Genomic DNA, 51693 nt, shown 5'->3' with positions numbered 1-51693 from the left:
GACTACATCAAATCACCAGAAAGAATAAAGTCCTCCAGCATCAACCGACCGGTTTGGAGACATAATATTTTCATCGCCATCACTGCTGGGGCATATTTTAGACTATATTTGGTGTGGGGAAAATAAACTTTAATTTCACTTCAAACATTTTTCATTTTATACTTTTATTCCACGTTTAACTAGAGGCTTTTTTTTTTTTTTTTAATGTCATCTGACAGCTCAGGTTCTTACTTTTGACTATTAAAGCTTACAAAGAAGATGCATTTCTGCCCAATTCTGCAGTTATAATTAGCTTATAAAACAATAAATGCAGTTTAAATATTTAGGCATTGTAATTTGACATAGCTAGCTATATTTTGCAGTTTATTTTCTTTTAAAAATGACTAATTCCGTTTTTTTTTTCTTTTAGAGACAGAGGCTGAGCTATCCTGAGACTTAAATTATCAAATTAGCCACGGAAGATATGTTAGAACAACTTTTCACAGCTCAAATTTTCAGGATGAGTTAGAAAATGCTGACCATGGCTTATTCTGACAATTTAATATGAGAGAAGTTTCTTTCAGGACTTTCTGAACTATTTGATTAGGTTTAACAAAACTCCCAGTTTCTCTGTATACTTTCTTCAGGTCCTGACCTGCTTGTCTAAACCAGTGACCTATGAAGGAAGAAATCAGAAGCTATTCCTTCAAGCCAAGTTTGGTGTTTCTAGTGCCAAATTTGTCGCTACAAAACAAACTTTAATCTTTATACTGAGGAGTAAAATGAGGAAACCTCCGCAGAAGAGAGCTTCCTCCAGGATGGACAGAGATTTAATACTACTGAAAGAGTTTAACAGTTAATGCCAATAAGAGCTTATCCCTTAAACCCATTCTACAGCAAACTAGACAAATACAGTGAGGGTGATAAGTCTATGTTTTCAGGCATGGACTTAGTAGATTTTTGGTGCTTGTTTAAGTCCGTCTAAAAAGTCTGAAAACTGTGTGCTGCACTGCAGAAGGTTTTACTTTTGCAGTGATTTAAATGCCTGCATCTAAGTCATTTTGATGTCACGGGTACATTCCTAGACCAAAAATTGACTGTAAAGAAACAGCTCACATTTTTAGCAATATTCAGGGATGAACACCTGGGCTGTTCCCCCCATGTTGTGTGCTTGAGGGTGCGTAGATGAGTAACCACGGTTCCCTTCATCTGCTTCCCATTCAAACACAATCAACTGCTCAGGCTTCCAAAATATGTGAAAATGTTTGTGCTCCTCTCTTCCCTGTTTTTTTTTCTCCTCCTTTCACTGTTCTTGGCTGTCAGGCTATATTAGTGTCCGATAGAAATAAGTCATTTAGAAGAGGCTCTGTCGGCCAGCCCCTCAGCCCCACTAAAAGCTGCAGGATTAGGTCCCGGAGGCCTTTGTCTCCACAGCCCACAGGATTAGGGGAGATTTACTGCGAGGAGAGAAAAAAAGTAGTTATTTCATGGCACTTTCATGATGAAACCTGGCCAAAGCTGTGTTGGCTGGGGGGATTAGAGGCACACAAAGAGTGTGCTTGTGTGTGACCCTCCCCATCCCAGAGCCGCCATCACTGACTCACTCACCCCCCACCCTCCACCCACTTTGGTTCACTTCCCCTTCTGCAGGCCAGCAGGGCTCGTCCGGGTTCACCACCTACCCATCAAGACGACCAGGGCACTTTATTTAGCTTCTTCAAACTCTCAGCAACTAAGTGACCTTTAACCAATGCTAACACCATATTTCATCAGGCTATGTGTCATGAATTCCAAGTAAGGGAAGGTAGGTGCAGTTGGTCTAATCACCAGGATAAAGGTATTTTTGCCTTAAAGACTGGAGTGCAGAGGTAAATGAGAAGTTAGTGGATTTCAGTCCCTCCTATAGTGTTTAAAACCGCTTAAGAGGAGTTATCCTGCTCTTAGAGGATCCACTTACACATGCATGGATTACAGCGAATTGAAGACAAAAGGCCGAGTCACAGCACTGACAGCAGTCTCACCGCTGAGCAGGTGTTACGCAGGTTTAATAACTGTTGTCACATAGCAGAGGGAATTACAGGGACCCTACAGCTCTGCTCAGACTAAGAAAATGACAGTGTGAATAGTTACAGGAGAAGAGCTCAGTTTGGACCCTGCTCGATGTCAGAGAGCATGGAGTTAGTTATAGCTGTTTCATATTTCGCACGCTGCTGCAAGCACACAGCAGGCTGCATGTATTAGTCAGGGATAAGTCAAGACAGACAAAGCTAATAAGTCAGCTTTTAATACGAGGTGGTAAGCCATAAGTAACGGCTTTAGTAATGGTTATGTTTGCTTTGTAGATCATTAACGGGAGCAACTTTTAGGGTGTGGAGTTTTTACCGTAACTTATTAAAACAACAACTACTTCCTAAATCTGTGAACCAGTATTTTTTATTTCAAAACCTGTCTCCTCCTTCAGCGGGAGTCTAGTCTCACTAGTTGTGATGTCCAAAATTCTGCTTGTTTTTAACTCATATCTCTAAGCTGAGTTTGAGGCAAACTAAAGGCCTTCTTCTGCCAAACTCTGAATGCAGATCAGTTTATACGGTGACCCCAAAACTTTTCTGGAGAAGGACTTTGTAAAGCTTTGTAAAGCTGTGTCCATTACTAATTATAAAGCTGCTCATAGTAGTTGTGATAACAGAACTAATATCATGAGAACATTTTGCAGAAAAAGGGGGTAAAAAGCAAAACAAACAAAATAGGAGGAAATGAACTTGGCTTCTGAATCATTTTAGGTCGACACTCGGCTCCACAGCTGTTTCTTTTTATTTGTTTTGTTTTGATGGAAACTGGGAAGCAGCTGAGGCGAGGCAGGTCAGGGAGGCAGCATCTTTCTTCTTCTTCTCTTCCATTTTTTTTCACTAAGAAGTTATTGTTAATGCCTCCTGTTTAACAGATGTTTTATATAGTCACCCCGTCTTTCTTTAATTACTTATCAATAGTGGAAATTTGTACTGACAAGAGCCTGTCAGGACAGGACCTTTGTAGTTGTCAGTTATCTCAAAGGAAGGCCCCCTCGGACACCGAATGGATCGATTGGCACGCAAAACACAATTGGGAGGCCTTTGAGGGGGTGTGAGAGTCCGGGAGCATGTGTGCAGAAGAAGGGAGAGCGGGCAGAGGATCTAAAGACTTCTGCACAACACTCGGGGGAATCGATAGGGCCCACTGGCCTTTGACCTGAGGGGAGAGTGGGAGAGCGGCAGCAGTGGGTCAGTCGGTCCTCTTAAGTCCCTGTGAGTGCTAGGATCATGCTGAGGCCTGACACTGACTATGATACACTCGGGGCTTAGAGTGACATTGACCTGGCTGCAAACACACCAACTGCACACACACACACACGCACACCTAAAATATACACAGAAAGATGGCTGCGGGTTGGAAACTGCAGTGAGAAGATTGGTTATGACAGCTAGAAACAAACTTTAACACAAACTGAGAAATCGATGAGTCTGATTTTATTGATCTTAAATAAAGAGATCTGAATAACTTCTCCTTTACACAACTTAAAGTCTTATTCGCTTCCAATTATCTTTCAATGATCTCCTGTGCAGCCCCTGGGAGCAGAGTAATAAGCAGCCACACCAGCTGATCAATAAGAGGGGCTGAGTAAAGATTAGTCCCCTAATTGGAGCTACAGATTAAAGACAGACAGGGAGGGACAGGCAGCTGTGTGTGTCCCCAGGGGTCAAGGGCACCTGCAGCATGCTACACATGGGGACCAGGGGTAAAGTCAAACCAACAGAGGGAAAACTGGGCATTTTTTTTAAGCCCAGTGCCAATAAACTCTGTGTAAACAACGGGTTTGGTCCACTTTTAAAGAAGTTTGAGATGTGTACTAACCAATGAGAAATGAAGATTACACAGGCAATCAAGTGAGGAGATGCTGCTGAACTTTCACTGGGATGAAAAACTGATGGCGGAATGGGGAGAGCACCATGCTTCTCAATGTCATATAGGCTCTCCATTTGGGCACATATTTTGCACCATAAAATGTCTCTTTTTGCTCCTTTTTTCAGATTTTTATTTTCCAGAGTGTCAATCCTCTTAATTTAATAGTCCTTCTTTTTCTGTGTTGCCAATATATTTTGGATCTTTCTCATGAATTTGACCTTTCTAAAGTCTTTTGAAGCGACCTCAGTAACTTCAAGTTGTGGTTCTAACCAAACAAGATATCTGAGTACATCACTTTTTGTAAAGTGACATTATTTACAGCCTTAAAGTCTAAAAGCAATTATTTGGCCCAAGGGTCCGTGAGAGAAGCTGTATCCAGCTCAGTTAACAACTTATCGATTACAACTGTTTTAAGTCCATCCACGATTCAGGCAGTAAAGTGCTCCTTTGCTCTGGCTCTCACAGAGATAATGCAGCCCTCCATCTCTCAGCATGTGGTCACTTTTGGAGTCCTGGCCTGCAGCTCCCCCCCCTCGCAAACCCCTACCAGTCAAAGGTGATCACAGGGGACAGAGAAAGAGAGGCACTAATCGAATTTGATAATGAAGACGACCCCTCTAAGCTGCTTTGCTCCACATGTTCGAAATCTCTGGAACACTCAATAAACACTAGGAAGCCCCCCTCCCTGTCACTGGAACATTGTGTAGGTATTGATCCCCACTAACTGGGTCTTTTAATACCTGGGGTCTGTGGCTCGGCCTGGGGAAATGCATACTGACATGTGACGGGAGGAGCTTAATAGGCAAACACACCGAAGAAAGGATGGGCCTCTTAGTTTAGCATTTCTCTCCTATCTTTTTTTTTTTCCACAAATTACACATCTGCTGGAGAAAGGAGAACTTAAACCCTGCTGCACCTGCTGTTTAAAGGGACATATAGACTGCAAGAGGCCCAGTCCTGTCCCGAGAGAAAGCTGTCACACTGTCAAAAACTATTTGTGCAGCAGTGGTGGAAGAAGTCTTCAGATCTGAACAACAGCATAAACCCCACCACAAGGTAAAGTCCTGAAAAGAGAGCCCAGCTTCAGCAAGAAGCACCAAAATGCACTTAAAGTTTGAGTATTTGCTACGTGCACAAACAGCACCTGTGAACCTTAGGATGTATCCAAAGGGGAAGGAGCATTTTACTCTTGCCACTTGAGCTCATTTTAACAAGTGCACTTAAAACTCATGCAGGAATTTCACAGAAACAACAAACACTTTCCTCTTTTAAATATTTTCTTTTTAGTTCTTTTCAGCCACTCAAGAGCTCATGAACATGATTTTTTTATCTGACTGTTCAAATGTCGAGTTCAGTTTGTTAAATCAAGCTTTGTAGATCGCTCAAGAAAACATGAATATCATATGTTAAAGTCTCCCTTCATGGAAAAAAATAGAGAATTGTAATTGTTGACTTTTTGAGCATTGCTGTACTGAAAGGTGTGTGTTCAGTATTTGACACCTAAAAGACTGTTCACATGTTGGTGTGCGTGCACCTGTAGGTACAACTGGATATTTAAACCCATGGAACACTAAAGCCTCAGGACAGACTTTCAGTGACGTACGAACCGTCTCATATACAGTGGTTGCACCATGGCCATTTTAAAAAGTACTTATTCATATGGTATGGGTTTTTAAATGTAGATGCCATTTTAATCTTCTCTAAACAGGTTTACGAAGTTTTTTAAAGCAAAAATAATGCCAAGCACTCATTGTTATTCAGAGCACTTTTAATTCTTGAAGGGGGTCTACTAAGTAAAAGCTTTAAATAAAAAATGGGAATCATGGGTATCATACACTCAATTTAACAGTCATAATTTCATGTCTTATCCTCATGTGACTCGCAGAACTGACTCCTAAAACTGAGAAAATGGAAATGGAAAGAAAATGTGTCCTGTTTCATTTATTAAACTTGTTCTGCAAGCTTAGAGCAGTTTTACATTTTTATGGCAATCTAAGTTTAATAAGGTTCTCCCACACTAACACTGGGCCCAGCCTCCATTTGCCCCTGAAACACTTGAGTTGTGGGTCTCACAGATTTCACGCAAAGTTGGAAACATGCCGACATGACTGCATCATATCATTTCTGCACAGATGTCAGCTGCACATTCTTTCCGCCAATGTCCAGTTCTACCACATTCCTGAGGTGGTATCGGTTCCCAACTAGGAACATCACCGAATTCATTGCCATAAACTTTTACCTGGCGACATGGTGCGTTATGATGCCGGGAGCTGCCGTTAGAAGGTGATAAAAAGGTCAGCGGCAAACTCAGATACTCATTCAAACAATAATTGGCTACCACGAATGGACCCAAAAGACAGGAAAGGAAGCATCGATTGATGACAGCACGAATAATGAGGTGTACAGGTGTTCCTAATAAAGTGGACACTGAGTGTATGGAACCAAAAATCAGATAAATGTAGTGGAGTTTAAGAAGTGCAATACTTCCTTGTGGAAAGCAGAGCAACAAAAATACTTGCACATATACTTAGTGTTAAAATGAGAAAACACAACAACATGTAGTTTTAACTAACACATTTTAATAGAAAAAGATGAACCCAAAAAAATGAATACAAAAGGAAAACTGCTTATTTACAGCACTGGTAGTTTTTCAGTCATTTCCAACATAAACAGCACAGGTTAGCTGATGCTCACTAAATGGTAACTTGTTTGCTGTTAATAACCAAGACTTAGTTTAATGACACTAAACCTAATTTAGTAATTTTGTGGAAGAATTACATGTCATACCTGCTGTCACAACTATTCCCGTGGTTTCATGCAGTGCCCATGACACAGAGACAACGGTGGATATAGTGAGTATTTTGTCTGAACTTTAAAATACAGATATAATCCTTCAACTATACCAAACCAAACAGGCAGACTTCACATGTTTTTGTTTTCCAATATGATCAAGTATTTCTCAGATTTGAGAGCCAACCAACAAAAATAACTCTGTTAGAAATGCCTTATAAACACATCGTCAGTGACAAGAAACCTGGTGCAACATGAATAAGTGCATTTACATCGCAACGTTCGAAGGACTAAAGAGATCAAAGCACCTAAATGTAACTAAAAATAAGTAACACATCATTCATTACAACACACATGAGGTACTCAGACTTGGGCCCTAAACAACAAGAGCATTTCTATAGTGCAATTTAGGCTGAAGATACAGCCTGGCATGAATATCGTTAATTTCCTAATGTTCAGTGGACAATGACCCAACTTTTCAACTAGTTCTCCTGTAGAGTAGTTTTATTTATGAATAGGTTTGAGGCCTTAAACAGAAATACATGTTAACTTACATTTTATAGAACTGAAATAAAAATTAGCAAATGAAAACATTGTTAATTGAGGCTCCTATTGCTTTGAGGGGGCTGACAGCTCTCATCTCAAATACAGTAGACAGCATCAACACCGAGCTTCTCTCAGGCTTTTACTGATTAAAATGGTCTGTCCACCTGCAACCGGCACGAAAGCAGGAAATCATACTCAAGAACACAGAGCAGAGAGGTCAGAGGTCATCTTTTGACCTTTGCATCCTCCTTGATCTTCCAAATCATCAGCTCCATGCAGGCAGTTGCATCTTCGCTCGAATCGTGGCCTTCCACTGAAAACATACAAATGATTGATTTTTGTTACCTCAACATTGCAAAATAAAAGCTCAAAAGTTCAAGCTTATAGTTAGGGCTGGATCAGGTGACCACAAACCATCCTGCAATAGGCCAAGGCTGCTGAGAGGGGGAGAAGTGTTTCTTCTTCACTCACCTCTTCACTCTGCACTTAATGATTACGTAGTTATTATGAATCACTGGCTCTCTTTCACAGTTTGTCTTTTGTCCCGCCCGGTCAAGGCAGATGACTCCCCCTCCCTGAGCCTGGTTTCAGTTTTTCCTTCCCTCCGTCGCCAAATGCTTGTTCGTAGGTGGTCATTTAATTGTTGGGGTTTTCGCTGTAATTACTGTATGGTCTTTACCTTACAATTTAAAGCACCTTGAGGCGACTGTTGTGATTTGGCGCTATATTAATAAAATGAATTGAAGTGAAAAGACCCTAAAGAAGTAACACACTTCCCACCACTGAGGATAGCAGAGATGAAGAGTGGGCCACAGAGATTTGAGATCACATTTGGATCATTGCTTCTCAAGGTATGTAATACAACTTTAATAAGTGGAACTCCCCCTTTATGCAGGTCTTTAAACTCAAACAACCCACAATGTGATTGACTTAAAGGCAGGATGAAAATCTGGATTTATCATGAAAAGCAGCAAAAAGACTTAAGCGCTTAAAATGAAGGCAACTGGACTTCTTTTTGGTTTGTGAAGACATTTCATGTTTTATCCAAGAGGCTTTTTCAGTTCTAAAAGTTGACAAACCCAGGAGAGCATGCAAACCTTGGAGGACCACCTCCAAGAGCACAACCCCCACCTGACTAGGGGTTAAAGACCTGTGAGGCTCTATCCGTTTTTAGAACTGAAGAAGCCTCTTTGATGAGAGGTCTCACGAACCAAAAAGAAGTCCAAGTTCCCTTCATTTCAAGCAACCTGAACCTGCATAGACAAACGCAGGAAAGACAGTTTCTAAAGGGGAAAAAAAGCATGTTAAGGAACCTATTATTTTCCTGGAGCCGTTTCATTCATAGAGCTTCATATTCCAGGTCTAAAGCAGTGATGTCTCCCTAAAGCTGCGAGGTGTTTCAGTAAACTGTACTGAAAAGCCTTTAAACACTCAGGCTTCTGCAGCGACATCTGCTGGTGACACGGCCAAAGTGCAGCCACGTAAAGACCCATTTGTTAGACAGTGCTTCATCCTCTTCACCAGCAGAATTAAAACTTGTGTGAGATGAGCTTTATCTGGAGGCCCCACCTGAAGACACTAATGAATTTAAATTTATAGCTGTTCAGTTTCATTTTATTGGACCCTCCAGGTTCACTACATTCCTTAGCGACTCCTGTTACAACTTGTTATAACTTTTCTAACTATAATTTCACCCAAAGGACCAACTGAAACACCAGCCATCTGAAGAAAAGACATTTTTTATATTCTCACCAAAAAGACAAATATTTACTCCTTTAGTCTTGAAAAATGGTGTGTGTGTGTGTAAGACACACACACACACACACACACACACACAATGACTGCAATTTTGAATGGGATGGACAGCAGTGCAGTGGTTAGCACAAAAAGAGGTTCTAGGGTGGAAACAACGGACTCGCGTGTTCTCCCGGTTTCCTCCCACAGTCCAGAAACACGCTTGTTAGGGAAACTGGTGAGGCTAAATTACACATGAATCAATGACATCGTTCTCACCGTTGTCCTGGATGATGCGTTTGAGGTGATCGGCCATCAGGCTCTTCAAGGCACGCTTGTAGGGCAAACCAAGGCGGTGAGGAAACACAATGGCCGTGTCTACAACTGAACTGTGGATGAGCTGGAATCAAGACAGAAAAGCACACATCAAAGCTTTTTTTTTTTTTAAATTAAAAAAAAAAAAAAGCTTATTAAATTGCAGTGGCCATTTGGTAAACTTGTGGTTCCCAAACATTTGAGGTAATTTAATACATTTTAAGCACAGGAAAGACATCCCTTTAAAAAAGAAAATAAAACTGGTTTAGATATTTTCCAAACATGAAGAAGTAACTCACTTTCAGAGCGAGGAGGTCGCTCTCCAGACTGTGTCCTATGAGGATGGATTCAGCACTGAACATAGAGAGCAGCACAGCCTGAACATCTCTCAGGGTGATGGTGGCGCTCTCCAAATCCTCCGCCGTTACACCTGAAAACCTGTAAGACACAAACAAGATAAAAAATAAATGTGATTGTTTCAAACACGTTGACAGCACATCTAAAATAAGTTGAAATTTGTTTTCATTACTAGTTTAGTTCAACAGCAAAAACAGACTCTTATATTGTCAGGTTACTGGGACAAACAGAGGATTCACCGTGTGTTGTAGTCAACCACTTTGCTTTCAGGTTTCACAAACGTGTCGTAGATAACTTTCATCTCAGAGTCGATGACCGTCACCCTGGTCAGTTCCAGACCCTGCTTTGTGTAACACTGTTTCCAGTCATGAGGGGAAAAATAACGAATAAATGACAAGAAACAAAGTGAAAATTATGAACATGTGCTGGGTCTTGTTTCTCCAGAAGAGAAGCTCAATAAATTACTCAATAAATCAGCTATAGTAATCAAAACACACAAAGATGATGAGATTTTTAGTGTTTTTGTTTGTTTTGTTTTTTAAATAAAGGTCCAATGGACTCACCATCTCACAGTCCAGGGCAAACACCCCTCCGTTTCCATCTGGAGGCCGAGGTTTGCTGAAGGTTGACACGTAGCCATCTACTGATTCTTTTCGCCCGTCCTGGACGTGTTGCTGTGGGGATATGAAATGGTTTAGGTCTGAGTATGGTCAGGAAAAGAAAAACAATGATAATACTTGCTTTATGTGGACAAATATTTTACATTTTCAACTGGAAGGCACAACTATAAAGGAAGCTGACCGACCTTTGATTCCTAATGGCAACCTCTCCTCCCAATTTATATGCAATTAATCATTAACATACTGTAGGTAAAAATATAAGGTGTATAATATAAACACCTTAATGAATTAATGCCATTAAATAGGAATATGTGTAATATAAAGTATTAAACAGGGAAAGTCAAACAGCACCTACATTCAAATGAGACCCTAAAGCATAAAAATATATAAAACATCTGCAACAGAGCAGATCAATCTTTAAGTCTACCTCTGCTGGCTTTTTATTAAGCAATGCTCCATGGCTGAACCTTCTTGCTCACACCTGTCATAAAACCACTCCAGTTTAAAAAGAAAAAAAAAGTTTAAGATACAGAAAAACGAGTGATAGTAGTTATTAATCTCTTGCTAGATAAGAACAGGATGAGTATGATGCAAAAGTTCCTAACTGAGTAAAATGACCTGGAAGTAGCCGCATGGCAGTCATAATAAGAGCTGCACGAATTATTTGAATATGAAGCAAAGGGGCCTCAGTGTTCCCTTCCCACAGCTCAAAGCGATGCATTACCCTACTGTGATTAAAAACGGACAATCAACAGAAATAATGAGTGACTTGTATCATGTAAATGGTAATGGTGGGCTTTTTTTCCATTTCATGCCATAACCTGCTGATAAGTTTCAAACCGATGTTTAACCCACAGCTGAACATTAAGCTGCTTTAATAAAAGCAGCTTCTTATGAAGTTGTTGCCTTGGGTGAAGTAGGCAGGTTCATATATTTAAAAAAAAAAAAAGCTCCATAAATCAAGATTATGAGCTATATTAAAATGACCAAAGGGAGTTTAAGGCTCACTGTAATTTAGTTTGTATGATTTATGTCATCAGTTAAAAAGTTAGAAGTATCAGAGAAAAGCCTTAATAAAGGCAGGAGACACACTGAATCGTCTCTACAGCAGGAAGGGAAAATATGAGCGAACGGGACGAGAGACTACTCTCACTGTGAACAGCACTGCTTTTCACTCTACAGGCTATAAATTCTTTTTTTAATACTCCAACTCTGGTAATGAAGTTTTTCCACCTGTGGCTCACTTTGATTGCTTAATTCCAGTACTGGAGAGTGAAGTACCTATGGTGCACTTTTTGTAGTCCATTTCCAGGAGGTTGTAGTTTTACCACACTGGACTCACGTCAACAACATCTGCAGTTACATGACAAAGCAGTCTTGTGTAAGTGGACTTCCTGAGCACCACGGCTCTCTTTTCCTAACTCACCAAGACATCTCCTTCCCATCTTTCCTCGGCCTTATGACATTTTCCATTTAGGTCAAGGAAAAGTCATTAAGACATGTAATGCAGGGAATTCTTCAGACTATTCGGCAACAAACCAGTTCTTATCATGGCTGCCACTTAGCTACTTCCTGGTCATTTCTCTTAGAAACCTTCAAAAAGAAAAAAAAAACAAAGAAACTGTTTGTCTGCAAATTTGTGCTTTTGTTTTGTTACCTGTGCTTTAGGGTTTTCAAACCCTTTTTAATTGTCATTTTTGTAAAGTTTCAGACTCATCCTAAAATAGATTAAATTATTTTTTTTATCATCAATCTAAACGTGATACTCAATAATGACAAAGCAAAGCAGGTTACTGAAGAGTTTTGTTCATCATCCATTCTCTTCCACTTATCCTATTCAGGGTTGCAGGGGGACTGGAGCCTATCCCAGCTGTCATAGGCAGGGTACACCCCGTACAGGTCGCCAGCCTGTCGCAGGGCCAACACAGAGAGACAGAAAACCATTCACACCTATGGGCAATTTAGAGTGACCAATTAACCTAACCCCAGTAAGTGCATGTCTTTGTGCTGTGAGAGGAAACCAGAGTACCCGGAGGAAACCCACGCAGACACGGGGAGAACATGCAAACTCCACACATAGAGAGAGAGGCCTGGGCCAAGGTGGAATCAAACCCAGGCCTAGATGTCATTCTAGCTGTGAGGCAGCAGTGCTAACCGCCATGCCACCGTGCTGCCCAGTTTTGTTGATTTATTTATTTAATTCAAACATACTATCAATGTTAGTGTTTAGATTCTGGGAAGCACCACTGAGTTCTGGTGCATCCTGTTTCTCTCCATGCTTCTTCAGATGCTTCTACAAATTAACTGCACTCAGACCACCTGTCTCCATTTGAATTTATTGGCCTATAATAAAGATACACAACTGTCCGAAGTTCTCACAGTTGCTGATGTATGTCAGAGTGGAAACCATGAAGTCAATATAATCTGTAGACCTGCAGGACAGGACTGCATCAAGCTACAGATGTGGGGAAGGATTTAAAAAAAAAAAAAAATCTGCAGCATTAAAAAGTCTCCAAAGAGAATGGTGGGAAACATGAACAGTCTCCCTACTGGCCGCCAAACCAAACTGACTAATCTGGGATGAAAGGAGTTGGTTAGTCAGCTAATCGTGAATCAAACGGTCACAATGAATCCAGAGCTCCTTTATGGAAAAGAAAGAACCTTACAGTAGGAAAAACAACAGAGTCACGTGCCACAAATCAGGTTTTAAGTGGCTAGAGAGAAAATGTTTCTCACACTGAAGACACAGAATCACCCACTGTGAGTGGGGCTAGAAGGCAGCCCGATGAAAATTGGGTCATAAGAAGAAAAATCCTTTGGTCTGATGAAACAAAGGGTGAACTATTTTAGAGTTCCCAAGGGCATGTGTTGATGAAGCAAGGCACTTAGCATCAATTCGTGAATACAGCTGCTACAGTTAAAAATGGCTGTAGCAGCATTGTGCAATGGGAATGGTTTTTCTGCAAAAGGGACTGGAATATGAGTCAGAATAGATGCAAAGATGGATGCGGAAAGCTTCAGAGCATCTAAGTGAAAACCTTACCAGGCCGGGGAGAAGGCTTGCATTTCAACAAGACAACCACCTGAAACACACCAGCAAGAAAAGTCCTTGGGAAAACTGAGAAGGAGTGAACCCAATCAAGTATCTCTAGAGGGAACTGAAAGTGGCCGTGCACCAGCCCACCCCCCCACCCCCAGCCCGTATGAGACTGAGCAGTTCTGCCAAGAAGACTGGGACAAACTTTGTTTGTAAGAAGACTGCTGAAGGGACTTTAAGTGCAAAGTGAAGGGTCAAAATATTTTAGCCTTCTTTTAATGCATTATTTACAATATTTTATTAAATACAGAGTGTATTTAATATGTTTACATTTAACCTTTTTGTTCTTTGCCAAAGTTGGGGACTGTCAATTGTGTGTAGATTGCTGAGAACAACAGAATCCATTTTAAGACTTTCTGAATGCACTGTGTTGTCGTGATTTCTAGAAAAAAATCATCATACTGATCAAAACGTGGCAGTTATTAACAAAACACAGTGGGAGCACAAAAGTATGTGTACCTGCTCTTCATACAACTCAACTAAGATAAAAATCCTTTTAAGGGAGTGTTGTCATTTCATGTAGTGGTGGTTTTTTTTCTATGATACCTTGGCCATTTGGCAACCTGGAGCACCCACAGCTGCAGCACAACAGCTGTAGTTGGTCTCCCAGCCTCCAGCAACTTAAAGAGAGGGACAGGAGACAGATAGGAAGTAAATATAAAGCTGAAAGGAAAGGCAATGATCACTGACACTGAAGACTGGGAGACTGATTAGGATGCCGTTTTGTTTAATAACCATTTGCACCAAGCAACCATACCTTTATGTCTGCGTAAGCGTCCCCAGTGATAGCTACATTCCTCCTTCCGCACGCAGCTGCCGTTGATGTTGACCTTATACTCTGCACCACATCGACAACATATCTTGGAAAACGCTGCAAAAAACATAGAGTCCGTGAGCTGAAAAACCAATTAACTGCTGGTTTACAAGCACAACATGAATTCACAGTATCCATCACCAATTTGTGATTAACAGATTAAGAGAGAAGCGGGGTCACGCTGTCACTCACAGTCTGTGACGGCCTTTTTCTCTGGCTGGTTGTAAATGATGGCCTTGCCGGCAGCGTCCGGGTTCGGCCTCGGGTATCCGTGCTCCTGGAGCTGCTCCTCTGTCATCAGGTACGCTTTCATCTTCCTGTACAGTGTGGCTCCTACAGGGAGACACGGTCACCTAAATGCTGTCTTTTTTACGTTGACGTAACAAATATGCACTGAAAATGTGAACAAACACTGGATGACAACTGCAAGCATTTAATATAACTGCTGCTCTTCTCGTGGCACACAGCTCGAGTGAAAATAAACCTTGACGGTCGATTCAATTTAGCTTTTTTACTCTTCTATTAAAAGGATTTATTAGCTCCTGTTGATCAATGAACAATTCTTTTAGAAAAAAGTCTAGTAAACATGTTCCCTCTGACGTCGGGTCATGGGGCAGGTAGTTAGTGGTAAACAGGACCGTGATGGTTGTCACAAGACCATCTGAACAGCTTCACTGTTAAAGCAAAAGAACCTCAAAACATCAGGGAGTACATAAGTCTCTACTTGATACAAAGATTCTTTCAGCTTCCTTTCCTTTTACTATCCTAAATTTTTGACTTCATCAGATGTATAATCTTAGAGAAAATAAATTAAAAAGAGAAAAAAAATTATGTTCCTAACAATTCCAGAGGAAGACAGCTGAAAGCGTGACCATTCGTGTGACCATGAACAAGATCATTTATTCTGGACACAGCCAGAATAAATGACCAGAATAACTCATCCCTCACCAGTGAGTTTCTCCTCCTGTTGTTTACCCATCCTGTTGACAGTGAAGCTGGTTGTGGCAGCGAGACGACCTCCCAGAACTTCTTCATGGGACTGTGGCTTCCTTTTAGCTACTGACCCCGGGTCCTCTGTGGGGTGGGAGTGGGGGGCAGGGGGTCACAAAATGAGAAATGTGATCCACTGAATTTTGTCTGACCACAGTATACACAACCAGCACCGTTTTTTTGTTCAAATTCTTCAAATGTGAGGACATAAGCTGATAAATAAATGTATCATGTATCATAACTATTGTAATGCACTGTATATGGAAAAAGGGGTACATCTGGTTCCATTCCTTTTGTTGTCTGTATAGCTTCATGAATATAAATAAAAAGCTCTGTGCTCTCTGTGTACTGCAGTCACTGTAACATACATAGGAAATGGCACACTGTGCATAGACTGAGGTGACATACTGCTGGCAGGAGACGGACTCGAGCTGCTTTTGCTCCGGAGCTTCTTCAGCGTGTTGACAGCGACATTGAGGTAGATGTTCTTACTGCTACTGCGTTCATACACCAGCTTCTCCTCATCAAGGGCCTGAAACAAGATATCCACTTACACCACTGTAGTACACTGAGATTTATTAATGATTTAATAATGAGGAATCCCCTAATAAACACGGTTTATCCATCAACAGACACGTTAATGCTACACATGGTATAAAATATGGATATAGCTAGCATAACATCACCTACTGGTTTCTTGAATCCTGTTTTGAAGCCTTGAGATGAGCATTTCAACAGACACCATCACAGTTTCAAAAAACCCAAATGTGATGAGGAGGGTCTGACTTGTGACTGACAGCTTGTTAGCCAATGAGTGTGCGGTTTCATACTACAGATAATCCTCCATTTCATGATCAAGATTTTCAAAGCAGACTTAATTTTTTATTCAATATGACCCACTTTTATCTTGAACCACACTGATCACAGTCCAGGGTGCAACTCTTTCAAATGTCCTGTTCATACCATGTGGAAGGCGTCATCCTCTGATCGTGAAAATTTGACACATTCGTCCATGAAAGCGTTGAGGTAGCGCTGGCGGATGTTGGTGGGAACTTTGGCCCCAAACTCAATGGGGATGACAGGGCGCCTCATTGAAGAACTCTAAAAAGGGTCAAAACCAGAGAGAGTACTTCATGCCAGTTGCACAAAATATCCAAAACAACAGATTACAGGACGCTCTGGATACCTTCAGGGTGGGTGTGTGTGCCACCCTCCGCTGTGTGACAGTAGATGAGGTCTTGGACAAAATACCAGCTGTGGTTTGGGCTTTGACACTCTGGAGGGTCTGACTTGGAGATAACACACGACTAGTAGCCTGTTTAGCATCTGCAGGACCTAATCAGAAAGGCAGACAAACACAAACACATACATGTAACTTCAGCCCTTAGAGGTAAAGTTTTTGCTATTTCTGCCTCTCAGCAAAGAAGGCTTAGCTGGACTACTGAGGCACTCATACTTGTTTTAGAGGATGTTATCTGAGGGTTAGGACGGTGCGCTATTCTCTTCCTCTCTCCAGAAAAGCTGGGGCTTGAGGTCTGTGCGGCTGCTTTGACTGAAGCAGAAAGCTGAGCGGCTTGCTGCTGAGCCATCTGCATACGCTGGTAGCAGATCTCCTGGGCCGTGGGTCTCTTATATGGCCGCACGACAGTCTTAGAAGGTGCATCGGTCTGAAAAATGAGAACAGGAAGTTTTATCTAAAATTAAACACTCTGATCTTTATATGGAAAATGTGGATGAAATTACATGGATAAGATGAAGCCACTGATGAATATTATAATTGTACATACAATATGAACTATTAGAAATCAGTTTGGAGGTAGCTCCTCTATGAAACTGTGAGTTACTAGCAGTTCAGCAGCTCATAGGCTACCACACGTAAGCCTCGTTTATGCATTATATTAAAACCAAATTTAATAATAAATTACATTTTTGTGTGCTTAAACACAGCAGACAGGGACGTTTCTGATGATGCAGTTCAAAAAGGCTGCATTTCAAAAGGCACGCAGAGCAGCTGAACAGCCCGCTCATTAGATCACCAAAATCTTTGCTGACCATTTTTTTCACCACAGGTATGGAAACACGCTTGAACACACTGTGAATGCTTAACACCTATCAAATTATGAGTGGAAAACCCCCATGGCCTCGGATTCCAATAATTTCACACCATGTTCTCGCTCTTTACTTCCTCATTTGCTGCATTGGTAAAATGTGTGAACTTCCTGAAGTGACACCTGTACTGAAATAAAACAGTGTCACAGCTGGGTCTGCTGTGGCACCTCGGGGATTTTTTTTTTTTTTTGCTGTTTGTTCTCCCTTTGACTTCAGCGTTTAAAGAACAGAGCAAACAGAAGTGTGAGCAAGTGATAAAAATTTGACTATTCAACATTATTACTACAAACCTAAAACATTTAGGTAACTTCTTCTTATAAGATAGTAAACTTTTAGTGTTTGGACATTTAAAGATGTCTCTTTGAACTCATCAGTGAGGAAAGCCAGGAAAAAAAACATTATATTAGTACACTTTAATTCTCCATAGTCCAACTGAAAGTGAACACTAAACTAAGCCTGCAGACAGTAGATTGTTTAGAATTGCTTTGTCTCATTGCTCACAACTGTAGTGCTATATGAGAAGTTACAGTGATCACTTTATTTAAACTTGGGGTTAGGTTAACTGGTGATTCTAAATTGTGCACAGATGCTAATGTGAGCATGAATGGTTGTCTGTTTCTCTGTGTTAGCCCTGCAACAGGCTGCCGACCTCTCCGGGGTGTACCCCGCCTCTTGCCCTATGACAGCTGGGATAGGCTCCATCCCCCGACCCCCACCCACTTTATTTAAATTTGACTGCACAGTTTTTGGGGAAACTACACCGTGAACAGAACTCCTACTAGTGCTTTATACAGAGAGTAAATTTGGCTACACTAGCTGCACTGTACTGCCAGTCCAGATTGTGAGATTATGGGACAGAAAGTAACAGGAAGAAACTTACATTTCCTTTGGCAACAAAATGGGACACTCTCTTCTTTTGACCAGGGAAGAGAGTGGTTAAAGTGCTGTCTGTGCTTTTCTCCTCCTCTGAATCCCTGGAGTGCTGAGAGGGCACAACATATTTTTTTTTAATTGAAATCCAAGCAAGTACATTAGCAAAAGAGGAGTGTACAAAAAGGAGCAACTAAAGTGTGACAGACACTGAAACAAACACTAGTACCTGCTTAGCCTGCCTTCCCTTGTCTTCCTTCTTCACATCTTTGGATTCATTAAAGATCCTCAAACACTCCTCCATGGGATCTGAGTCAAAGTCCAGATCATCCTGGAAACCAGATAAGTCGATTTTGATGCCATCAACCTCGTCCCTACCCATCCTGCTGCAGTCCACGTCACGGTCGCCCTCATCCTCAGAGGAAGACGGAGTCAGTTCTGATGCTTTCCTCTTGTTCAGACAAGCCCTCTTTAAGGCGTCAGCCGATTTCCTCACCAGAACTTCCTCGGCTTCATCGCCATAATCCACCTCCATTGGCTCAGCCTCATCTGGACTCTCATCTCCAAACAGATCAGCGTGGCTCAGACTCAGACTCTGTCTCTTCACGTTTGAAGAGCCGATGTTTTGCTTCACTTTATCTCTACTGTTTGATGAACTCACTTTACTGCTGCTAGAACTGCTTTTACTAACTTTTTTTGCATCTTTTTCTCTTTTGATACTATCAAGCTTACCATTTTTGTGGGGGTGGTCCTTACACTTGCTGTGTTCCTTTTCTTTGTCTGAGGTTTTGGGTTTCTTGCTTTCCCTTGCACCATTTTCTGCATATTTCTCTTGTCTGCTTGGGTCAATTTTAACTTTGTCAACAGTTTTCAATTTGCCATCACTCTTCTTTTCATCCCTGCTTTCCTTGGGAACTTTGTCTGATGTCTTAACCTTTACTGTGTTTTTCCTATCGTCTTTCTTGTCGTGACTCCTATTCTCCTTTTTTGCTGAATCCTGGTTTGAGCTTTTTATCGACCCTTTGTTATTAATGCTGCTGCTAACACTACTCTTACTGCTGGATGATTTGTTTACTCCCTTTTCAAGTTTATGTAATTTCTCAGACTTGCTACTTTTCTCCTGACTAGTCTGGCCTGCTTCCTTCTTCTTCTTCTCTGGGCTGTCTTTTCTTTTAATATTTTCCTGGGTGTCTGAGTCCTGTTTATTCCTCTGCGTCAGTGCATTTAGCAAACTGTCACTATTCTCTTTTCGCTCCTTCCCAAAAGCGCCAAGAGCTGATCCGTAGCTGGCTTTTCTTTGCTGGAGATTGCTAAGTGAGGTGGGGCGATACTCTGCCCCAGAGCTCTCTCCATCAGAGTCAGAGAAGGTGTACTTTTTTGTGTCTACACTTTGCTGCCGTGGCTTTTTCGCAGCTACAACATACTCCTCATCAGAGAAATCAGACCCTGACAGTTTGTGTGCTTTGCTGCTTTCTGTCCTAACAGGCTGAGAACCCTCACTCCTCTTGTTCTTCACAGCGATTCCAGCTGAGTAGTTGGACAGTGGGTCATACTCCATGTCTGTCGATGGTCTAGAATTATCCACAGTGTATTTGCACTTAGAGAAGGATGTGCTATTTGAATACTTTGGACTAGGAGGAGGAGAAGGGGGTTGATGCAAGTGTGTCCGAGATGAAGGCCTTTTCAGTGATGTAGGAACATATTCCATAGAGTTGCTGTTGTGCCCCTGATTGTCTGAATCCAAGGTATACTTGCTGCAGCCAGGGGTGGGATTATACCCTCCTGATGTGATCTGATAACTCCCAGGATCATAGGCCAAGTGTGAACCTGCTGCTTTACTTGTATCAGTCTTGCATGAAGACAAGCTGGCATTCTCACTGGGATTGTACGGTTCGTCCCCAATCCGAGAGAGCTTCCTCTTCTCCCGCTCCACCTCGCTGCGGACCTCCTCAATTGCCTTGTTGACCTGCTCCAAAGCACCACTGATGTCTCCCGAGACAGCAGGCTTGCCATTTTGCTGCTCCTGTGGTCTCACTACTTCAGGATTGAAGGGATCATAACCTTGTTCTGTAGGGGAAAAAAAAAAAAAAGATCACTGACTAGGTTTTTATGTGGATTTTAAGTAGAAATTTACAAATGCAACCAGCCTCAACGGCTAACTCATTAAGCACATCAAATATTGACCAGAAAGTAAGCCATTCACACTGTAGCTGGTTCTTTGTCCCTTTGTGTATAAAATTCAGTATTTCTGCAGTAAGTTGTGTCGACTCATAGACCACAGGCCATTCACCCAATCTGTGTAATGGATTATTGCCTTATTTATCCAAATATTTCTAGGCAGTGAGGTAGCTTTTAGACAGATTCTATTATTTTACTTTAAATTTATTTCTTTTATTTTTTTTGGGGGGGGGGGGGGGGGCATAGGCATATACACTGAATTGAAGGCATGTTAGACTCTGTCTACCCTTTATTTCAACTACATCTCCAAGTCCTACCCATCAGACCCAGTTAGCTAGATGAAGTTACATTAGAGTATATCACAACTGTCATCACATGAGGTGAAGTTTAAACTTGGACACAAATCAAACAGAAAGGTTCAGAGGCTCTGCAGTAGAAAAGTTAGAAAAGATTTAAAGAGGACCGTACAGGAATGTGAACATTTGTAGTGAGAGTAGAGGCAGGTGAAAGGGAACCTGGAGAGGTAGAGGTATGCTCTGGAGCAAAGAGGAATGAAATTCAGTAGAAGCAAAACAGAATACATGTGCGTGAAGGAGAGGGAGACAGGTCTAACAGTGAAGATGCAAGGAGTAGAAGTAGTGAAGTTAGATGAGTTTCAAGAGGGAAGGGTGAGATGGTCTGGACACGTGCAGAGGAGGGATGACGGCTATATTGTACAAAGGATGATGAAGATAGAACTGTCAGGCAAGAGGGAAAGAGGAAGACCACAGAGAAGGTTTGTGGATGTACTGAAGGAGGACATGCAGAGGGATGGTGTGACAGGAGGATGATGCTGAGGACAGGGTGTGATGGAGATCCACTGTAGCAACCCCTTAAGGGAACAGGTGAAAGAATGAGAAGAGTACTATGAACATGACTGAACATGAAAGATATTTTCCCCAACCAAAAAATGATCTAATAAAAAAATATCTGCTGGTTTACTTATTCTATTTTATAACTTAAATGTTAAATGTTAAATTGAAAATACTCTATCAGCATAACGACAATAATAAAATCCAGCAGGATATAGAGTATTATTCTTCAAGGGGAATGCACCATAGTCTTTTTAATGTCTTTGAATATAAACAATAGACCAGAACAGCTACCGGAGTGCAAGTCAGCCATGTAACACCTCACCTTCTGCACAACACTTAGTTTTTGCCTCCTGCTACACGTTGCAATAACTAACGCTGCTCAGTGCAAATACTTTACCCTTCACTGCTTTCCATTAACTCAAGCTAACTGCTTTATTCTTGTTTTTCCACGCCTTACTTTGTGCAGTGATGCGTGTAATACTCTAATATTGTACAGTACATCAGAACGAGCACGCTGCAGCAGTTTCCCGTTTGGGGTTATTTGGGGCACCCATCCGCATCAACAGCCAGGGTATTAAACAATAAGTTTGACAGGGGTTTTGGTTTTGGTTTGCCAGGTTCCACGCACACGCGCGCCACACTCATCCCACAAACTGTGCAGTCACGTATTTAAGTCTATTCAGTAACAGTCAAAACAATGGTGAGCACCTTTGTGTGCGGAGGGAAGGTCTCTTTGCTTTTTAACATCCGCCGGTGCTCCGCAGGACGGCCGTCTGTGCTGGCTGTGCCTGAAGTGACAGTACGGTCTGTTACACCCATTCCTGCCGCCTTGGCCCTCGCTGTACTCCGCGTAAAACGGACAGTCAATCCCTCGGAAGAAGCCGGTGGATCTTAACATTATCTCCAGATGTTCCTCTCATGCCCGCATAAACGCGCTCAGCCTCTTTTTGTCTACGTAGTTTTAGTCGAACTGCAGAAGCTTGTAGGAGCGACGGAACAATAACAACGTCCCTACGGCGCCATGTTGAATTGGTCAGCAGGAAGGAAATCTCGCGTGATGTTCACTCGAAGCGCGATCCGTAACGTCTTCGCGACACCCTGCGTGTAGAAAGTAGTTAGTACCCTACTCGATGCGGTTTTCCCAAACCCTGTAATTGTTCTACTCGAACACTTCTCCGTTTATTATACGGGAGTTGCACGAAGTTTGTTTTTTTTGGTTTTAATATTTATTTTCCCGGACATAGCCAGGCCCTTAAGCGCACCATTAAAGTTAAGCCAATTATAGAACACCTGGCTGCGTTCTTCATGGTACGTTTGAAAGTCAAGGAAACGAGACAACTGTTTCAAGTTTTTATTTCACAGGAATCTAGCGATTGATTATCTCAAATACAGACCTGGGGGGAGGGGGAAGCGCACATTCATTCACATAGTGACGGCTGTACATGTAGGTCCACCGTCAGAGTTCACTGGGAAGATTCATGAGCGGGAGCCTCATTAGTTAAACACCTGTGCTGTTCCCACTATGAGAGATGAGTGGTGGGAGGGAAAGAAGAAGGGGGGAAAGAAAAGAAAAAAAAAAAAAAAAAAGGTCTTGGCCATGCAGATTTAGCTCAGCATTTTGAGAACTAGGCCAGCTTATTCAGTTTACCTTCTTCGAGTTAGCAGATAAAAATAAGTGTCTCTCAAACTTATTATGGACTTTAAAGTAGGTCTCAAAATAGGGAACTACTCCTTTAAATGCTTAACTACTCCGTTAATTCGATTAACCTTTCGATTCGACTTTTTTTTTTTTTTTAAACAAAGCACGGGTTAAACATTTGTGGATGGTTAAAAGCTTTAAGGATTTAAAAATGAGTAGCCTATCAATACATCATCGTGAAGGTGGTTGGCTGTACCAACCACACCTCCTATATTGCTTTAAAAAATACAAATAAAAAAAAAAACCACAGATCTTCTGGGTCTGATGATAAAGAAAACTTCCAGCGCCTCCTAATCTGGTCCTAAGTGATACCTACCTTGAGCTCCACTGGCAAATTTAAGACTAACGCATGGTCATGATTTTTGTGCCCTCCACACAGACGCGGGGTCCAATTGGATGCAGCTCTGGCTCTCAGCTTCAGGTGCGCAGCTTAGTAATCAGTGATGCAATAACTGGCACTCTTTCAGCGCGTGAAGCTGTGGCTTCAGAGGCCATACATGGTTTCAGGGATAGCATTTAACGTTTGTTTTAACACAGGGCACATAGCCTATAGTGCTGTGCAAAGAGCTTTAATTCGAGAGGTTTAACAAAACGATTTCATTAACCGTTTAGGAATTACAGCCATTTTCATCCACAGTCCCCCCACTTCAGAGGCTCAAAAGTAACTCTGGAATTGACTGACAAGCAGTTTCATGGCCAGGTAAGACCTGCTCCCTTGTTAATCATGACAAATGAAGTTGTGTCAAAGTGTTGAATTTGTGTTTTATAGCTTTTCATTGTAATTTTAAATTTGAGGCCCAAAAAGATGTAAGTGTGAGTGAAGGGGGCCATCATTAGGCTGAAAAAATAAAATAAACCTATCAGAGAGACTGCAAAAACTTTAGGAGTGGCCAAATCAGCAATGCGTTACCAAAAGGCCTGAAGACAACTAAAGTGCATAATGACAGAATTATTTCCATGTTTAAGAAAAACAACTTCACATCTAACCAAGTCAGGAACACTCTGAAGGAGGTAGGTGTATTATCATCAGGGTCTACAATCAGGAGAGGCCTTCTCCAATGGAAATACAGAGTCTTTACAACAAGGTGCCGATCACTGATTACACTCATTAACAGGAAGGCCAGATTAGACTTTGCCAGAATACATTTCAAAGAGCCTGCACAATTCTGTAAAAGATCATTGGACAGATGAAACCAAGATCAGTTTGTACCAGAATGATGGAAAGAGAAAAGTATGGAGAAGAAGAGAAACAGCTCATGACCCAAAGCAAACCACATTATCTGTCAAACACAGGGGGGGCAGTGTTATGGCGTGGGTGTATATGACTGTTCAAAGAACTAGTTTACTAGTGTTTATTGACGTGACTGCTGATAGAAGCAGCAGGATGAATTGTGAGGTATACAGGGCTATACTCTCTGCTCAGATTTAGCCAAATGCCGCAGAACTGATCAGACAGAACTTCAGTGTGTAAATGGTTGATGACCCAAAGCAAACTGCAAAAGCAGTCCAAGAGTTTCTCAAGGGAAATAAATGGGATGCTCTTCAATGGCCAAGTCAGTCGCCTGATCTCAACCCAACAGAGCAGCTTTTCAGTTATTATATACAAAACTGAATGCAGATAGACCCGCAAACAAGCAGCAACTCAATGGTGCTGCAGTAAATTCAAGGGAGGGAACACAGCATTTGGTGATGTCCATGGATTCCAGACTTCAGTCATTGACTGCAAAGGATTTTCATCCGAGTATTAAAAACACTCCTTATGTTTAAAAATAGTTTGTCCAGTTAGTTTGAGCCGCTAAGTCTGGAGGGCTGTGCATAAAAATGACTGTAATTCCCAAAGAGTTAATGCAACATGTTTGTTAAACCCCTCGAGTTGCACCTCGATCACATCTGGATTGTTTGATTTAAACTCCACTGTGATGGTGTACAGAGGCAAAACAGAAATTTCACTTAAAAAAATCTGCCTTTATCCAACAAATCATGGACCTTACTGTATGTTTATCATTGGAGGTTTAGCGTCAAATTTAGCAGCTACTGCAGGTTTGAAGAGAGACTCGTCACAGGGTAGATGGAAATGATCAAAGGAATGAGCGGTACACTTAATTTAGCTAATATTGCTTACAGACCGTACTGTCACAAAATGACAAGAAAGAAATGAGGCATCATCAGTAAAGTGTTTTGAAGTTAAAGCTTTTATTTGACCTGATTTCTTGTAAGTAACTTTGGTGAACTGATACATGCTGATTGCTTTTCTACCTATGATCCTGTTAAAAATGAAGAAAAACAGAAAGCCAGGTAACTACATGGCACCGTTATATAATGATATGAAATGCAAACTAGATGCCAATACAGAGTTGGGTGTTTTAAAGGGAAAATACTACAAATAAAAGGAAATGGATTTGAACCAATAGGCTCAAAAAACAAAGTGCGAATAGACTACTAAAGATTACATAAATAGCCTTCAGTAGGCCTTATAGCTTATTAATAAACATGCCCACATGGTTCACGTTAGAAAAATCCTCCCTTCTAAACCACCCTCTGCAAGCAGGCAGTGCAGAAATAAAATGAACCATGTTCTCATGCATAACATTTCAATCTTGTGACTTGAAATTGCATTATCTGCAGCTCACACAAGGTTGAGTTATCCTGCCCGCTTTCCTTTATCTAGTGGATAATTTTTGCATGACACTGAACTTTTTTTTTTTTTTTTTTTCTTCTCCTTTTTCTTTGGCAGATTTCACCGTAAAGCATTTAACTCGTGTAGCCTTGAGATTCTTCATGCATGTCGGAGAGCTGGTCAGCAGGGGGAGACCAATACCTGCGCAGTTTCTCGTGGCTCAACACCGCGTTTGCCGGACACCGCACAGAAAACACACTGCTGTTGCATCATGTAATTTCCCCCAGATCTGTGACGCTTTCTGCTCCGAAAAAGAAGTTATGCAACAGTTTGAGAATGTGTGTGTTTTGGCCTCTGCTGAAAACCACGTACTTTTTGTGTGAAGTGCTGCCAAAGCACATTTAAGGGGAACGAATGAAATAATCACCACGACATGTGTTGTGTATGGTAGCCCAAGTTAACTGGTTTGTTAGCTGAAAACACTTTTATAATATATATTTTAACTAGTTTAATCAAACATAAGCGTCAGTCTTAGGTTGTCCTGTTCATCTTAAACTGAAAATATCTAAGCATCGTTGTAGGCTCTCATAAATTAAGGACGTTTTTTTTTCACCTTTTAAAAACAGTTATGACTAAACAATTATTCAAGTAGTCAGATTAACCAGTAATGAAGAAAAAAAAAATCAACTGCTGCAGCCTTTATTATTATCAAGCACAAACAGCAGACTCTGGGGGTCGTTGGTACTGCTGATTATTCTTATTTTTTTGGCAGTGGGTCTGCCAAGGGCACAATTGTCATGTGGTAGACATTTGGTTACCACACCGCAGTATTATTGTTCTCACTCGCCCTTATACATGAACTTTTGACCAAACCCAGCTGATCTTGAAGTTATTCTGGTAACATCTCTTGAGACATTTCAGCACAGCTGACTAACCACAGGATGTCAGATTCTGCCTTGCAGCCGTGCTGAAATCATACACCAACTTTTTTTTTTTTTTTTTTAAAGTTAATTCAGCAGAAGGCATTTTTGTGCCTCCGCGGGTACCGTGAGGTGGCTCGTGAAGCTCCAGCTCTTGCAGCCGGTTGCATCAGTCTCGTCTCGTTGCGGAGAGCGCCCCCTACCGCTCCTGCAAGCGGGCCTAACGCATCGTGAAACCGCCGTCGTGTTTGAGAAACATTTACCAACAGCCAAGGGCAGTGACGCAGCGCACATATCAGGGAGTGTTACAGATAGAGGGATTTACAGCAGAGATTCAGGTGCAACAGCCTCAGCCTTGGCCCGAAGGTACGCCTACTAGTTAATATGAAACTAGAGAGAGCGCAGGGAAAGTACAGCTCTTTCACTTTCCTGGCTTCGAGACCCAAAAAGAAGAAGAAAAAAAAAAAAAACAAGACAAGAACGCCGTTCAAAGCATTTTATTGCATTTTTTTTTTTTAGAAAAACAATACAAAATGCCATAGCAACAGTCATAAATGTTGCCTTGGGTGAACTGCAATCATTCACATGGTACAGTAAAGTGCTTATTTTAAATCAAAATACCTTGTACTACAGGAAGTATTAATTTGAAGCATCTCCCCATGAACACAATCGGCTTGGGGCGATTCAGACAGTTTAAAAAGAAATAAAAATAATCAGGTGTCAACTCAAATAAATTGCTTGGACTGTCTTTGTATAAACAGAATAACTCAACACCATGCCCATGAGAAGGAACCATTTATAAACCATCTGATCTGTGTTGCTAGATCAGAAATGCTTTTGCCTGCGGGCTACATTCAGATTGTGGGGAGACTAATGGTACTATCCATTTGAATGACTGAATTTTAACACTATGTCAGTGAAAATATAAAAAAAAAATTGAGGCTGAAGGATATCACTTTGTCCCCTTTCTCCCAATAAGAGGCAGTCCCCTGCCCCCCAAATCCCTACTGCCATTCAACAGACCCAGAAAACCATATTATACTGGTCAGGATATGGCCACAGTGTGCGTTTGAGTATTAAACCCCATTCAAAGACAGGGACCAGCTCAGTTGTGTGAAGACCCCCCCTCCCCCCAAAAGGCAGAATACTGAACTGTATATTTTCAACCCCCCCACCCCAAAGATTGCCTTGATCATTAGCTTAATGCTTTGAGATTACCAATAGCAAAGTAGGTTCCAAAAATGGAGAAGAAACAGCTGCATACACAAATTCAAGTAAGTCTTATTATAAGACATAAACCCTCATAACTATGCATCTGTAGAAAGGTATTCTTAGAACTATTACAGTGTCCTATTATCAGAATAATGGGTCATCTGACACCATTTCCAGAGTACCGTCGCTGCAGTGCTGCCAACAGGACATGGACAATCAGAAGTTCCCCACTTATCACTGCTAGGTTGTGGATCATATGTTCAATGTCATGACTTGAACCTTCTTTGGTGAAATGGCTACAGTGCTGATAGACGTCATCACCAGTCCATTACCTGTCAGTTTCAGAATGAGCTTTAACTTAAACAAAAAAAAAAAAAAAAAAAAAAAAAAAAAAAAGATTATTGCCAACACAGGGTGGGAAATGAACATGTACCAGCCACTTCATAGTAAATTTTTTATTCCGTGTCTGAAATGTACCAGCCACTTTCATGTTTTACCACATTTTGGCTGGTTGGCAATTTCCCACCCTGCTCACATAAAAAAAAAAAAAAAAAAAAAAAAAAACTTAAAAACTTGCCTTCACTGGGCACGAACGCTCCAGATCAACTTAAACTTTCTCCATTTTACCTCACACACACACACACAACTTAAAAAAAAAAACAAAAAAAAAAACATTAAAAAAACAACAACAAAGAGGAAAATATCTGGTGTTTCACCTGAACTGAACAGCACCTGCATGAAAAATCACCATGTAGAAAAAGAAAAAAAAAAAGCTTATTAACAGCCATAGACAAAAATAAAATAATCAGTGTGGCACATTGACATGGAGTTTTCAAACTTGAGAAATAAAGTAAACTTAATACAGCTAAATGTCTGAACTTTTTTTTTCTTTTTGTGGAATGCTTTTCCTTTTTTTGTGTTTATTTTTTTTTTTTTTTTTTTTTTTCCTGCAAAATCTCATTCTGCCTCTAATTTTTAAAGAAAATCAGTGATGTCATTCTGGAAGTGGTGCATGTCATTAGAGACAATGTTGACACCTTAGAGGAAGATGATGGTCCAAATAAATGTTAAATGTATTTGTATTTCAACAAATGACAGTCTGGTCACATCGGGCAAAATGTGCTTTTCAACCCCCTTAACAGGAGTTCAAACCTTTACTGCCAAAATATTTAAGGTTAAATCTAATGCATAAATTGATCTGTAGAAAAAAAAAAATATATATATATAAAAAAAATTATACAAATTCTGGTTGTAGCAAGGGGACATGTCAAATTCTTTACAATGAAATAACACTGACCCAGTTCACTTGCGTAGCCATTTTAAGTACTGTATAAGTAGCCCATACAAATAAACCAGATATACAAGCTAAGTTTGTTTTTCCAGGTAGCCAAAAAAACATGACCAAGTCCAATGAAGTCTCTACTTTTTAGATTAGCCCAATAGCAACTGGTAATTTGGAAGTAAAGGAACACTGCATCAGTTGATGCAGCAGCAAGTCATAGCTGGTCGGGTACCAACATCCACTGCCGTTAAAGCAATAAGTGCATGGCCAACAAGCTGGATAAGTGCGCATTTCATCTCAGACATTTATAGAAGAGTCAATTGTGAGGAATTCATCTTAAATGGAGGAAGAAGGAAAAAAAAAAAAAAAAAAAAAAAAAAAAAAAAAAAAAAAAAAAGACTTCGAAGAGTCCCCAGCCACATATTGAACCGCGCCTCAGGCACGGACAGCATTGGCTTACAGCCCTTCCAATCCTTTATACACTGAATCCTTTCAAGACAGGAACAGCCTTCATCTTGGCATATTGCATAAGCTTGTACGTATGTGCAGATGGGCCATTCATGCATATACATACAAGCAAAGAAAACATTCCAGATAACTTAATTCACAGTGGATCCAGTTGTAACGTGGGAGCAGCACAACAGGTTGTCCTTTGGTGTCAGAGCTTAGTTTCGTAGATCAATGTTCTGATTTCTTCTGAACTGAGTTGTATGAGGAAAAAAAAAATCCAATATAACTTAGAAAATACTTTGCTGTCCAACAAATTAACTGGCCCTCCTCCCCAACCTGGAAGTGCACATAGTTGTGTGTTTGCTATATGCAGGCCCTGTGCTGATGTGCTTCAGAAGTGCTGGAGAAGGGCAGAAGGCATTTAGAGGAAGGGCTGCAAGCAGCATCTCCCTTTACAGCTGGCAAGAGAACCTGAATAGCAGAGGAACCAAGGCCAGAGAGGGGCCAGAACTGAGGAGAAAGAGTCTCAGGGCAGTCTTGGATCAGGACTTGAAACTTAACGGAAGGTCGGAAAAGTTCAGGCACAGTCTCCCACGATAACGAGAGGGGCCAAGAGCTGACGAAGCTCCGCAGCAGAGACGGGCCCTCCCTTCGGCTGGCTGCTTCGCTGCCTGCGCCTGGCCAGCTTGGAGTTGGAAGGAGGAGAGAGGCGCACAGAAGAGCCAGTAGCAGTAACAAAAAACTGGACTTCGTGCTGCTGCTGCTCTTCCATGCCATCCTGTTCAGCCAGCTGCCGGTTCACAGCCATGGCTTTATCTGCAAAAACTGTAAGGTCCCTGGCACTGCTGGTTCTGATGGGGAAATGAGGAAAATAAATAGAGAATATATTAAATTGTGATCAAAATAGGTATAAAGTTAGAAATATTTAATGTCAAAGTGTCTTGTTATAGCTGTAGCTCTTAAATTCTCACCTCTGATGTAAGATGGATGTTGGCAAGGTGTCAGATGCACCCTGAAAATCAAAGACATGTTTTTGTGAGTTAAGATTTTTGTTTGAACAACCTTAGTCTGTTATTTGGGTAAAATGCAAAAGTGGCATGGTGAATTCAAACTTACCCCCTGCACCCAGGGGTGCTGTAGCACCTGACTGGCACTCAGACGGCTTTTGGCATCCCGAACCAGAAGTTTGGATATCAGGTCTTTGGCACTTGAGGAGATGTGAGCCCAGTCTTTTTCTGGAAACTCGTATTTTCCTTCCTGGATACTCTCAAATAAAGTGTTCTGGAAATAGATAAGACATTTTTAAATGCAACTCAGCTCTGAACTGAGAAAATGTATATTTTACCACAAATTTTCATGGACTGTAAAAGATAAACAAAATTGAAGGGATGAATGAATGCATGAAAGTCTAACCTGGCAGATGTGGCAGGGTTCCCCCAATTCCCAGCCACAGTCACCACCACAGCGGCCTACGAATGGTGGATAGCCACTCAGCATGATGTAGAGAATGACTCCAAGGCTCCACAGGTCACAGCGCTTGTCGTAAATTGTAGCTTCTTCACTGAAGGCCTCAACTACCTCAGGTGCCATGTACTCTGCTGAGCCACACTGAAAAGAAGAGGAACAAGAAAACCAGTGCATTAGCCCCAGGGGAAGAGAAAAAGCAGAGTACACCACCAAAGAGTTAAACTGGAGGAAAAAGGTTTTGCTTGGCTGCTGCCACATTCTTTCACTCAGCTGATACCTCGTGGTTCTAAGTGTTAAAGCTCAGGGCCCACTCTTGATCTGTGGGGTGGGGGCAGTCTATGTGACAATCACATGATTATCTGCAATGATGGGTTCATTTAAAATCCATCATACAGCTTTTCTCAGTCTGCTGAACACTCCTTAGTAGGAACATGTTATGAGACAGGTTTGTGTGGGTAGACAGCAAGTCGTGACTCACTGCTTTGATCAGCAGCTGTACAGCCCAGGCAGAATTTGAGGGCAAGGACAGGCTCAATTCTGCCAGTGCGTTGTTATGTAGCTAGGAAATAAATTAGGCCAAACCCTGAGCATGGAAAAGAGGATTGGCTGTCCCACATAGCAAGAGACTGGGCTGAGCCCTGGTAGGTTACATAACTTGAAAACACAAACAGCAAGTACTGTTTTAATACTTTTAGGAGGGGGGGGAAGCAGGTCGTTGGTTCAGCAGGACACAGATCATGTTCATTTCTGAGAACCTTTATCCTATCATTCAGTCCATCTATGGGGGCACATGTTTACATTGAGCAGGCATCTATTGTGTCCCAGTACCATAAACCAGCTGTCGCCTTACTCCACCCCCAAGCTTATGTAATGACGTTTGCTGCACAGGAATTTTGTTTCAGACAAAGCTGCTTCTGTCAACGAAAATCCCAACCCCCCATGTTTCTGCCATCATCATGTCCAGGGCAACTGCTTACACAGACAACCCTCCAGGATTGAAGCCAAATGCAGCTGCCACACACGGATACAAGACATGGGCATGATAGATGTTTTTGCCAAGTAAGGTAATTTGAAACTGAAGAGTAATGCAAGAGCTGTGTTATCAAAAACAGCTATCAAGGATAATCTTGTTTGAAAGCTGCTCTAACACCCCCAATCATATACAAGTCAGGACATAGATAACCAGTCTACAACTGCCTGCTTCTGATAAGAGCTGTAAGAGGGCAGTCAAATAACCGTAATCATGGCTCTATGGCACAGACTTAAATCTAAACTTGCATTTGTTCTTCCTGTGCTACTGCTGCAGACACCTTGCGAACTTGCATCAGTCACATCCTCCCCAAACCATCATGTAAGCTGCAGAGAGCGTTTAATCAGCTGCTGTTACCACAGGATTTGTTGGTATTGCAACCTGGGGCTTTCCTGAGACCATGTGACTAGTCACGCCATACTGACAGCCACTGATGACACACACCTCTGCTGTTTGTAAACTAAAGGATTATCAGGAGAGGCTTACAGGAAGAAGACTTGTTCTGTCCTCAAGAAACTGCACCTGCCTCTGTGACAGGTACAAACAAGCAGTTTCCTGAATTAACAGTCTAAGCTGCTTGCATGTAGCGTCTTCGTGTTGCAATTCCACCCAGTTTCCAACTCCTACATATAAGCCGTGACATTCAACCAGTCAGATTTGTATCTTGCTGAGCAGACAGGCCAGCAATCACTGGTGCAGAATTCCTAGTAGACTAAAATAAGCCTTTTCCTAGAAAGGTCCTCTGAGTCCCTATTATCCCAATTTACGCTACACAGCACCACCACATTTCCAGTAAACTTAACACACTGTAGGAAACTATGCTTTAAATGCAAAAGTGTACATATTGTGCAACAGCAAGAGTAGGAATGTGTGTAAAGGGGGGCCCAGAGAGAGTGCCAGCCCTGAGATGAATATCATAACATTGTTCCTGTGATCAAGCAAAGAAAACAAGCCAGAGCGCATGAGCAGACTGGGATTTTGTACCTCCCAGTTATCCTCCCCCTCCCACTGCTCTATCCAATCACATCTCAGTTGCCATGTGTGGGAGAAAAAGACTAAAATTTCTAGAACAAGCCTTATGCACAGCCATTGTATGAAGAACATAAAGAAAGCGCAGACCAGCACAAGAGTGGTTGGGGCCACTGGGCGGAGACTGAGCTGAAAGAAGAGGTTGGATGTTTTTTTTTTTGTTTTTTTTTTCCCCTCTCATACCACAGAGAGAAAGGAGAAACGAGCAAGAGTGAGTGTGTTTTTGTTTCAATGCGACTCCTTCATACCACAGGACACGACCTTGTAAAAGTTATCCTGTACCCTGCAGTATTACATTCCAGGGCTATCACACCACATCCTGTCCTCAGGAGGCTTTTTTTTCCCCCACCCAAAGATCACTTTAAATACATTACTGGATCAACTTAACCTCAGAGTGATTCTGATTTAAGACTAAACATATGACACGTCTTGGCTCCAAACCATCTCCCATTCATCGAGTCCAGGGATGGGCTCGCCATCTATTATTTCTGCATACGGAAGATGAAGTTACCAATGTAGAAACCCCCCACCCACCAAATCACATTGCTGAGGGCTGAACCGCTATCCTTCACCTGCTCGGGTCCATCTATTCAGCACACTAGACAACTAGACACAGCAAGTGTTGACATAAGTAGAAAGCTTGCCAGTTCAACTTTACCACTCCTCTTTGAGGTTGCGAGTTTCCTGCTGTATTGCTTTGTGTTGTGACGACAGCAAGGGTTAAACATTTATAACCCCCCCCCCCAAAAAAAACAAAACAAAACAAAAAAAACCCTCAAAACTCAGGGTCCTCAGTGTTTGCTACTGATTAGACAACGGACATCAACATTAAATGGACGGATATCCTTCCAATGTTAACAAGCTGAAATATCCAGCATAAGAGGAATGTAAAATTTGGGACATTCAGGAAGCAATCCATGCCCTTTCAGAGAAACAATGAACTAGTGTAACCTCCAGATTCAACATCAGGTAACGCCACTGAGGATTGCCCAATGATCAGCCAGTTAGGACCTGATAAACATTTTTACAGCCTCTTATCCACAGCAAGGAAACAAATTGCTGTATCAGCTTATCTGACCAAGACTATGACTGATTAATCTATTCCCGGATTTGATCAGCAATCAAAAATAATCAGCTGCCTTATGTTGCTTTCCTCCAAAGATTTAAGGGCCAAATTGTTATTTAGTGTTATTCTGGAGCATTGTGATTGTCGTTAGTGAATAACTGGTCTCACATTCTTGCCCCAGCCCTCAGCTTCTAACTCAATTTTCAAAACTATGCAGTTAGTGGAGAAAGGCTCAGAGTTGGTTTAATGAAGGGCTTAAAAAAATTGCAAGATGAACTTACAGGGGTGAGGAGCTCAGGGGTGGAGATGGGTGAGCTGTCACTGTTTAACTTGATTCCACTGCCTAAGTCAAAGTCACAGATCTTGACCGGGGATATCTGAGAAGAAAAGCAGAATGGTGTTCAGACTACTCAAGAAAACATGTCACACTTTAATATAGTTAGAAATTATAGCTGACCACTGAAACATGTTTAGGGATAAATATATCTGCACTAAACTCACCTTGTCTGCTCTCTCACAGAGAATGTTTTCAGGTTTCAGGTCTCTATGTGCCATTCCTAAAAAGGATCAAGGAAAGTATTTTTGTATCATATGTATATTAAAGAAAAATCTAATGCACAATTTGGAGCGTGTAAGCAAATGTGAAACTAGGATTTTGTCGGCTCAACATCCTGAACAAGAAATAATGCCAATATGCTTCCTTTGTGCAACTATAAAGTACACTGTATTTAATTCTTATCCACTGTATTAAAAGCCATCTAACTGTACACATGTCCTTGGGGTTGTTGTGTCTTTTGAGATCATGAACAATAATACTGCTTGCCATTTTGTACAAGTGACCTTACCCTTGTTATGAAGGAAATCTAGAGCGCTAGCGATGTCCTGCACAACGAGACAGGTTTCCTGCTCACTGAAGTGCTGTCTCTTGTGAATGTGTTCCAAGATTGACCCTAAGAGGGAGACAAATAAGTCCATCAGCTCTATTTAAAGGTTAAAGGTCTTCCCACACACAAAAAGTAGCTGCAGAATTCCTTGTAAATTAGCAGCCATAATTTACTAACCTCCTCTGAGCTTCTCAAACACCAGGTAGAATTTGTCTTCCTCTTCAAAAAACTCCACCAGCTCCAGTATGTTTCTGTAGAAAACAGAAGCACTGAGTCATTTGAAGTCACGATGACAACTAAAGGGCTTCATGACAGTAAGATACAGCACAAGTATGGTCACTTAGTCTGTAGTTCTGCCTCCATATGTTAGTCAAGTGGCTTTATTTTCATCAGGACAGCAGAAAGTTACCTGTGGCCCTGGCACTGGTAGAGCATCTCAACTTCACGAAAGACACGACTGCGGCTGTGACCCGGCCTCTTCTCAATGATCTGCAACAGAATAGCATTAAGGTTGAGCCACTTTATCCAAAAATAGCCCACTTTTAACAGACCATGTTTTCATACAGCAGAGGGAGGACAATTCTGAAAGTAGTCAGATAGTTGAAGAAAAACCGAGCCCATCATGCCACCCCCTCTCACTGCACCACAAAGCCCACTTGTGGCTGTGTTTAACGGAAAGCAGACAGTATAGCACACATTATACATTCCATATGCAGTGCCCTATAACCAGCTTCCTTACAAACTTTTTTCCAGCTTGCCAACCTTTATCCTACCCTGTGACACAGTTGCAAAGATAGTTTAACCTACTTTCAGCAATGCCTTCCATACCAGAGATGGAGAGGAGTAAGAATGAAAGTCCCAGCATCTATATATAACCTTTATGTATGACCCATATGTAAACCTTAAGGAGCCATAAGTGCTCCCTTGACCTAATCCAAAATGTTTACAATAACCAAAAAATGTTCTAAAAATAACCAAGCTGCCAGTAACCAAAGCACTGAAGGGCCACCAGCTGCACAATGCCCTGCCAAGAGAGACAGATAGACTGCTGACACCAAAGCAAAAAGCCTGAATTTTCCAGCTCTGGTTTGTTATTGTGTGTTTGGGAGGCTGTGCATGCTTCTCTTCCTGGTAGCTGGATTACAGCTGCTATTGAAGCCCGCTGGGGCCAGAGCTGCAGTGTGTGTCTAGGATTAATACATAGACAAGAGGCCTGTGAGCAGTCCAAAGCCTGTGTACTGTTCGAGTCTGAGTCAGCAGGACAACAATCAGCTCACCCTCTCCTGGCCACAACATAAAATTCCCACCCTGATAGATGTTTAGATATAGAAACTAAGATTGACAAATGCATTACAATCTCAGATGGGAGGACACTGTTTTTAAAGAGATAGATTTAAGGTCGTTTATCCAAATCACAGCTTGTGAAACAGCCTGCTGAAAAATGAGGCTTCGCTGCAGGTTCTAACATCAACGCAGGCTTGTGAAATAATAGCTTTAAGCAGGATTTGTTTAGGAGTCTTCAGTCACGGCCTCTGTGCATCTATGGGTGTCTGAAGCTTTTGTTGCATTTGTAACAGAGAGCCCACACATGCAACTCAACTGTCTGGAGGGGGAGGGGAGAGACAGGACATCTGGCAGGAGCAGTCTGAGTCCCCTCTGACTCCCAGCAGACCTCCGATAACTACAAAGCATCATACCTCCTCCCCCAGAAATGCAGCATCCCGAGGGATCCAAACCAAACCACTCTGGGATAAACACTAACTGATCACAGTCACATGAAGATCTGTGCACAGTGCCTCTAAAATATTTATTAGAAAGATATGGACACTTGCACTGAAGAAGCAGCCTTTAACTGAGCTTTGTTCCAAACATTAACAGAATCAAAGAGGAAATGGGGATTAATTGTTACTAGTGTTTATGTCCAGTGTCCAAATGGGATTTCAAAAGAAAATAGACTAGTTAGACTTTTGTACGCTTAAGCAAAAAAAAAAAAAAAAAAAGAGCATTTCACAATATTTTATTCCTAAAACAAGGAAGTAAATTTGTGAAAATAAAAAAGGAAGCTCCCAGAGTCAAAACATGTTGGTACAAGTCCTCACAACATTCAAAAAGGAAATAGAAAAGTAACTGTACAGAGAGAACAAAGCAGTGTAAACACACTAGATCACAACCCTCACCCATCACCCCTCCTTCCTTCTATGGGTTTTGTTTTGGCACATCTAGTAGCACACAATGTTCTCTCTACTAGCGTCCTCTGTAGGCAACACGGGTAAAGAAAAGGGGGTGGGTATATCCCTTCCAGCTCTCTGATAGGCTGACAAACTACAAAAAACAGTGAGGGGGAAGTGTCTATTAACAGCAGCTAGTCATGTACACTCAAAAAGTGCAGCACAAGCACAACAGAGGGAAGTCTGCAGAAAACCACTACAGAGGGCTGAAATGAAAAGAAAAAAAAAAAAAAAAAAAAAACAGAAAAGAAAGAAAGGCACCCTGTCTCAGGCCAAAACTTTCCTCAAAATTTCTGAAGAATTAGCAGTAACACGAAAGCAGCATAGACACATTGATTATGTGTATCCTACTCCTCAAAAACATCTCATGGTTCAGAGCCTGTCTATACAAAGGGATTTCATATTTCATTACACAATACACTCCTTGAAGTTAACCGTACAAGTGGCCAATGTTTCATTGACAGCAGTGCTTTGAAGTACATGGCAATGTCTTACCTTTACAGCATACTCTTTGTTGGTGATAAGGTTGATGCATGTTTGCACTCTGGCATAAGCGCCCTCTCCTAACACCTCTTCCTGCAGTCTGTAGACATCTGTGGCAAAAAAAAAAAAAAAAAAAAAAAAAAAAACTCCAGCAGGTTAGGAAAATACTTGATTATATGAAAGAAAGAAAGAATTAATAGTTTATACAGATTTTTGTTTATACAGCTGTTTTTATAACAAGTAGGAATGAAAGCTTTTACCCTCAAATCTTCCAGAGAAACTGTCAGTTGCCCGGCAACGCTTTTTCTTCTTGTTTCTCTTCTTGGCATCGGGGATGTCAATAGGCTGACTGGAAGGCATGTCTGTCAAACCAGAAGTGCCTACATTACCATCAGACATTGACAGAGGAACCCAAACAAACCCAAAAGACTAACAAAGTAGGGAGAAATTAAGGGTTATCAGATTTCTGGATTATACTAACAGAATTCAGACAAATGTTACTGTATTCAAAATACCCAAGTCATAAAACTCACCATGTCTTGGGGAAGAATCAAAATTAAATGATGAATCAATAAGATGGGATCCATTTTTAGTGAAGTCCTCTGCTTCAAAGGGATTTTGCCCCTAAGGAGTAAATAACAAACATGACATTTGTTATGGTATGCAATCTCAGTGAACCACACCAATGAGAGCATCCACTGTCAGTCATAACAATTCCTAGACTGAGAGGCTAACGCATTTTCAATAACCAGGAATATCTGCTGCACCGACACAAGATCATCCATCCAAGGCCCACAGCCATCTCCCTTGGTCATCTTTCAACTATTAGCTGTGGCATACTCAAACCATACATTCATCAGCTGCACATGCACGTGTCAGCAGGAAGTATACCATGTTTGTCAGCCAGAAGACGTGTTTATCTATAGCTAGGTGAAGCCCCTTCTCATATGTTGCTAAACGTGCTCTGATTACAATCTTCTCAAAAGGAGTGACAGCAGCTCGAGCTATCCCTGGATAGACTTCCAGCTCACCTTGAAGGAGCGGTGGAATCCAGTGACTTCGGCGATCTTGTTTTGCACCATTGTTGCTTCGATTTGAGGTGTTTTTTTCCAATCAGGATATGCGGCGGCAGTGGTTTTGGGGGATATCAATTTGCACTTCTCCGAAACAGATAAAAAAAATCGTTTCAGAGAGAGTCGCAAGTGACCACACTGCGCTAGCTGGTCAGCCTGGTGCGGCGCTTTAAACGGGAGCCCTGTGGACGACACAGAAATAGACCCCCAACGTTACAATCCACAGCGCACACACACAAAAATAAAAAATAAAAAAAATATTCCCCGATTCTGGACAACTAAATAAACGCTTAGGCAAACAGCGACCTGAGTCATTTGTCACATGTGCCAGCAACAACGATGCTTCCATTCAGCAAGTCCTTCGGTTAGTAACACACAGTTAAGCAAGAGTACAGATCATTAAAAACACAGCAGTTTGCCTAATAAATATATGTGGAATCCAGCTGCAGGAAGGCTAACAACCGCTTCTCCAACACACGCACACACACACACACACACGCACACGCACACGCACACGCACACACACACACACACACACACACGCACACACACGCACACACGCACACAAATCTCTCCAGTTAAAATTGAACACATAGCTACAAAAGCCAGTTGACCCTTGTGACAGAATTAACTTTAATGTCAGACAACAAAAGATTAGCCAGCGGCTGCGAAGACGCTCGAAAACAGCCGTTTTTTAGCATTTAAAGGGCATAATAACGCAGGTACAGCAGCTTCTTTTCTTAACTCACCCCGTTGTTTAGTTTTATAGCTCCAGTGTTAGCGTCGTTGCTTGACCCGCTGCTTGGACAGCCGCAGAGGACGTCAAGGGGGGAATATCGCTGTTAGTTTGTGCGTGGAAGGTGGTTGAAAAGAACAAGCTGGGGTGTTTTTATAACCTCCCCTGACTCCGCCCCTCTGAGGACTGCGTCAGCAGCCTGGACTGATCACATGCTTTCTAGAAAAGGCCATTATGGGAGCGTACCGTTTCGTTACGTTGAAGCGTTCTTTACCTCTTCTTAAGGAAAAATAACCTCAAAAAGTTATTTAAATGTGGCAAATAATAAGCGTAACTTAATAAGATCGGCCATTTAAAAAGTTTAATATGTCTCCGTTGAAATTTAGGACATATTTTAGGAAAAGTTGTGAGAAACAAAATAGTATCATACACGAATTGGTATTCGACCAGTGAGCTCTGTTTTGTTTCGGAGGGGGTAGAGCCCCAAGGCGGGACTTATGGAAGAACAAAACGACGCATACGTGCACGTAGGCGCAGTGAACGCGTCTCACGGCTGTTTTGGTGGAAGGGGGCGTCGACAGTGGCGGGGAGAGCTGGCGCAACGTGCAGCAAACCAGATCCGCAGGTTTCCAGTGTGAAACCGTTTTGATCACATCATCTGTTTATGCTGCTTAAGCTGTACGTCAGAGTCACGATTTAATTATTAGCTCTGCTTAAAAACACAGCTTCAGTGTGTGCAAGTAGTGTAAGCAGCAACACGCCCACCCCACCATATTTGTGTGTCTCAAAAACTGACTAGTCTACATTTATAATGACTTCACTCTTACACCGAGAGCTGAATGACCACGGACAGGGTGTACACCGAAATCCCCGTCTGAGTCACGGCACCCAGCTACCTCACACGGATTGGGTCAGTGCCATGCCTTCAGCTGCTGCGGTACTTCACTGTCGCACACAAACGCACATGCACAGTGTCTCATGCAATGTTGCACGATACACCCTAGAATGAGACCACGATTTACTTTGAGCTGCACAATGTACTTGATGCAGCCAGCCTCATTTATTTTTTGTTGTTGTTGCTGGTTAAAATACATATGTACAACTGGCCTGCACACTATATGTACTATTCTTCTGTTTAACCTAAATAATGTATAGTTTTTAAAAGATAAGTGTACCTAAGTATTCCTAAAAGGTGAATACACATTACATGCAGCCACTGCATATAACAACCAAATCATCTCCAGTATTTCAATTTTGATCAGTCTCAACAGTATAGTTGGTATTTGAGGATATTTTGTTGATTTTAAGATAGCTAAAAATGTTTCTGTACATATTAAATGCACTCAAAGCACACAACATCTTTCATATCCTGTTTGGTTATGCATTCCAAAGAAAATTCCCAGCTTGAACCCCTGACCTTTTGTGAGAAGCCAACGTGCATGTTTTTCAAACTGATGAGGAAGCTGTTTATACTGGGGTGGGGGCATTGTGCCGTGGCTGTGATAATGAAAGAAATCCAAGAATCCTCATGACGCAAGAAATATGTGTGATCTCTCAGCCCATCTGCTAATTGTGAGATGCCACAGCAGCGTTGCCACAGGTGTGACATGCTCATATAGGGGCAGGTATTTAAACAGGCTTGATAAAGTGGTTTTTGATAATAATTTATTTTCATGCTTTCCCTTCATGAAGTTCAGATAACTACACTCCATCTTACAAAGTTGTCCTTTTATGTATGTAAGTGCTCATGTTTTCTTTCACCACGTGCTTTGTCCTAAAACTCAATTCTTCAGTTTTTTTCTTTTTCTTTTTTTACTGCATATAATCCCCAGTTTGGAGTCCTGCTTTAGTATTCATGTATTGGGTACCTTAGTTAAAACCATGTAAGGGTTGTTCCACGGGTCGGCTGTCTTGTAACTGGATGTTTTTCCTCTCTTCCTCCTCCTCCTCCTCCCCCTTTCACCTTCTACCCCTAAAACACAAGCCCAATGGTAGCAAACATTATGTAAGCTGTTGGCCGACAAGCCCTAGCCAGGAGCACATGGTGTAGTCGCGGGGTTTAGTAGGAAAACAAGATCATACTTCCAAGTGCAGGGAGTGCATGGGATGGGTCTGTGTCACTACAGGTCAAAAGGGAGTGGGACAGGCCGTGATACGTGCCATCAGGAGACAGCAACTTTTTTATCACGTTAAAGGAGTTCATTCAGGAGATTATCAGCACATACTTGCTTTTAAGATCGATATTATTTCATTTGATAACTGATTTAACAGAGGTGTGTATCTATTGTTGTGCTCTGCAACAGCCTTGTAATGTGTGAAGATACTCGTAAAGCTGTGAATCAATCACAGCATTTTGCTGCTGTTCCATCTACAAGCATTATTGCCCAATTATAACACACTGTTTGAGATCATTGTTGTTTGATGAATCTCTGAAACCTATTCAGATTCTTGCAGAGCTGCTCAGCGGGGGAATGTTATGTTTAAGGAGTTAACATAGTCATTCAAGTACATTCTAAACTGTGCTAATCGAAGCCTATGTTTATATGACCATGACAGCAAAAGGAAACTATAAGGCTATGCATTTAATACATAATACTGATGGTCAGAAGGAATGGGTGACACGCTGGGGCAGTGGTTAGCACTGTTACCTCACAGCAATACTCAAATCCAGCCTGATGCCTTTCTCTGTAGAGTTTGCATGTTCTCCCTGTGTCTGCATGGGTTCTCCCTGGGTACTCCAGCTTCCTCCCACAATCCATAGACAGGTTAGGATAACTGGTGATTCTAAATTGACCGTAGGTGTGAATGTGTGCGTGAATTAGCCCTGTTGACCTGTCCACGGTGTATCTGGCCTCTGGCCCTGTGACAGCTGGAATAGCCCCTCTCGCAGGCTCATAGGATGGATGATGGATGATGGATGGATGGATGATGGTTAAAAGGAGACAGGTGTGTTAAAAGGTCCTTAGGTGCAGTGTCTAAAACAGCAGGATTTATTGCAAGACCATTTCTGTGCTATTTGTGCACAAACCATATGTGTCCACGTCCGTAAAAAGGCAGTTGTACCTGCAAATGTTTTCACAAAATGCACGTCTGGCACATACAAATACAACTCCCAAAGGCCATGAGGATTATGGAGCTACACACAGTCAGCAGACTTGTACTAATTTGCAAATAAGTTGCATGCTTTTCCTAAGCAGTTAGGTTGCAACACCCCAGAACCCAGAGTGCTCCCTTTTCTAAGCAAACTTTCCTGAACAAAGTTCCTGGAAGGAAACAGCCACACGTTGGGAAATATAATCTCTGGCAGAAATGGATGTGCCTGGGACATTCCAGAAAGAGAAAAAGAAAGCACAAGACCAACCAAATTATTGCAGTATCCAGCAATCGCTCTGTGAGTTGCCAAAAAAATGTTACAACACCAGTTGTTTTGCTGGAGCCTTGTTCCATTTCTGCCGCAGGGAACCCTTTGTGTTCTGTTTTTCTTTCTTTCTTTCTTTTTTTGCACTTTGCTCTTGTTACATAACTGTGTATAACAAAGGGTACTGATATGAATCTGGGTTTTAAAGTCTTACTACCTCATTTCATACTGGGAGAGGCTAAAACATTAGTTCTTCCCTTGTACCTTTGGTCTGGGCAGCAGCACTTGTGTCACTTCTTAGTTTCTAAACAATGTATTGAAATACAAAGTTGTAGTATTTTTAATAAGAGTGTTATCATCGTATACATTTAATCTCCAGCCCCATCTCTTACAGCACTTTCCCTTAAATAAAATATTCTAGCACTATTTCAACCACCATGCTACTTTTTAGAAACCTTTGTGCAAGGAGTAGCTGTAAGGCATGTTGGAACAGGCATGGTTTCCACTTTTTAATGACTATAATATCCACTGTCATTGTGTGAGCATTAGGGGAAATTACAGTGCACAGATGCACTGTTGCATGTCCGCAAGAGAAAGGGAAATGACTCTTTGTTGTGGACCAAGGGGGGAAAAAAACAGCTCACCGGAGACAGGGAAACACTGTTTTTGTAATGTTTTAGCAACACTGATCGACAAGCGTTTGAATGATTAAAAATGTCCAACAAATTTTCTGAGAGCACAGAAGGACATCTACAGAGTGCCTCTTTTGTTCCTGACTAGTCCATACCAGTCGTATTTCCATGTTAGAATAATGTAAGCCAAAAACAAACAGGACATTTTAAAGAAGTTGGAAACCAAGTAATTAGTTGCTGAATCAACCCAGTTCTGGTTTTCCTTGCTCACTGAAATATGTCATCATCTTACTGTAACTTCTATGAGGCCTCACCACCTCCGATGTCCTACAATTATCAACACTTTTCATCTGTACAAGCTGCACCACCGCATGATGCAACTGAATCATGTGCCACAAAACCGTTAAGGGTGTGTCCTCAGGCCAGCATTTACTGAGTCACATTACATCCCAGCCCCTTTCTGATTTTATGTATGTAAATAACCACACTGTACCGTGAAAACAACAGACACTGCTGAGCACAGAGTCGGACAAAGCTTCTGTCTGATTGGCTGGAGCTTGTACTTGGCCTCTAGCCAGCACTTCCCTTCACATCGCCAACCGCAGAGCCCCTTGAGGCTGTCTGGTACATTCCAGAGGAGAAAAGCACGCCAGCAAGGGAGGGAGGGAAGAGCATAAGGCGGGTACATCTCATCTCACACGTAACAGGCATAATGCATGCTGCCAGAGTGCAGCCCAGTGTTCAGAGGAAATGACTCCACTGCGAGAGGAGGGACAATCCTGTAAGAGGATCAGGTTGCAGCAGGCAATGAGGTCATTTCAATGGGTGAATTAACTGTGGCAGATTGTTACATCATGTTTTTTTTCTAATCAAAATTCATAATTATTGTATTTGTCCAAATGTGTTTTTACAGTTTGATGGTGGGAGGTGAAAATGGGTTCATTTTTAGCAGTGAATATGCTAATGCGTGTGCAGTTTAATGCATTAAAATGAAGCTGGGATGTCTAACAGACTGTAACAGGTAAAAACTCCAGTCATTCATATTTATTTACACAAATATGGTATTTAAGCAGTGCTAGAAGGAGTGTGTGGATCCTTTGTTTAAATATTGATAAATAAAGTTCTGAAAATAGTGAGAAATTTCATCATAATTACACATAGCCAGAAATGACACTTAAAAAAAAAGATACATTAAAATAATTAGACAAAAAAGAAGCAAATTTTCAGTTTTGTGAAGTTGAAACCTTGAAATATTTTCACATGAACAACAACTTAAAGGGTGGCTGTGGCTGAGGCAGAGCAGGTTATTTACAATGGGAAGGGCAGCAGTGAAAAGAAGCACTTAAAGGCATAGAACAGTATGAATGGGTGAATGTGGCCTGTAGCTTAAAGTGCTTTGAGTGTTCAGTAAGATTATAAAAAGGTTATACAGTCAGTACTTGTCCATTTACTATTGAAATGGTTATCAGAATTGTTTTTACTAATCATTTCAGCTGCATATTCATAAATTATTGGTAGTTTAATACAAAATATTTTCTTTACAAAATTCCTAATTGTAAGGTAACTAGTAACCACAGACTATATATATAACTAGATGTAGTGAAGTACAATATTTCCTTCTGAAATATAGAATTAGAAAGTGTCTTTAAAAGACATTGCAAGTACCTCAAATATATTCTTAAGTACAGTATTTGAGTAAATCTTTGAGGTACTTTGCTTGAGTAATTCCATTTTACGCTGGTCATTCACAATTATCAGCATTTTCCAAAGTGTACAGAGTAATCATTTTCAGAACCCCCTCACCAAAAGTGTGCAAAGAAAATGTTGATTTTTTTTTTCATGATCTTCAAAGAACACATCCTGGTGTTGAAAAAAGCTGGAAATCATTGGATCAAATATACTCTTTCCTATCTGTTAAAACATTGTACTGTTGTACTAATAAATAGAGATATGTACAGTACACGTAAAATTGTGACCATTCTGATATGGTCCAAATATATTTAAGGTGTTAATAAGAAATGCAGTTACTGTGGGGCCTAGATTTCAGAATCAGTTTTAACACAAAATGATCCTACAAAGTAACCCATTTGATGGTCAGATTTGGGTAACTTTTTAAGGGCCATTACATTCTTTTATTTTCTGCATGTAACTGCAGTTTGGTGAGATTTAGGCAAATGAACCACTTGATTGGCAGAAATCCTATCTGGCAGAGAGCTTAGGCGACAAGTGTTTCCATACAGGCTGAAAACAGCTGTTTATATTTACTACAGACAGTGCTGACAGGAAGTGCCATTATTTTTGAAATGCAATGAATTAACCTGTTTGATGTTTTGTCTGTAAACTGAGGCTAGAAAATCGGTCTAACGGTGAGTTATATTTTTCCACTTCTTAACATAATGCAGATCTAAAACATTCATGTGCAAACAGGTTTGTATAATTTAGCTTATGTATGCGTGACAGTGTCAAACGAAAACTACTGTGAGCTTTGTATACTTCCACTTGAATAAAACGAACATCCAATGGTTTATTATGAGTAACTGTCACCCTGCAGTGGTAATAAGGGAGACTGTGTGACTATTTATATAATCCAGCCCATTAGGACTGATAACTTCCAATCCAACCACTAATGTGGTTGTTCAGGACTATTGTTGGTTTAGTCACATAAGCAGGGTCCATCTAAAAACAAAACCTCTCTCTGTATTCATCACAGTACAGTCTGGCCCGTTTCTTACATAACCAGCTTAGCCAAATCATTCACCCGAATCAGGTCTCCTCCCTCCTGCTTGACTTTAAGTGGGACACTGGGCAGATTTCATAAGAATACAGCAGTAACTACAGGATGAGAAGTTCATGGAAGCAAGGAGCTTTTTGGAGTCTGACGCCTCCTACTGGACATTCATGAGCATGGCCTATTAACCATGTTTTTCCACTTGTATTTGTCATGTGAGGTTCAAGTCTCGTGTGACCTTCAGCTGCCAAGAGTATCTGCAATAAACACCTGCAGGTTTGACATCTGAGAACCTGGCCTTGATGGCTCCGAGCCCAACGTGTAAGATAACAGTACCTTGCTGTCTGAGTCACCATTACTGTATCTGGTTTGTCTGCACATATGACTTAATAATAATTAAAAAAAGCCCAATTAATGAATTTAAATGGATTCAAGTTTATTTATACTCGGTTTATTTCCTCTATTTCTCTCAGCTTGATTTTTGAGACTAAAGAAAATAAATAAATAAAAATTTGAAAAATGCTGCAGCCCATTACCATCAGCATCAGTAAGAGTTGAGAATCACTTTAATGTAACAACATAGTGAGTTTACAGTAAGAAAAACTCATTTTAAATCATTTGAAACAGAAAGAAAAGAGTAAGCATCCTGGAATGGTTGAGATTCAAATAAAATAGAAAAAAACAAAAACAAAAAAAAAAACAACACATACATAAACCTCTTAATACTGTGCTCTGATAAAATGTCTGAAACTTTTCAAAAGGAACAGAACACCCTCGCATGACAGGCTTCTTTGTTAAACCTACAGTATGCAGCTAAAATAGATTACAGTACTTAAATATAAAAATAGACTCTGGATTTGATTGCTCTTTTATCGTTCTCCAATGCAGTCTTCAAGATGGACGGATGTATCCGTTCGCCGTGTCCACAGGCCCCTCAGTGGCACATCCGAGAGGTCATCTCTTTCTGTAGCAGACACAAACAAACGCACACAGCTCAGTGAGGGGTGGAAATAACAGCAGTCGACTTAATATTACCACAGATAAGACTGAAGTGACTAGATTCAATTTCCAGCTCATTTAAATTACATCTGCTGTTGCTAGGGTGTTGCAGTTTCCAAAACTAATGCACTGCTAATCATATGACAGGACATTGCTGGAAGCAACACATACTAGAGGGGGCACATGCACATCTCTCTGAGTGGGGAGTCTTTAACAGTTAATAGTACAATAAATTTGGGCTGAAATCCACAGGATCAGTAATTATGTTCCTCTTGTAATGAGGAAATTCAGAGTAATGAAATAACAATGAAATTAGTTTTGAAGACAAACATAAATCTATCTTTGCAGAAAGTTTTCTTCTGGTCCTACATGGCTCTGATATGGGCATACATGGCTATGATAGTTTTGACTATGGTAGTTTTCCACTCCTTGAATTAAGGAGCAGCAATCTGCAGCTTGTTCACAGCACATTTTGTTGAGGTGACCTAAATCCCTGGGCCACGGGGGCATCACATGACTACAGTTTTCATTAGCAACAACTAAACAAAGAACACAGTTCATTCATGGCTTCTTTTTATTTTTATTACTTATGCAATCTAAAGGTACGAATTTATACATCACCGAACACACAACAGCATGCCAGAATACAGAAAAGTCAAGTGTTTGGGGGTGTTTAGAAACAGTGTTGCTCTTACAAAGTTTGACCATAAGGGGTGCTACCAGCTTTTTTAAAACTTCCTTTCTAACTCCCTCAATAAAACTGCATGAAGGGGGGCTGCAACTTTAGATTTGTTAGCATTATTTGATAAATATGAATGAGATGAACATCACTGCTGTAAAAGGTTTGAGATATCTGTTTTCTACTCACCAGGGGCTCCAGCTCTTTGTGGTCCGTGAGGTTGAACTCAGTGACAAAGTAATAAAAATGCTTGTAGCAGGTGTTTACGTGAGCCTCTGCCCCCATCTGGCTCACACGGTCAAAGTGGTGGATGTAGACATGGACAAACACCCGGAACAGACGCGACAAAATCTTCTTAGCCACCTGCATGAAGGTCTTAGGGAAGGGAGTACCTGGGAGTCAAGCAGATTGAGACAGAGCGAGAACTCTGCAGTCAGTCTGTGGTGACCTTTCATGTGCTCTGCAGAAACAGACACGTTTGAAATACTGATGGATTTAATTAAAAGTGAGGCAGACTTTTCTACATTAACCTTTCCTCTCTTCTCCCCTCAGGCCTGGACACCAGCTGGCAATAGGATGCAAATGCAGCCAGTGTCACAATCACACATGATTGGAAAACCAACACGACCCGGTCTGCCCGATAATCTCTCCACACGTGATTAATTTAGCATGTCGTTTTGCTTTGACTAATTAAATAATGTTTTAGGAATGTGTTCCAGAGGACGGCTGCGTCAGAGGTCGTTTCTATTCATAGCCTGCTGTCCATCGTGTGACCCATTTCTAAATCCACTGCTGGGATGTTTCTGCAGTCAGCTGCTGAGCCGACGCACAGGGCGGGCGCGCGCACGCTCTGAGATAATATAAAACCACAAATTCCACTGCAACAGATTAACTGTGATGCTAGCAATGTTCAGCACTAAAGGTAATCTAACATATGTGGCCTTCCAGACACTGAAAAACACAAGCTTCACATTTTAGATGTGAATTGTATGTGTTCCGTTTTCCTCTGTGTTCATGACACGCTAATCATTTAAGTGGCTTTTCTCGGTGCTCTGTATTATTCATGCTGAAAGGATTATTCACATGAAATAGAGATTGCTCAAAATGTTTTAGTTGGTAAAAAAAACAAAACAAAAAAAAAAAAACACTTGCATATTATAGCATCAGTTCCCCACCTTTCTGCCATGTGACCCCTTCTTTGGTGCCAGCACCCGTGCAGGGAGCCACTGGGTTAAAACACCAACAGGGAAAATCAGCTTTTTTTCCTACTTCATATGCTTACTAATAGATTACCAGAGGAAACCTGACCCAAAGTCATAAGATCACCAAATTAAAGTTAGTAATTTTGTTGCCTGGAATGGCTTCATAATAATATTTGTGTGGGAGTCTGTGGACATTTGTTTGTGAATGGGGTGGTGGCCTGGTTTGCACACAGGATGACCTTAACAGATCTGAACCAACCACTGAAATGCCTTACAGAAGAATTTCTTAAATTTTGAAACTTGTGGCTAATTTCAACACTTACCGACATTGGTGGGGAAGATGTTCTCGTTGTTGATTTGTACCTCAATCCAGTCCATGAGCAGGCTCATGTATTTGGGGGCCGACAGGGCGGTCGGCCTCTTGTACTTGTGCTCGTCTTGCCAGCGGTATTCGTACTTGGGCCCACCAGACATGACGGGGCAAGTTTGATCGGTGCACGAGTCACTGATGGTGCCGTAGATGAGGTTGATGCGGTTGAAGAAGTCGACCACGTGGACGGCCACCCAGTCATTGAGGTCCTCGCCATGAGGCAGCTGCACAGCCAGCTTCAGGTCTAGGCCTGCATTCAGAGACGCCTGGGCCTTCTTGTGCAGCTCGAAGCGCTGTGTCCCGGGCTCAAACTTGCGCTTGGGCCGGAATGTCCTGTCTTTGTTGAAGACTTGTTTCAGGGCCAGGGACATGGTCGCATGTGGTGGCAGGCAGGCGATTTTTTTTTTTATGCTTCTGGTGAATTATTTACTTTTGAAGTAGAATCAGTCAAAAGGCTGTGTAAACAGTCAGTGCAGAGTTTTTGTGATGGATTGTCTTGGTATTTATTTGAACTGAGCCACTGATTCTGTGGTCCTGTGTATGATAAAAGGAGAGGGAAGGCAGAATTTGGTTAACAATGCACATTTACATAGAAATACCTACTTCCTGTCAAAAGCCTGATGTCAGGGCACAATGTGTCTGTAACAATTTGAATCTAGGGCTGCAACTAGCATGTTTTGTAGTTATATTAGTCTCTAAAATCACAGCTAATAGTGATATTTAGTTAAATATTACAAAGAAAACGGCAGCAAATCTTAATTTGAAAACTCACTTGATTATTTTTTTTATTTTAGTAAATATTTAAATAACAATGACAAAAAACCTCCAGCTCGGCCAGTCAATAAGTCACAATCTCTCAAACTTAACATTTAATACAGCTGGCTGGAAAAAAAAAAAAAAAAAAAAAAAAAAAAAAAAAAGGCCCACGATTTTTTTCCCCCCGTCGTAAATCGTATATTAAGGTTTGGCCAATATAAAACTGTAAAACCGGAAAAGAAACGGAGGCCATGTAACCAATTTTAAGCACAAGAGCAACACAAATAAACTACTGGATGTAATCAGAATATGGAAATAAAATGACCAGTAGGCATATATTTGATCTGAACCCACATAGCAGCACTGGGAGGCTGTCGGTGAACGACAAGCCTCGACAGACAGAGATTAACATTAAAAGATGAAACATGGTGTCTCAGTGAGTCATTTCCTATTTCATGCACTAATTCCGCCGCGAAACCAACAATACACTGAATGACAATAAAACCCAAGTCAAATCGCGTTTTCACATAACACGACATTACGAGGTTTATTTAATCCTCCATCTACATATCTAATCCATACTGTTCGTTATATTGAGGATTTTGTGTCGTTTTAAAGCACGTTTTCAGGATAAAAAGCCAGAGATTAAACATCGGGGCACATGATGACGGCTGTACGAAGTTTATTCGTGACGTGACGCTAGCTAACTCGGCTGGACTTGTTGCTCTCTAAAGCAGCAAAAACACAATAAAGACACACGACGAACCCATGCTATTCACACGCTATCGTAAAACAACAAAAAAGAGAGACGCCTAAATAGCAGGGGTTATCTCGGGCGGCTCTACAAACGGTGACGAAATGAGACAGTTGAAAGCCACTTTCCCGAACTTACTTGTTCCGCCTTCCTGTTTCCTTCGACCTTTTATCGAAAATATCTGGTCACTGATCGATAGCTTTACGTCGACCCTATAAGCAGGCTACATTATGGATACATGGTGCAAAACATGTCGTAGAATTAGTAAAAAAATGGCATGAACATGTCACTTTCATAAAGAAACTAATGTCTGACTCCTCCCTGCAAAACGAAAAGTACACCAACGACAAGCTAGAAGCTACAGCGGCGAGTTCCGGTCAGGATTTTCAAAATAATTGAAATGATTTCAAGCAACGTGCACTCGTCAGTTTTGATCATTTCATTACATCCCCTCTGACTTAAGGGAGTTTTGATTACTATGATGCATGTATTAATCATCTACATCTACTGACAACTTTGAGTACTAACAAACAGGATTTAAACTAAAGCAAGTAACTAGTGTGGCTTTTCTAATTTGAATGTTTAGAAGCATCTATGAGACACTCCACCTCTGCCCAAAGGGTGACCAGATGTTCAGCATGTTTATTCCTTGTCCCCCTGCCTCCCATCTTCACACAATGCCTCACATTTTGACTGGATCTGCAGGCCATGCACTTTTCTAAAGTCTGGCTTTTACCCGGTGCATGCTACAGTGCATCTAGCAGGGGAAGTTATAAGTCACCAAAAAGTCACAAGAGTTATAGAGATTGGTGAATATGATAGAAACTACCACACACACACAAAACAA

The 51693-nt window shown here is 41.3% G+C and overlaps 3 protein-coding genes across 5 annotated transcripts; all 3 read right to left on the bottom strand.

Annotated features, from left to right (window-relative positions):
• Positions 1-6477: 6477 nt before the first annotated feature.
• Positions 6478-22230, bottom strand: rexo1 (REX1, RNA exonuclease 1 homolog). Of its 2 annotated transcripts, XM_030727739.1 has the most exons (16): positions 21901-22230; positions 18390-20227; positions 18171-18272; positions 16638-16848; positions 16368-16516; positions 16145-16282; positions 15590-15713; positions 15140-15265; positions 14384-14524; positions 14135-14248; positions 13924-13997; positions 10224-10334; positions 9900-10015; positions 9603-9741; positions 9268-9388; positions 6478-7567 (listed from the first exon to the last, which is right to left on the bottom strand). In XM_030727739.1, the coding sequence occupies exons 1-16, from the start codon at positions 22088-22090 to the stop codon at positions 7479-7481; spliced, it is 3783 nt and encodes a 1260-aa protein (XP_030583599.1). In that variant the 5' UTR covers positions 22091-22230; the 3' UTR covers positions 6478-7478. The 2 variants fall into 2 exon arrangements, 1 of the variants encoding a protein (XP_030583599.1); XR_004019893.1 differs by lacking the exons at positions 6478-7567; positions 9268-9388; positions 13924-13997 and having other exon boundaries at positions 9715-9741.
• Positions 22231-29303: 7073 nt separating this feature from the next.
• Positions 29304-39496, bottom strand: mknk2b (MAPK interacting serine/threonine kinase 2b). Of its 2 annotated transcripts, XM_030726735.1 has the most exons (14): positions 39382-39496; positions 38591-38814; positions 38093-38183; positions 37820-37921; positions 37572-37669; positions 35258-35337; positions 35026-35099; positions 34810-34914; positions 34466-34521; positions 34246-34341; positions 30786-30980; positions 30489-30653; positions 30344-30384; positions 29304-30223 (listed from the first exon to the last, which is right to left on the bottom strand). In XM_030726735.1, exons 2-14 carry the CDS (start codon positions 38639-38641, stop codon positions 29950-29952), a joined length of 1428 nt encoding a protein of 475 aa, XP_030582595.1. In that variant the 5' UTR covers positions 38642-38814; positions 39382-39496; the 3' UTR covers positions 29304-29949. The 2 variants fall into 2 exon arrangements, with proteins under 2 accessions (XP_030582595.1, XP_030582596.1); XM_030726736.1 differs by lacking the exon at positions 38591-38814 and having other exon boundaries at positions 39382-39472.
• Positions 39497-46634: 7138 nt separating this feature from the next.
• Positions 46635-51201, bottom strand: mob3a (MOB kinase activator 3A). Its single transcript, XM_030727083.1, has 4 exons — positions 50985-51201; positions 49290-49870; positions 47954-48156; positions 46635-47050 (listed from the first exon to the last, which is right to left on the bottom strand). Exons 2-4 carry the CDS (start codon positions 49705-49707, stop codon positions 47021-47023), a joined length of 651 nt encoding a protein of 216 aa, XP_030582943.1. The 5' UTR covers positions 49708-49870; positions 50985-51201; the 3' UTR covers positions 46635-47020.
• Between the last annotated feature and the right edge of the window lie 492 nt (positions 51202-51693).

The sequence above is a fragment of the Archocentrus centrarchus genome, chromosome 4 (genome assembly GCF_007364275.1).
Source record: "Archocentrus centrarchus isolate MPI-CPG fArcCen1 chromosome 4, fArcCen1, whole genome shotgun sequence".
In the NCBI taxonomy this organism is placed as follows: Eukaryota; Metazoa; Chordata; class Actinopteri; order Cichliformes; family Cichlidae; genus Archocentrus; species Archocentrus centrarchus.
This window is presented reverse-complemented; position numbering and strand designations above follow the sequence as displayed.

Bases quoted from the DNA above. Each gene is read 5' to 3' on its own strand.
- rexo1 (XM_030727739.1), bottom strand. From the start codon at position 22,090: ATGTTAAGATCCACCGGCTTCTTCCGAGGGATTGACTGTCCGTTTTAC. The intron at 13,998-14,134 runs GTATGGTTGCTT...CCTCTCTTTAAG, and splicing joins ACGCTTACGCAGACATAAAG to TTGCTGGAGGCTGGGAGACC. The intron at 9,389-9,602 runs GTGAGTTACTTC...TCTTGATTCCAG, and splicing joins GCGACCTCCTCGCTCTGAAA to CTCATCCACAGTTCAGTTGT.
- mknk2b (XM_030726735.1), bottom strand. From the start codon at position 38,641: ATGGTGCAAAACAAGATCGCCGAAGTCACTGGATTCCACCGCTCCTTC. The intron at 38,184-38,590 runs GTGAGCTGGAAG...TTTACTCCTTAG, and splicing joins GATTCCACCGCTCCTTCAAG to GGGCAAAATCCCTTTGAAGC. The intron at 30,224-30,343 runs GTGAGAATTTAA...TTTCCCCATCAG, and splicing joins ACATCCATCTTACATCAGAG to AACCAGCAGTGCCAGGGACC.
- mob3a (XM_030727083.1), bottom strand. From the start codon at position 49,707: ATGTCCCTGGCCCTGAAACAAGTCTTCAACAAAGACAGGACATTCCGG. The intron at 48,157-49,289 runs GTAAGTGTTGAA...CTTGACTCCCAG, and splicing joins CATCTTCCCCACCAATGTCG to GTACTCCCTTCCCTAAGACC. The intron at 47,051-47,953 runs GTGAGTAGAAAA...TGTCTGCTACAG, and splicing joins ACAAAGAGCTGGAGCCCCTG to AAAGAGATGACCTCTCGGAT.